Source organism: Phaseolus vulgaris, chromosome 9 (genome assembly GCF_051622355.1).
Source record: "Phaseolus vulgaris cultivar YP4 chromosome 9, ASM5162235v1, whole genome shotgun sequence".
Lineage (NCBI taxonomy): Eukaryota > Viridiplantae > Streptophyta > Magnoliopsida > Fabales > Fabaceae > Phaseolus > Phaseolus vulgaris.
Genome location: NC_143506.1, coordinates 14,758,800 through 14,830,888, shown reverse-complemented (window position 1 = coordinate 14,830,888; position 72,089 = coordinate 14,758,800). Strand labels below are relative to the sequence as shown.

Here is a 72,089-nt window from a genome sequence, read left to right as displayed (position 1 = left end):
ATGTTCTTCTCAATTGCGAAATCAATTAGGTGGTTAAGTTCCGTTCTCGTCATGGTTATTCCTAGTGGGTTCGAGGGGTTAGTTACTAACACCCCTTTCACTTTGAGATTCAACTTTTGTGCTTTTTTATAGGCTTGTTTTAAAGCAGAGGAAGTGATTCTGAAACCATTTGAACTTGAGCAATGCATTGGAACAATCTCAACCCCTGTTCTCCATTTCAGATCTCTATCAAACCTGTCAAAAATAAGTAAAAATTAGAAGCTTGCATGCTAATTAACGTGTAATGAATAGTTATGGAAGATTTTTATATTTTTGTGCCTTTATAACTTAAATGTAATAATAATATACAATTATTATTTTAAGCACTTTAACCAGAGTGTAATATCTTGCAGTATTTTTTACAATAATTTCAAACATAAAAAAAAAACAATTAAAACGTTGGGTAATGGGTGTCGAGTGAGGAGTACTACATCTAGAAGAAAGTTGTACTCTCTTTTCTGATGTGCGCTACATTATGGTGTTTTATTAGAAAGTTTTGGGGACTAAGCCACGTGACGACACGCGCCACTGAAATACGTGTCAACAAAAGAAGCACGTCAATATTTTATTGGTTAAATTAAAAGACAATTAAAGCCATACAAAATTAAGGGTTAGAGGATAAATTGGCATTCAAATAATATTACGGGAATAAGTTAAACGAAAATAAACTAAAAGAATATCGGTCATTTTCTCAGGAAAAAATGTTAATAATTATACTGTCCATAATATATATAAAAGAAAGATAAAATAATATATATAAAAGAGAGATAAAAGTATTTTACACATTTATTTAGCGCAGAGTAAAATAATGTGTGTGATGTGAAAGATTTAGCAATGACACAGATACGAAAATGTGACATAGAGACAAGAATTTATATATTATATAATTATGAATTATATAAATTGATAATAAAGATTTATATATACAAGTATGTTTTATATTATTTTTTGAAATAGAAAAATGTTTTTTATGACCGGTTCAAAAGGATTTGTTTTTTATTTTTATAATCATAATAAAAATTTATATAATAAATTTGAATTTTTATAAAATTAATGTTTTTTTTTTTAAATTGTGTTAGAACCGTAATAGAATTGTCAGAAATTCAACAAATACTTTTTGAATTGGAGACTTCACATATACGTGCCCTACAAGTGTCATATAAATATTGGTGTGGGTGTTCGATACGAATATCGGACACCAACACACCATTTAAGAGAAGTGAAAGCTTTTAAATAGATGAGAATTAATACCCAGGATAGTAGGGTGTGGGAAGAATGAAAGCGTCTCCCGGATCAGCAAGGCAAAACATCATAATCTCATTAGCAAGAGTGGCACCAGCTGTAAGGACTAGATTCTCTGGAACAAAGTTTACTCCATTTCCTCTTATTTTCGACATAAATTCCACCAGTTCCTTCAAGAGATCAAAAAATTATTTAGAAACTCATCTTCTATCTTATAAACTCAGACGGAGTGCTGATATCTTATCAAACACTGTAGAAAGGCTACACTTCACATCCCAATAATATAATGGTTTCTCAAGTATATAAGTTTTAATTTTTAAATAATATAATGATTTGTAAGTATATATATATATATATATATATATATATTACTTTTTGGGTGTTAAAGAAATCTTTTCTTAAACTCAAATATAAACTATATTAATTACAAAAATTAAAGAATATATTTAGAAAAAACTATTAACTATTTTAAATCATTTTTCCTATCAATTATTAAAGTTTTACTTCGACAGCCAACCCTGTTATTTTAATTTTAAATGAGGTTTTTTATTACCTAAAAGTAGAAGCAACTATAAAACAACTAAAATAACCGGAAATAGATTTTGTGCTACAAAATTTCTCTTTATATATATATATATATATAATATTTTAACTATTTGAAAATTACTAAATAATTTTTTGTTTTTAAAAACACTTTCATATTTATTTTAAATTTATACGTGTTATATATCAATATGTTTATATCGTTTTCAATCAAAATTAGAGTTGTTTATAATTATGTACGAAATAATAATCAACACGAGTTACCAGGATAATATTTTTTTTAATAAAATGACTCTAAAGTGTAGTTACACCATTGTACCAATGTTTTATCTCTCTTTTTTTAATGTTTTTCTTACACTGATGACTTCATGATCAAGTACAAACAACGATAGCTACGAAAACATGTTATGTTGGACGAGAGAAAAGTCTTCACATATCATTTAAAAAAACTATCATTCAACACCTTAATAACATATAATCCTTTAGAAAGAGAAATATTATATATATAAAAGAAAAGTTAATATAAGTAAAATAAAAGAGTAAATTAAATATAAAATTGAAATGTAAGAAAATGGTGCATCTATAGAAAAACTTAGATACAGTATTACGTGTTTTTTTTAGTTAAAAAATAGAGTTGTATTGTAATGATCTTCCTAATAAAAATCAAAGAAAAAGTTGCCAAGATAAAATTTTAATTTTATTAAAACAATAACACTAAAAATGCTTGTACCTGAATTTGATCTATCTATATCCAGTTCAATCTTTATAGGCTTACTTCGAAATAATGTACAAACAATGATAGCAACACAAACATATTATGTTGGACAGGAGAAAAGTCTTCATGTACAATCTAAGAAGATATCATTGAACACTTCAATGTGAACACACCCAATGAAAATGTAAAAAGAATGGTGCCAAGATGAAATTTAATTTTAATGGAAAATAACTCTAAATATACTTACAACATTGTAGCCAACTTTTATCTCTTTTTTAGTTAAATGATATTTTTTTCTTGGGTTTTTTCAAGCACAAACAAGATAACAACACAACCATGTTATTGTCATTAATAAAGTTTTCTTACATTTGCGAAAATATCAGTGAACGCCTTAACAACATAAGTACATTATTTGGAATCATACAAAAATGAAACGTAAAAGAACAAAAATGGTGTGATTCTATATACATGCCCCAACATTAATTGTTGAAATATATTATTTTTACTTGAAAATATCAGGGAACGTTTAATTAAATATATACATTTTAATTTGAAAAGGGTCAGGTAATTTTAAAAAGAACAAGTTTGTATTATTATTTCTTACTGTTTTCTATAAACTTTTGAAAACATGATAGAGTAAAATTATAATGTTGCTTTTTGTAAGTATAAATAGAAAATAATTTCTCATAAAGTACCTCTATTTTGACCCATTGCAATTGAACTAATAATAGATATACTATTTATTTTGTTTAAGGTTCGTTGCTGTTTTTATACCAATATATATACATATACTTTTATATATATATATATATATATATATATATATATATATACACACACACTTTTACTTATCACTATATTTTAGTTTTCTTTATAAACGTATAAAAATACACCTCTAAGTTACAGAAAGAAAAAAATTACCACTCAATTTTGTTAACTATTATCAGAAAGACTAGTGTCTAATTTAGTATAGTATATAATCATCAACTTATTGTTAGGAAAAGGCCATGAAAAGCTAATTTCACACTATCATTTTTTTATTTAGACATTAAGCCTCAGTAAGCATGTCTTACAATTTTTAAAGCAGGTAATCCATGGTAATCTTGGAACAGAGCAAGCTCTTTAAATACGGATACCCCATCTTGCTTCATCGCCACTATATCAGGATTTCTTTGAAGCCATGATTTAAGTAGGTCAAATGAAAGCTGCAAAATAAGAGATGTCAGCAAAAAAATGTTGAACACCATTACACCACTATAGAGAATGAAATATGTATATATATATGATTGATATAATAATAGCCGCTATAAGCCGCACACCAAGGAAATTTACATGTGCACCGCACTCAGAAAACATTCTGTTGACATATCCCAACCCCTTGTTCCTAGGTCAACTGGTAAAGCATGCTTGTAAATTTCTTCTGTCTCTCTGTCCTCCACAAGGGATTCTTTTTTACTTTTCTTATTTTATATAAATTTTCTTCTCTCTTTCTTTTACAATTCAAGGTATTTCTTATCAATAATTAGTCACCCAAAATATCTATATTTCATAATCCAAAAATTCGGTTTAAAAATAACATTTGTATCTCTTTATATATTATAAAATATTTTTAATTTTAGTTGATAAAATCATTTAAAGTGTGTATTTATATATTTATAGATAATCAATCATCCGATAATCTCAACAAACTCTTAACTAAATAAATTTTAAAAGATGATTTTGATATCATATTAAAATGTTATAATTCTATTTTACAAGATCATTCATAAATTTACATCTACCAATATATTATAAAATGTAATTATTTATAGTTGATATAAAATATTTAAAAATATTGACATATATTATAAAATATAATTATTTATAATTGATATAAAATATTTAAAAATATTAAAAAATTATTTTATTTCATAGACGTGGAAATCACAGCTAGGGATAGTTGTTAGTATGGGAAGGAAGCTATGAACGAAAATGGTATGTATAAAGCTGAGTGTGAATGAAGATATAATTTAAACAGCTAACTTAACCTGATTCTCTGCAAGTCCCATCTGAATGATTCCGGTTGGGTTTCGAATGAGGTGATAAGGATTCTTCTCGTAATCTTGCCATCCTAAAAAGTAAGAGGAGTTCTGGCCATGAGAGTCTTCACTAGCCCTTCTAGACAGCATGTCCGTTAACACTACAAAGTGTCTACTAAATTAGTGTGCGTAAGCTAAACTAACTCTGAGAACCGAAACAGAAGTGAGTGTGAGTGATGAATAATGGTCTGCTAGGGTTGTGTATTTATAAGGGCGAGAACTTAGAGACATGAGCCCCACAATGCAAATGACCTCGTCCTTTGACATCATGAAACCAGCCGCAGTATGAGTGTGTTGTACATGGTGACATGGTGTGATAAACACCCTTAATGTGCTAAAGACCTGAGGGAGAAAGGTCCACTTAGATTGTTAATTATTGGAAGCAATTTTTCTCTGACTTTAGCTATACATAATTAATCATTCAAATTAGCTTATATACAGTATAAAAATCAGATTTCTTTTAGAGAAGTTATACAAACTAGTTTATACAGAAATTAATTTTAATTTTATATTATCTTTATTTTTCTTCTGGTATACCGATGCAAAATAAGAATTAATGTGAAGTTACAATAATCCTAACAAAAATTGTTGTAACATGATAAGTACAACAATTTTGTAAATATATATTTATTACAGCAGTTAATTAAGTAACTCATATAATATATAGTTATTACATTATTCATTGTTACATTGGTTAATAAATAAAATAAATGGAATGTCGGACATATATACATTTGGCAGTATGAATCCTAAAAAATATATACATTCCTTATATGTATTTTGTACATTTAGTGATAGATTTATCATTTGAAATAAATTTATATTACTCTTATCAAGATTTTCTATTATTAATATAGCATTACTTATCAAGTATTTTTAATTTAAGATTTATTCCTAATTAGTGATTATTTATATAATATTATCATATGGTTGGTTATGTTTAGTACATACAAAAGTTAAACACAAAAACAAGGATGATGTTGTTGTACGCAACTAACATGCATACTAATAGTTGTTGGTCAATTTGATGATGCATTTTTCAAGTGTCTATCTCAGGGAAGGAAAAGGTTAATGAGTTTTCAAGTGATTTATGATTGGAGGGAAAAGTTTGTGCTTGAAAAAAAATATTAAATATAAACTAATTTTATAGATCAAAATAATTAATTATCATATTAATTAAATTAAAAATTATTTTATAAATTAAAAAATTATTGATATTTAAAATAATTTTTATTATTAATAAAAATTTATAAAGTAGTTTTTAAATTAATATTTAATTATTAATTACTAAGATTTTAACTAGTAATTACTTATGTTCTAAATTAATCTCTAAAAGATCAATAAAGATTAATTTAAAATATAAAATATTAATAGTTAAAACTTTAGTAACTAATTCATATATTAATTTATGTTACTTGAGGTTTAGGGTTTAGGGTTTAGGGTTTAGGGTTTAGGGTTTAGCTGTGTCAAGTTACATAGTGATACCTAACACGAAAACTTTATAAAAAAAATTAAATTTATATATTAATTTAGAAATTATATTATAATATTTTATTAATAATCAAAATTACATTAATTATTAATATTTTTATAATTTTTAAATTAATATTTAATTTAATTAATTATTATTTAATAATTTTTTCGTAGCGAATTTCATTTCGAGAAAGCTTTTCGGATAATGAAATCCTCTGTTTTTCTGGATGGTGTTATGAGAACACTCTAATTTTGATGGGAGTGGGTACGTGTGGTACGTATGACTATGCAAATTTGGATCACATGGTGGTTTTTTGCAGTAGCTATGATGGATGATTTTTTGTTGACAACCTATGGTTCATGGGTAGCAGTCCTAGGTTTTGGCAGAGGATGGCTCTCTATGGAATGTTCTCATTCTCAACAGTGATCAAGTGTTTGTGCACCTGTTTTTGTGTAGAGGCATATAGGTCTTCAATATGCAGTGGTTCTAATTAGGAGTTTGGGATGTTGAGGCTGTGATTTTGTTGATGAGTGTAAGTTTGTTGGGTTATGAAGGAAGCATAATCTTTATTTCTAACAGGGTAGAAGAAGCATTTCATTAATCTGTTTTTTTTTATGTCTATAAAAGAAAAACAAATACTAAAATAAAAGTATAAGATATGTTTTTTATTAGCAATTAATCTAAGTTTATAAATTCTTAGTGAATTTTCCTTTTACTAGTGTTACTAGTATGGGATGTGGTAAACATTAAATCTACATAGTTATTAGATAAATTACATTAAATCAATCTTGAATTCAGTTTTTCATTGAAATTATTATAACTATGTTTATTCACTTTTAATCAATTAGCTTTTTTAAAATTTCATATATTATAAATATAATACTTTATTTTTTTAAAATATTTATTATTTCAAATATGCTATCATAAAATAAAATTAATATTAATTATATTTTTTTTTTACTTTAACTTTTTTAAATAACATCACTATGAGAATCACCACATCAATGTTTTAATTTTTATTACGATTTTATCTTAAAAAAAATTATTGATAAGTTAAAAAAATAATGTATATATAAACTTTTTTACTTAACTGAGTAACTAGACATAAAAGAATTAAATAAAATCATTACGAGTAAGTTATATTTTTTTCATACAAGAAATTAGTATGATATAAAATTAGCTTAGTTTTTTTATTAGTAATTATAGTTAGTTTAATTTTGATTTAAGCTTTTAGATTTAGATGTTAGTACAATAATTTTTAAATTTTAGTATCTACTATTTTTAACAAATATTGGAGATGACAAATATATATGTAGTATGAATAGTTTGAAATTCTTTACAATTACATCCATAAAGAGATAAAAAAATATATAAAAATTACATTAAAATATATATATATACTAGTTCATTTCACATCAAAATTGATATTTGTTAATTAGAATTTTTTTTATAAATAATAAAATATTTAGATTACTCTAACTCTTTTATAGAAGATTGTACATATATTTAGAATATGAATATTATCATATAAAAAATAAACTTTCTCAAAGTGAATCCAAACCCAAAAACATAGTTAGAAGTATTTGTATGATGTTTGAATTTATAGCATATTATTTTAAATAATATAATGGTGATTTGAACATGTTTTGTCAAAATTTGATTTAATTTGGGATAATTAAAGTTCTCATCATTAGCTAGTATGTAATAAGTTCAATTCTTCCATAACATAACGGGATGACTAAGCTAGATTAAGATTATTCAATTTGTTTGACATAACTCCATAAATTGCTTCTACTACAAATTTAATATATACTATAAAAAAATCATTAAATAAAAAAATATTAAAAACAATAAATAATTAATTAATATTGACTATATTAAATATTATTTTATAAATTAAAAAAAATTAATATTTAAAATAATTTATATTATTAATAAAAATTTATTAACTAGTTTTTAAATTAACAGTGAATTAACTATGAACATTTTAGCTACAATTTTAAAATTTAAAATAATTAATAGTTAAAATTTTAATATTATTTAGATATTAATTTATAAATTATTTTATAAATTTTTAATAAGAATAATAATAATAATAATTTTAATAACATTAATAATCTATACAGGATATTTGGTAACTTCTTTTGGTATTTAATTGGACAACTATACCATATAATAAATAAAAAGTAAAATATTTATTTATTTAATAAAATAAATAATTAAATGAAAAAATTAATTCAGCATAGTTAAATAACTTTTTTTTTTAAAAACGTATATATTTAATATTATTTTCACAAAATTATATATACATATATAAATAAAATTATATTATTTTTAATTAGTTATTCATAAAAATAATAAAACTATTAAAATCATAAAATTACAAATTGAATATAATTTAATCTAATAAAAGTTTGAATTTTAGCTATTAATAATAATATTAATACAATTTATAATAATATAAATAATATTAACGATGATAATATTAATAATAATATTATAATTACTACTATTAATATTAGTATTATTAAAATAATAAAAATAATAATATTTTTTTATATTATTATTTATATTAATAATATTACTATTATATTAATAATATTACTATTATTAATCTTTTTAATATTATCTATATATATAATGTAAATTACTTAAAAATTTGCATGAGTAAATTCTCCTACTTAATCTATAAATATTAATAAAGAGAATTTTTTTTTCCATTTTTTATACATATTTAGTTATAAATTATAAATTTATCAATATACTTTATTTTTATTATTTTAATCTTTATATTTTGTAATTGTTTTTTTTTAAATTCAATTACTATTTATGATAAAAAAAATTATCTATTATAAAAAAATATTTTATGATTATTTTTATAAACATAATTTTTTATAACATTTAATAAAGAATATTTTAATAATTACGATAAAAATAATGTTTTTATTTTTTATTATGATAATAAAAAGTTGGACAAACACAGGCGTATACTCATATGTTTCCTATCATGTATAGAGAAATAATATACATTTAATGTTTATTTTTTTCTTAATTATTTTATGATGTGATGGTTATATTCAAATATTTGTGATTGACTTTTGTAAATATTTTTTTAATAAAATCAAAAAATGGACTGCTCGTATGTTCATGTGTTTCCTATAATATCTATAACACTATATAAAAATATTTTCCTCCTCTTTAGAATATGTACATATACGTACATGTACATATATCGATATATATTATAATTTGTAATGGTATTTATAAATTTATAATATATTAATTGAAATTTGTTATAAATTCATAGTATAATAATATTATATATAAAATATTTAAAAAATGTGGATATATAAGTATATAAGATATGTATTTTTGCTAGTATGAATAGTGTAAATATCAAAATTAGTAATGTTAATAACAATAATATTTGTAGATAAAAATATTAATATTATTAATATTGTCGTTAATGTTAAAAATATTAGTACTAATGTTTATTATTATTATTATTTATTATTATTATTATTTATTATTATTATTACTATTTGAGTAATAATTTGTAGATAATGGTAAATTTTATAAATAAGTAATAATTTGTATGTAATGCTAAAATTACTTTCAAATATAAATTCGTGGGTATTTTATTTAAGGATATGTATACGTGATTAATAAACTATATCTAATGCTAAATATATTGATAGATACAATATTGCAATAAAAAAGTTATAATTTTTTTAAACAATATATTTTAATTTCTCTTTTATATTTGTTTGATGAAAAATAAAAGTTGAATAGAATGGTTGTAGAAAATTAGGAGTTATATACATTTAAAATATATATTTGAGTGAATTAGTTTATTGTATGAGTTGATAAATTATAGTTGTTTTAGTCCCATACTTAAGGATCTCATATGCATTTGTGAGTTTAAAAAAAAGAATCAACGATATAACAGAGATCATGTGACTTATTGATAATTTAAGTTGCATAAACTAAGATATCAAATATGTGAAGAGAAGTTGAATGAAAGTTCTTGTACGCATTTGTAAATGTACAACTTAGGTTATGTACTTAAAAAAAAGTTGGAATGGTCTTGGTCCTCCCTTAAGCTCCCTAAATTGTTGTTGATTTTGATTGGAGATGTGATCTTCGGTCGATGTAGGTGGTGTACCTGCAAAAAGTACTTTGATGTCTAAGTCAATATTTTGTATGAGATAGTTGAGTGTAATAAATATTGTTTAATGCATACATTTGTCTTAGTTGGTGTGCTATTTATAGGGTCTTAATGGACATCTGATATTGGGTTGATGTTAAGGTAGGTTTTCAAGTTAACCTTCAGATTCTAGGTGAATTTTCATATCGTAGGTTACGTTAATCATTTTGTGTTAAATGATGGTTGTGGAACTAACTATATCCGAAGGGTGTTCGATCAACGATCTTAAATGATGGTGGGATCTCGAAACTGTACCATAGAGATTGTATTCAACTCACTATGATCTTTGACTCTCAAATTTATTATTAATCTGAGTCCTAGATTGAGTTAGATTTAGATATTATCCTTTCATATGACATACTTAATACAAATATTCCGTTTATATGTCATGATTCTTTGGTATGATTATAATTGATACATGAAGATATTATCACACATGCTTTTATGACAATCCTAAATAATATTAACATTTATTTGCATTAATGTTAGAACTTATATTGTGTGTATGTATATGTTTTAGTTAAATTAATTTTGGTTAAAAATAAAATTATTTTGTAAATTCTTTAATTGGGTAAAACTTTAGACTATACCGAACATTTATATACCAATACAATACATATTTACTTTGTGTGAATTGTTATGTGTTTTTAAGGTGGTATAGTTTTGCTATAATAATGAGGTCTTATAAGAATTACATTATATTTTTATTTATTTACATTTTAATTTTTTACTACTTAAAAGAGATGATATACTTAATTATAAATGACAATATAGGCCCTTCCACAATTAAAAACATGAGAAGAAACAAGGTTGATCATATGTTAGTCAACCTAAGTTATCCCGCATAACTCATAGTTGATGTCTGTCTTGCCCCTTCACCCCAATTTTTTTTATTATCCATTGATTAATAAAATTATTTGTGTGTTAAATGAATAAATACTTTTATTTATTGTTTTATCAATACCATATTAATATATAATTTATTGATTGCTGAACATCGAGTATACTAAAAATTCCATTAATTGAGTTTAGTGATCAATGTCAAGTATCATTAATTATGAATAATTTTGTATATTTTCTTTTATTCTACTTTATCTTTTAAGTATATTTTCTTGTTAATTTGCCATAAATAAGTAATCCTTAATTTCAAGTTTTTGCTTTGAATATTTAACATACTCTTACTTGTAATAAACTTTTATTTTTAGAAAGAAAAAAACTCACATTTAGAATAAAAAAATTGTTAAACATTATTGAAGTCCACTTGCTTACTTGAGAACCAAGTGTATATGAAATGGATCAAATAATATATTTTGTAGGTCTTATTAAAGTTAGTCCGCTTCAATCTACTTTTGACACATTAAATACAATATAAATAAGATCAGATGGATCAATTCACAACTAACTAAACTTAAATCAATTTTACTTATAAATTTTGGGAGGCAAGTGTTTTGTCGAGTAGCTGACAACCATGACACTCTCGATTTGGCAGTTTCTCAGACATCCCGTATGGGGCATCTAACATGTTGACACATCTCGGTTCACCTATCTAAGCAAATTAACATTATTATTCAAGGTCATCATGTAATAAACACCTCCAAATTAGACTTTTTGTCACACTCATGTTTAGGAGGCAAGTGTTTTGTTAAGTGGCCGAGAATCATGACACTCCCAACTTGAAAGTTAAATGTCATTTTCTCAAGCATCCGACATGTTGGCACATCTTGGTTCACCTATATAAGGAAATTAACAATATTATTCAAGGTTATCATGTGGTAAACACCTCCAAATCATAATTAAACGACAATTGAACCTTACTGGCCCCAACTAATCAACAGTATGCAATCAAACTCATTCCCACGACTATAAATAAGCAAATATCTCAAATAAAAAAATAATGAAATTCGTATTTTAAAACTAACTCTTACTAAAAAAAATTAAATTAATTTGAACTTTAGAGTGTTATCACAAATACCACACGGACATTCGAATAGAAAACAAACTGAAAGTCCTTGACTCAAAAGTCATGATAGTGAGAAAGATTTTGTCCCGTGAAAAAGAAGTTTGATTGGAATTGAATTGTGTTTATAAAATGGTTTGTTTATAAAGTGGTTTGTTTCTAAACTTTTTTATAAAAACAAATAATTTTTGTTTAATTTAATTTTTTTTTTATTAATTTGGTTTGGTTTCATTTTACATCTTTATCTGAACCGATAGCAAGTCTCAACTTTAAAATTTTAAGATATACATATATATTTTGTCCTAGTACTTACTTTTAGATATCGTATTAACAACATAAGAATTTATAATTAAAATAAAAAGAGAAAAAAATAATAATACATAATAATGTAATTTTATTTAAAAATCATAATTATAATACTCTCCTTTCTAATTTAAAATAAAAAACAATAACATTTTTTCTTACAAATAGAAAAATAACTAAAACAAATATTAAAAGAGAAACTGTTTTTTCTCTTTTAATTTATCTTTTAAGCACTAAAACACTAATGTAATAGAAAAAAAAAAATTGGCGTGTCTTACTGAATATATATTTTTTATAATAAGAAAATTAAATATGAAGTAAATTTTCTCTCATAACTCTCTTATAATTTATATGCGGTCAATAGTCAATTGATAATTAACCTTCTTATTTTTTTCACAAACTACTTGTCTTTGTCTTTCAAAAATTTTAGTGTATACTTCCTCATTTTAGTGGATAAAAATATTCTCGTATAGATGGACAATTATGAATTTAGCCAAAAAAATTGGAAAAATAAACATAGTATCATCGTCACATAATGATATATAATAAATGTAATATTTAAATTAAGTTGCATTTAGTTTGAAATTGTAATTTTCACAATTATGAACTTTTGTTTGGGTTATCACAAATGTCATACATATTTTATTCCTCATTATTGATAAAGAAAATATTTAAATTAAGTTTCCAAACTTAAACTTATAATCAATAATTAATATCTAAATGGACATAGTGTATTATAAACATCAAACTAGCTATGTTTTTTTTATTACAACTTTGTATGTTAAATAAATAAAACTTTTATTGCATATGTTTCATGTATGGCTTCACTTCTAAAAGTACACATGTATATTAGATGTAATATTACCAAACAAACATTTACATAACTCAATAACATTTATTTATATATATATATATTCTATTAATTTATTTATCAAGTGTAAAGATAAGAAATTTATCCAAAATCCTCAAGATTTCATTACTTGAGTGAAGAGAGTTAATTTAAACTTTTTTCCCATTAATATGAGACTTTTATGTGTATTTGAATTCATAATCTCAAATATGTTTTCCTTGATCCTAGTTCCTACTGAATTTTATCACAAAGAAATTACGGAGATATATTGAAAAGATTCAACATCAATAATCCTGACAAATCCATATAAAAATTATAAAATTACCTTCAGCTTAAATTTTTTTAAGATATTTGAGTCTATTTTTCTTATATTTTAATTAACTTTCTCATAAAACAAAATGAAAGTTAATTTCAAAAAATAGATAAAAATACAAGATAAAAATAAAAATGAATAGTTAAATAATTAAGATTCTAACTTATATATTTTATATATCTTAAAACTTTAACCATTATTATATGTTAAGCATCTCTCCTAAATCTAAGTTCAAATACACTTAAAAAAATAATGAAAAAGAAATCAATTTTGGAGACAAAAAATAATTAGTTATTATACTGACTAAATTAGAGACAATTTTATAAACTAAAAAAAAATTGGTTTCTAAATTAGTTTATATTATTATTATATAGTTTCTAAATTGGTATCTAATTGTTTTTGCTACCAAATTTATAATCTAAATAATTTGTTGTTAAAACTTTGGTAATTAATTATTTTTTGTCTTTAAAATTGATTTCTATTTCATGATTTTCTTGTAGTGATATCACATTTTAATAATTTTTAAGATAAACTTTATTATTTATTTTGTGACATGGTAAATAATAATTAAGATATAATAATTTTAATTTTTAAAATATATTTTGAATACAATAATAATATAAATATATTTATTGATATTATTTTATACCTTATACCCATACTAGTAAAAAAATTAAACTTCTTCAAAGTATTCAATGCCATGCTTTCACTAGCAATTGTTGATATACTTATCTTTTTGTGTGGATCCTAAATTATCTCTACAAAATTCATTAAACAAACAGTGCAAAATTATTCATAAACTTATCCGTCAAATTTTCATTTTTTTTCCTGAAAATTAATAATCAGATTATCACACATATCTCCAAGTTTCAATTAATCAATATTATTATCAGTTCCAAAATTTGTCAAATTTATCCTGAATTCTAAACCAAATTTACCTAAATGGCTAAATCTCAATTTCTTACCTTCTTCATAACAGGACAAAGGATATTAAGCCATTAGTGTACTAATTTTGTTGTGTGTTAAACTCTTGAATCCCACTGACTGATTAATTAAATTGGAAAACTCACATGACTATATAGCCTGTAGGTACCTATTCCTAGAGGACCCCACTACAAGTCTCTCAACATGTATCCTAAAAAAATGTGTCTATGAATAGTCCTAAAAAATCCAAAAGCTAATTACATCATATTTCAGAATTTCATTTACATAATTGAGGAGCTTTCTAGAAAACCATTAAATATGCCTATTACAAATATGTCCATTACAAGAGAGATAGAGAACAATAGAAAGTTCAAGATTTTAAAGAGCCAACAAAATATTCTTGTTATGTTAACCTGGAAAGGAACATCAGAGAGATTCTATCTGTGTTCAACAATTATGTTTGTACATAATTGCGTCAGCTATCACCAATCAACTTATATGGTATTTCTTATCGGCAGTAAAAAATAAATAAATAAAAAATATTTTATAAATATTATAATTTTATTAAAAATAAAAAGTTATACTAAAGATGACTTTTTAAGTTAATTGTATTTTAAAATAATGTAAATTTTAATTGAGAAGTGAAAATATCACTAATCAATTATAACATTATGATTTTTTATAAAAATAATATATTGTACTTATTTATCTAGTTTAATTAAGTGTATTTAATTGGAATTATAATATAAAATAAAAGTATTTAATAAATAAACGAGTTATTCTCCGCTTAATTATTTAATAAAAGAAAAAAAATCTTCTTATTTTTATTCTACACTCGTTATTTTATTACGTAATTAATGTTTTTTTTTGTAGTTTTTTTTTTAATTTAAATATTCTTGAATGCTCTAATTAAAAAAATTGAATGGATATTAATTTATTTATTGTTCTTTTAATTAAGATGGATAAATATTTCTTATTATCAGTTTAATAATTGATATGTGCAATATTGGTTTACACACTATTAAATTAATATTAACTATATAATTGTGCTTTTAAATTTTTAGAATTTAATTTATATGAATTATGTACATTCATATATTTTCTCACATCTAATAACCATATGAAATATTAAAATAAATATATAAATATAATACAAATATTTAAAAGAAAATAAAATATTTTCATCATCCAGCTTCTTATTGAGGAGCTCCATCACCTTGTAACATCATTTGCTCCCGTGTTAATACACGATCATCACAGATTAAGGAAAAGAACCACAACAAAGCAAAGGTAAGCTAGTTATTTTTAAAACTTATAATATAAATATAACTTTAAACATCCATATAAATCCATCAATTCTCTCATGTATTTCGCATAATCATCAAGTGTCTATCAAAAATTTATAATTCATCTTTCTCATGTTAGACTTCTACTAACTCACAACACATAAACACTTGACTCTATTTTCGGAAGATTCGTGTATTGAAATTAGCATCCAGAGACATACATCTGTGTCATACTACTCATTATGAATTCACACAGTCATGTGCATAATCATCTCAATGTCTCATCATCTCATCATCTCATATGACAGGGTAAATTCATTTGATCTGCTCTGATCAGTTATTTCAAACCTCATATTCAGGCAAATGAACCTCATTCGATTCTCACAAACGGAATAACTTCATCTATATGATTTCATTATACCAATAGAGTCAGGATCGTCTCATTCACAGAACACTCACAAATCAATACACCCTAATAACAATCTCAACACGATATTTCCTTTTCCGAAAATACTATGTCTTGATCACACTTTCACCTCATTACATACATCATTTAATATCAAATAACCAATTCTCATCTAGCATCACATTTTAAGTAATTCAACAACTATCCAAATACAATTCAACTCATTTATATTACCATTGAAACACGGGTTTTTGACCATGATGGTGTTATTTTTTTTGTTTTTACCAAAATGGGGTCCGTTTAAAAAAAATTACAAATTTAGGCACGACTTCATATGCACAAATCATTCCAATTTGACATGACTCTTCCATGTCATACTAAAGTCGTGTCAACTTGACACGACTTCTGCCTTGTCATACTGAAGTTGTGTCAACTTGGCACGACTTCTGCCACGTCATAATTTTTTTTTAAAATTTTATTGTTTATATATTGGGTAGTAAGTTATGTAATGTTAAAAATTAATTTGATACATAATTTTTTAAGAGTGTTAGTTTTAAAGAACAAAAAATTGGATATATAAATATTTTTAAATTATTTAATTATTTCAAAATAATTACAAATTATTTATATTATTTGACTTATTTAAAATTTATATAATTATTTTAAAATTATTTAATTATTTTAAAATAATTACAGTACTTATACCTTTTTATATTTTAATATAAATGACATTAAAAAAATAAACAGGTTTAAAAAATGTATTATTTTAATTGTGATAAAAAAAATTATTACTTCAGAAAAAAAATGAATAATTGTGATACACGATTATCCAATTTTTTGTTCCTTAAAACTAACACTCTTAGAAAATTATGTATCAAATTAATTTTTAACATTACATAACTTACTACCCAATATATAAACAATAAAATTTTAAAAAAAAATTATGACGTGGCAGAAGTCGTGCCAAGTTGGCACGACTTCAGTATGACATGGCAGAGTTGTGTCAAATTGAGACGATTTGTGCATATGAAGTCGTGCCAAATTGGCACGACTTGCCTAAATTTATAATTTTTTTTAACGGATCCCATTTTGGTAAAAACCAAAAGAAATAACCCCATCATGGTCAAAAATCCTTTTTAAAATGAAACCTGAATAACTGAATTTCTATTTATATACTCTTTTAACTTTAATAATAGAATATTCAAGTATCATTTTAATTGTATCATATCAAGATTTGAAAGTGTATCGGTCGGCACCGGACGACCGCATGGTTCGAATTAAATTATCTAATTAACGTGGTTACACGTGGGATAAACGGTTACAATTCCCGCTGAGCAACAAACACACGTGAGCACTCCCTGGATTTTCGGGAACATCCCCTAGATCCCAGGAAACCATCTAACACGACCCAAGGACCACGAAACACGTCGTGAGCCACCAATGGCCCAAGCCCAAGTAAACATACAAAAGGAGAGAAAAGGAGGAAAAGGGGTACGTTTTTTAAGAGATAAGATATACTCACTAGAAAAGATTGTTGACTTGAGCGTCGGAGCACAATCGCAGGTACCCTCGCCGGCCGACCGAAGCACGTGAAGAAGGAAGAAACTCGAAGAACAAGACAGTTAAAAGTGAAGCAGACACCTTGTATCGACGTGGACCAACATTACTCAGTCCCCAATATCCATACAGGTACAATTGGCGCCCACCGTGGGGCCGAGTAATCATTATTCCCAGACCCAAAGATCCCAACGCTCGAAGATGGGCTCAACGACAAACAACAACAATGATATTGCCACGGAAGAGCATAGGATGATACTCCAAACCCTCCAGATTCAGATGCAGGAGTTACTCCAGAAAGGGATCATTGATCAGCTACGTCAAGATGAAGAAAGGAAAAGACAAGAAGAAGAGCGCCAGCGGCACACAGAAGAGATAGCTCAACTGAAAGAGCAAAACAAAAGATTGTTGGATAGACTCGAGCAATCTGAGCGTGAAGGACATTCGCGTGCGCCTTCTCCACCACCATTCCAATCAGGAACGAAGACAATAGCCCAAACTTTACCTCCCACATCACTCGTTCAACATACCCATCAGAGTGTAAAGCAGGTAACTCCAAACAGGGTAACAAACCCGAAAGGCCATCCGTTCACTGACGATATCATAGCCACTCCTCTACCTGACAAGTGGAGAGGCCTAACGATAAACCTTTATGATGGATCCACAGATCCGGACGAACATCTGAATATATTTAGAACTCAAATGACCCTTTACACAACTGACCGAACGGTGTGGTGTAAAGTCTTCCCCACCTCTCTCAGGGAAGGCCCCCTTGGATGGTTCTCTGATCTTCCACCTAATTCCATTACAAGCTTCGATGCTTTGGAATTGAAATTCACCACGCAATACGCCACAAGTAGACCTCATCGGACATCCTCCATGTCCCTTCTAAATGTCAAACAAGAAAGGGGAGAATCATTAAGAACATTCATGAACAGATTTAGCAAAGTCTGTATGAGCATTCGTAACCTTAATCCCGAAATAGCCATGCATCATTTGGTCTCGGCCATACTACCTGGAAGGTTTACTGAAAGTCTTATTAAACGGCCCCCGTGTAATATGGATGAATTAAGAACAAGAGCGACAAAGTTCATGTAGATAGAGGAACATATTGACTATCATCGAAAGACTTATGCTGAAAACACGGACAGGAGCAAAGGGATTCGTCCCCCCACAGTACCGACCGACCGGGATCGGCATCGCCCAAGTAGAGGTCCCCGTTTCCACAACTACACCCCCTTGATCGTACCAAGGGGTAAGGTTCTGGACAAAGCACTACAGATTGAGTTGATTCCAGCATTGAAGCAGTCACAAACCCCTCCCAATGCCGATACCAGTAAACGTTGCCAGTACCATCGTAACTATGGCCACACGACCGAAGGATGCCAAGCACTGAAAGACAAAATCGAAGAGCTCATCCAAGCCGGCCATCTCCGCAAGTTTGTGAAAACCACCATTGTTGCACCCAGATCACCCCAGCGTGATCATGATCCCCGAGAACGTTCGGGACGAAGGGACGACCGAACCCGTGACAATCATTATCGGTCAAACAGAAGAAAAAGAAGCGAAAGTCCGATCAGACGAACGAGGCCTAAAAGCGAGAGCCCTGAACGTAGGAGTCGAACTAAACAAAAAGTTCACGCAGTCATCAATACAATCGCTGGACCGGTGTCGCTCGGCCAGCCCCCTCAAGAGATTAATTACATTGCAGGTGGTTTTGCGGGTGGAGGATGTTCTAATTCAGCAAGGAAAAAACATTTAAGAGCAGTTCAATCCGTTCATTCGGCCTTCACACAACGCCGACCGCATATACCACCAATCACTTTCACTGATGAAGATTTTACAACAATTGATCCATCTCAAGATGACCCCATGGTAATAACTGTGGAGATAGATAAGTATGCAATCGCAAAAGTTTTAGTAGATCAGGGCAGCTCGGTCGACATCCTTTACTGGGAAACATTTAAGAAGATGAAGATTTCAGAGGCAGAGATACAACCCTACAACGAGCAGATAGTCGGTTTCTCAGGGGAAAGAGTGGATACGAAAGGATTTATCGATCTATACACCACATTCGGCGATGATTACCTCAGTAAGACCATCAACATACGATACCTACTCGTTAATGCCAACACATCGTACAATATTTTGCTCGGTCGTCCATCTATCAACAGATTGAAAGCCATTGTCTCAACTCCTCACCTAGCTATGAAGTTCCCCTCAGTCAATGGAGATATAGCAACCGTGCATGTAGATCATAAGATAGCGCGAGAGTGTTATGTAGCTAGCCTGAAGGTGGAACCGACCCGAAGGCTTTATACCACGACAACCGAACGAACCACAGAGCGAAGAGGCCGGTCGCCAGAAAGACGCTCTAGAGGAAGAGAATCTAGAAGACACTTGGTCGCTTTAGTTGATCTAGATCCTCAACTGGATGCTCCCCGGATGGAAGCAGGGGAAGATCTTCAACCCATATTCCTCCGTGACAAAGACCGAAAAACGCACATGGGAACATCCCTCAAACCGGGCGACCGAGAGGCGATCGGTAAAACATTAACAAAGAACACTGATCTTTTCGCTTGGACGGCTGCAGACATGCCAAGGGTAAAGTCAGATGTGATTACCCATCGGTTGTCTGTTTATACAGAGGCCAGACCGATCGCTCAAAAGAAAAGGAAACTAGGTGAAGAACGGCGCAAAGCCGCACGAGAAGAAACAAACAAGCTAATTCAAGCTGGTTTTATTCAAAAGGCCCACTATACAACGTGGCTAGCCAATGTAGTGATGGTAAAAAAGGCGAACGGAAAATGGAGAATGTGCGTAGACTACACAGACCTTAACAAGGCATGCCCAAAGGACTCGTATCCCCTACCTACAATCGACCGACTGGTCGACGGTGCAGCCGGTCATCAAATCCTAAGTTTCCTCGATGCTTATTCGGGCTACAACCAAATACAAATGTACCACCGTGATCGAGAAAAGACCGCGTTTAGAACAGATTCTGATAACTTCTTTTATGAAGTCATGCCATTCGGCCTCAAGAACGCCGGAGCCACGTACCAGCGACTCATGGATCACGTGTTCCACGACATGATCGGTCGGAATGTGGAAGTATATGTTGACGACATCGTCGTCAAATCAGACTCTTGCGAACAACATATTTCTGACTTAAAAGAAGTTTTTCAAGCCTTGCGTCAATACCGCATGCGTTTGAACCCTGAGAAGTGCGCGTTCGGCGTAGAAGGTGGGAAGTTCTTAGGCTTCATGCTCACCCATCGGGGCATAGAGGCTAATCCAGAAAAATGAAAGGAAATCACTGAAATGCGAAGTCCCAGTGGACTCAAAGAGATTCAGAGACCGAACGCACGAGAACCCATTGTGGTCTACCTCGCTGTCTCCAATGAAGCAGTGAGTTCCGTTCTAGTACAAGAAATTGGAGCGGAAGAACGACCGGTATATTTTGTCAGCCGAGTCTTACACGACGCGGAGACCCGGTATCAAATGGTCGAAAAGGTTGCCTTAGCTTTAGTCATTACTGCACGACGGATGCAGATGTACTTCCAAAATCACAAGGTTATTGTTAAGACTAACTATCCCATTATGAAGATTCTCACCAAACCTGACCTAGCCGGACGAATGATAGGTTGGGCAGTCGAACTGTCAGAATTCCATATCGAATACCAACCCAGGGGGGTCATCAAGTCCCAAGCCCTTGCCGACTTCACAGCAGAACTCACTCCCCATCTGACCGAACAAACTCCCCGATGGACACTATACGTAGATGGATCATCAAACAGTCGTTTGTCCGGAGCGGGAGTTGTACTCGAAGGACCAGGGGAAATTGTTGTCGAACAAGCCATGAAGTTTGAATTTAAAACTTCCAATAATCAGGCCGAATATGAAGCAATAATCGCAGGTCTACATCTGGCAATCGAGTTAGAGATAACAAATATAATTTGTAAGAGCGACTCCCGTCTAGTCGTTGGACAACTCACAGGGGAGTATGAGGTGAGAGAAACATTACTCCAGCAGTATTTTCATTTTGTGCAAAATCTTCTAAACAGGTTCAAAGAAATTTCATTCCAACACGTACGAAGGGAAAATAACACTCGGGCGGCGCTCTATCAAGATTGGCTACCCTAAAAAAGAAAGGTGTCCACCGGTCGGCCATACACGTGACCCTCTCTAAACCAAGTGTTGGTACCGAAGAAAGTATGGCGACCGACACTTAACCCAATTGGATGACTCCCATAAAACAATATCTAACCGATGGTGCATGCGATCCACACTTAGAGAAGACAATGAAACTACAAGCCGCCCGATACATACTCATTGGCCAAGATCTCTACAGGAGAGGGTACTCCCGTCCCCTCCTAAAATGCCTTAATCCAGAACAGGTCACCTATGTAATGACCGAGTTACACGAGGGGATATGCGGAACCCATTCAGGGGCACGAACTATGTCCGCCAAAATTTTAAGAGCCGGATACTACTGGCCGACCGTTCAGGGAGACTGCGCCGAATATGTTCAAAGGTGTGTGAAGTGTCAGGAGTTCGGCACCTTGTCGCACCAAAAACTAGAACACCTGCACTATATCCTATCCCTCTGGCCATTCGTGAAGTGGGGAATGGATATTATCGGACCTTTCACACCCGAAAAAGGGCAATGCAAGTTCCTGTTGGTTGACATAGATTAATTTACCAAATGGATTGAGGCTGAACCACTAGCAGCCATCACCGCCCGTAACGTACAAAGCTTTATGTGGAAAAACATTGTCTGCAGATTCGGCCTGCCTCAGATCATTATCACAGATAATGGTTGACAGTTCACCGACCGTGGGCTAGCTGAATTCTATGAGAAACTTCACATCAAACATATAACGAGTTCGGTCGAACACCCTCAAACCAACGGTCAGGCAGAAGCCGCCAACAAAGTTATTCTCAATGAGTTAAAGAAAAGACTTGGCCCGTCCAAGGGAAACTGGACTGAAGAATTGTTAGAGGTTCTGTGGGCTTATCGCTGTACTCCCCAGTCAACGACTCAAGAAACACCTTACAGCCTGACGTACGACACAGAAGCCATGATTCCGGTCGAAATCGGCGAGCCTTCATTGCGCCGACAGACATTAGACTTAGACTTAAACAAGGAAAGTCTACTAATCGGCCTCGACCTCATCAATGAATTAAGGGACAAATGCAAGATAAGAGAAGAAGCATGCAAGATACGAGCAGCACGAAGGTACAACTCGAAAGTGAAGCCACGAAGCTATCAGAAGGGAGATCTAGTTTGGCGCATGCGCAGCGACACTCGGAAGGACGGAGGAAAGTTTTCAAGCAACTGGGAAGGACCGTTCCCAGGAACAGGAGGCCGACACAGGAACAGGAGGAGCTTATTACTTAGAATATTTGTCAGGAAAATCTATACCGAGAACGTGGAACGCCACGCATCTCAAATTCTATTACAGTTGATGAATGAATTCAGTGCACTCTTTCCTCGCTCGGTAGTTTTATCCCTAAGGAGGGTTTTCTACCGAGAAGGTTTTAACGAGGCACTTTAAATTACCGACTTTGGTCAGAAATTAATAATTAAATTATTAATTAACCGTTCGTTCGGTCGGAACATATAACTAAAGTTATCCGAATTATAACTTAAACGTTATTCACCAACTTTGGTCAGAAATTAATAATTAAGTTATTAATTAACCGTTCGTTCGGTCGAAACATATAACTAAAGTTATCCGAATTATAACTTAAACGTTATTCACCAACTTTGGTCAGAAATTAATAATTACATTATTAATTAACCGTTCGTTCGGTCGGAACATATAACTAAAGTTATCCGAATTATAACTCAAACGTCATTTACCAACTTTGGTCAGAAATTAATAATTACATTATTAATTAACCGTTCGTTCGGTCGGAACATATAACTAAAGTTATCCGAATTATAACTCAAACGTTATTCACCAACTTTGGTCAGAGATTAATAGTTAAATTATTAATTAACCATTCGTTCGGTCAGAACGAATAACTAAGGTTATCCACATTATAACTTAAACGTTATCCACCAACCTTGGTCAGAAATTAATAATTACATTATTAATTAACCGCTCATTCGGTCGGAACATATATATATATATATATATATATATATATATATATATATATATATATATATATATATATAAAGATTATGAATGACACTTAAACGTTATCAAACGACACACACATTCTTAAAACATATATCCATACCAATATTAACAATATGAAAACAAAGGTCGCATAATAGAAGATGTTCAAACAGACTTGTCTTTTGCCCACATCCCGGGTCCAGGTAACAATGAATTCAAACGATTTCAATAGCATCAGGATTGGTAGACCCCTCCGGTTGTATACCGTCTCCCTGAGGCGCCACAGCGATTGGATCAGGAGTTTGTTCACTCTCTTCGGCCTCTTCATCCCCGAGTGGCATCAGCCGACCGTCTACAACGTCCATGTTCGAATCATACCTCTCGTCGTCGTCCAGCACCCCATGGAAAAAGGCGACCTGCCGAACGCCCTGCCTGAAGGACTGCTCGTTGATACTCAACATGAACCCTTGAAGCTGTTCAACTTGGGCAGTCAACAATTCTTTCTCCGCGGCCAACCTTTCCTGCTCCTTGATGGCATCCGCCCGCCCAACCACTACTTCATCTAAAGTAATCTTTAAAGCCTCGTGCTCTTTCCTGGCCAACTGAGCGTCAGTCCGAGCCTCATCCACAGCCTTCAGGGCATCCTTCAATGAAACAGCCGATTCATTAAGCTGAGACTTCAATTTTGGAATCGATACTGTCTTCACTCTCCTTAGCTCGTCCCCAAGGGCCCTGGTCGCCACAGCCGCACGACATTGCAGCTCAACCGTCTCTTCGACCATATCTAAAGTGGGAATATTGGCAAAAATTTTCTCGTCCTCCGGACGCAAGTCAAATTGCATTGTAGGTGCCACCCTGACGGATGACACCAACAAGCTAATTGGACTGCCCGACGAAGACGAAGCCTCCGTACGAGGCACCTTAGCAGGCCGCCCCCTCTTCTTTCCTTGAGCAAGAACAGGAACTGCCTCCACCGGAACGACCTCCCGCTCAGTCGGCCGCGGGACAATCCCAGCGATGGTGGCTATCTTACTCTTATTAGCCTGCCTTTTCAAACTATTCATGTACTTCTTCAAACTCGGATCCATGCTCACAACAATATCTGCAAAATAAACACGAAGGTAAGAAACAAATATGCTGTTAATCGAACGACCGCAAGAAGAAAGTGCTCACCATTTAGGTCCGCCCACTGCTTGGACGACCCATAAAGGGCTATCAGTTCCCGCGTAGGAAGCCTACACGGTAGTTGATTCACGACCATCAAAATTTCTTGGTCGATGGGAGACAAAGATTCCCAAAGCCGATGGTCAAGGGAGGTGGGATTCTCCGTCCAATGGAATGGAAATTTTGTGCTTCCATCGGCATTATAGAATAGATCCCGGTCGTCCAGCTCGACAAACACTTTAAAAAAGTAATCCTTAAAGTTCTTATAAGAGGTAGTAAAAGCAGCAAAGCGTACGTTCCCCGGACGACTGGATAACGACAACCAACCTACTGGGGTACTCGGGTAAGTGTTATAATAATATAAAAATGATTCGGCAGTCGGCATGAGTCCAAATATCTGACAAATAACTCGAAAGGCTTGTAAAATGGCCCACGAGTTAGGGTGCAATTGTGTCGGCGCGACATTGAGAATCCGAAGGATACTCATGGTAAAATCATCAAAAGGTAAACTTACGTGCAAATGGGAAAACAAAGTGCTATACACAAAGAAAAAGTCATGCGGAGCATTCTCCCGGCCGTGACACACGCGGTCGGTTATACCACATATATCGACATATAACGCCTCGGCCGGACAATCTGGTGTTAGAAAGATTTTATGGGTTGCTAGAAATTGATCTAATTTATCCGAGGACTTTATTTTACTGGGAATTCGAAGGACGGCAGGATCGACCCAATCGTAACTTGGGTCGTCCGATGCCTGACTCGCACCGCGAGTCAAAGACGAACCCACGACACTCGAAGACTCCTCAGAAGAAGGCATGACTAACCTTGAAATGAAGAGGACACTGACAGCAAAATCGGCACCTAGCAAACAAAGCAAGCGACGCGAAACTCAGAGCAAGAGAAACAAAAAACCCTCAACTCCACAAATGAAGCACTATTTATAAGCAAAGAGGTGAGAAGCAAAACCCCTGCGTTCGTCTAGCACCATTAGATCAAACCTAATCTAACGATCATACACGCTCGGCATATGAAACGGCACGTAATCCTCGCCATTCAATCGATCTAGATGTGACAGCATCCCCAAACGGCAGCTCTGTCATGCGTCACATCTCTGCCACGCATTAATGATGCCAGCTATTAAGCATTGTCTCAAAAACCCCCTGCGTCTTATACGACTATTCGTCCTTCCATGACCTCGAGCCTGGGGGGCAAGTGTACCGGTCGGCACCGGACGGCACCGGACGACCGCATGGTTCGAATTAAATTATCTAATTAACGTGGTTACACGTGGGATAAACGGTTACAATTCCCGCTGAGCAACAAACACACGTGAGCACTCCCTGGATTTTCGGGAACATCCCCTAGATCCCATGAAACCATCTAAAACGACCCAAGGACCACGAAACACGTCGTGAGCCACCAATGGCCCAAGCCCAAGTAAACATACAAAAGGAGAGAAAAGGAGGAAAAGAGGTACGTTTTTTAGGAGATAAGATATACTCACTAGAAAAGATTGCTGACTTGAGCGTCGGAGCACAATCGCAGGTACCCCCGCCGGCCGACCGAAGCACGTGAAGAAGGAAGAAACTCGAAGAACAAGACAGTTAAAAGTGAAGCAGACACCTTGTATCGACGTGGACCAACATTACTCAGTCCCCAATATCCATACAGGTACAGAAAGTAAGGTTAAAATTTTGTAGTTATAATCATGAGATATGTTATAAGAATGTGTTTATGGCACAGATATCATAAAAGCCTTCATGTAAAACAATTGCATTAGAGTTCACAGATAAGAGTATGATTGTCTCTATAAGAATATGATCGAAAATAGTATTCATAACAAGTTATGGTTATGATTATTTTATAGATAAGAGTATGATTGTCTCTATAAGAATATGATCGAAAATAGTATTCATAACAAGTTATGGTTATGATTATTTTATAGTGAATAAATAACAGGTTTTCAAAATTAAAGAAAAACTTATGATTTCTAAATTTAATCATGATAAATAATTGAAATATATTTTGAGGTTCAAATAAAAATTGTAAATATTTTGTTGTAACTTTCGAATAAAATAATTGTATAGGTCTAATTATAATTTTTACACTAACAAATATAATAAATAAAGAAATGTAAAACTATTACTGATAATATCCGAAAGGTCTATCCTAAGAGGTTAAGAGGTCGTAATCTTCAAGTCATCAAAATACCACGTGATTAATGTGAAATAGAGGATTTTGATTATAAAATAGGAAAAGGTAAAAGAGTGAACAATTTTGATATTGTACTAAATTTCAAAGGTTAAGCCCAAAATATTAAGAATACACTCAGTAAATACAAAGTACAAAAAGTAAAAGTCTAATAAGATTGATAAAATCAATAAAAAACCGTCTAAATAGGTGACTTGATTAATAAGTAAGTAGAATGTTTTTTAGAGATTATTACTTAATTTAATTGATTCTGACTTTATCAGAGCACCTTACAGGTACACTTACCTGTCCGAGAGAGAGTCGAGACCTACTATTTAACTGAGAGAGTCAAGAACAACAACTTATTCTAAAGAGACGAGATCAACCTGTGAGATCCAAAAATTTGCATGAAATAACTAATATACACCCGTTGAAATATACCAAAATCTATTTGTGAGAAGAAATGAAAAGAGATAGATTACAAATATTGAAGTTAGTTTTTTTTTTATCTTATCTTAAATATAGTAAGAACACGAAATAGTATCCAAAATTTATGAGATGGACAATAATTTTTAATCATATATATAAAGTGTATTGAGTAACGTATGAGATGTTGTTGTGTAAATCTGCCTTTTACCAGACGTGTTATACAATTGACTGTGATTTTATAAAATTAATAAAATCAAATTCACAATATTTTTAACTTTTGAAATTGATATATAGGAATGTTTAGGAATATTTTGATCAGTCACATTTCATTTTAAAAATTACATTTAGAAATTAAAAAAAAAAAACTGTTAAACACCCCTATATCCTCTAGTTTCTCCTTTGCAATCTGACCGGAAAAAAATAACACCCTTCACCTCACCTACCTGACCCGATCTAACTTATTTTCACACTTACTAGTTAGTGGTGTGTGAATATGGGAAAGTACAGAAGTTGAAGGGTGATTATTATAAAAATTGATAAAGTTATCCTTATCCCCATCCCTATCTTTATCCCTATCCCTATCCCTGTCCCTATCCCTATCCCTTTTTTCAACCAAAAGTAAATATGACGAGATGGTCGGACTGTACATAATTAGACTAACATAAACGCGTCCTAGTACTGCATTCTCTTCCACTTCTGTCATCTGTTATACAATTAATTCACATTCTTAATTATCACTTTTACAAAATAAAGACTTCTTCATTTTTCTTTTCAGTGTTTTTCACTTCTACCCCATTTTTTTAACATTATTCTCTAACCTAATTATGAAGACAAAGAAAGAATATTGCAGTAAAGTGTCTTTCGAACAAGTTAAACATTTTGCAGACGACAACGGAAGGAACCGGACACCTTCGTTTGGATCAGGGTGTATGTGGAGAAATGAGAATGAGAAAATGCATAGAAGTTCTTTTTCTCTTACATGCATAGATACATAGTGATAATACATAAATAGATATTTGTTGTACAGGAGAATTCCAATTTTTTTTAAATATTTATAAAAAGAAAAATAAATTTATAAATTTATATTTTAATATTTTAAATTCATTATATATATCTTAATTAAAACAACAAACATTTTTCATAATTTCTCATACATAGCATCTCTAAACCAAAGAAAACACAAAAGTTCCTTTTTACTTTCGCTAGTACTTTTCTCATAAAGGTCTCTCCAATATTTATCTTGTTTTTTCAAATATATAAATATGTTTGTGACATTAAATCTTTTGATGCACTCACAGTTATGAAACTATTTTTAATGTTTAATGACTGGTGTCTTTTAATATAAGATAAATTGTTTTAAATAAAGATCTCTAACATACTAAATGACTCATGAATAATTAATTGTAATATAGCAAATTAAAAAATTATATAATTCATAAATTTCTTTTAAAAGTGACAAAATTAGTGAAGAGTGAACATACAGTGACTCCAATTGTTGGGCCCCTTTGATCTTGCTACAAGAGTTGCAACAGTTTGGCAATTGGTATTTGCCAAATGTCCTAGTTATAATAGAGGACCACCCAGTGAGACAAAGTCTGGTTGCAAGTGGGAGTTGGAAGCCAAGGATTAATTGGTAACTACAAAAATCCATTTGTACACTTGAGCTTCTCAAATCAATGTCGGCCATTCATTCTGTCTCTAGTTGCATCACAATTACAATGACAAAGTGTGAGTGCACATTGGCTTATCTGGGTTTGCCTTCTTCAACCCCACTGCGTTTGAAGGAATGGTGAGCTACAATAATTCATACATTACCAAAAATGCTGCAGACATCTTCAAATCTCTAGCATAAATGCCAATTATGATGTTATCCAATTCAGGGATAATGCAGGACGTCTATAACAACACTTAATTTTAATTATAAGTGTGTACTATGCATTATATTATGCATCCATTGAATCTGAAATTGTGTTGACATAGTATTAATTGAGCTGGCTATTATTTGTTTAAAGTTTTACTTGTACAAATGATGAGACTTTTCTTTTACAGTGATTGAGATGTGAATAGAGCAACTATATATTTAAAAGACACTAATTAGTAACAATTTTACTATGATAACGATGTATATTAAATGCGTATTTAATATTGGGCATTATTTGTATTTATAGGAATTTGAAATTGACTTGATTCTTTATTACTACTTCTAATATACTACAAGAAATCTAAAGATAAATGTTTCATTAATTATAGTGTATATTGAAACTTTACTTCTTCAAGTCCATGTATATGTTCCATTTTACATGTATGCATGGTAGTAACACATAAGTGTTAACACTGATCTAGGCCAATGAATGCAAATTAAGTTTTTTATTTATTGGATTGAGGTGTTCAATTATTTATATCGAAGCATAAGTCTGGTTCAAAATAATTGAACTACAACTCGGCATGTTATTTATGAGTATATAAAGTTTGTGCGTTAATTATCACGTTATTATTAGTTGGGAGTTGAAAAGACACTTCCATTTGAGATGTAGGCATAATTACATCTCTTTATATGTGTTCAAGTTGTTATTTTTTATTTATTTTATTTATTTTTTAATTAGTATTAAAAAATAATAAAAATGAGAATATTGGGGTATTATAACTCATGTACAAAAAACCTCTATCTAAGTATGAGGATATTGGTATTAAAAAGTTATATTAACTTGTTTTTATTCTTGCATCTATCTCTGCTGAAAAAACACATTATATGCATAACAATTAGAATATTTTCTCCTCAAAATCTATATGTTTACATGCCGTTCTCTTTAATTAGTAGGGCATGTGATACATTAATTTAAAAAAAAAATAAACTCGATAACCGTTATCACCATTGTCATAAGGCTTTGTGTATCAATCATGATCATTCTTTTTAGAAGTTCCACTTTTATCTTTGATTTTATAAGGTGAGAAGGTCTACAATATTAATCATGTTAATTATGAAAGTAATTTCTCTTAGTATAGGGTGAATCTCAATATTTTTTAAATCTTAATATACATCTATATAAGTTATAGAATTTGTCTAATAATTATTTGATTTTTTAGAGAAAATTTGTGTAATCAACTTACAAATGTTAGTTTTTATTAACTTATTTGACATGCATTCTATTATATTGTCTATTTTTGTATTTGATCGTCTTAATGAATCTAGCTTGTATTATCTCTTATGTGAAGTATAGTTTAATTTAGAGTCTATTTTTTTTCTCAGTAATGAATAAATTGAATAAAGAGAAATACTTCAAAGATGATCAACCCTTATACATTTAAAGCTCAAGACTTCCTTCTCTTTTATAGTTGGCCAATACTGCAAATAGGCCATAATCCAAAAATAAACAAAAGATTTCATATTAGCTATAGTTCAATCTCTTGCATGTCTTTTGTTCTAAACAAAAAAAAAATCAATTGACTTAGAAAAAGTCATTTGGCTACTTCTTAAACATTTATGATAAGTTTACTTTATTCCAATTTAAGCATATTCCAATTTAGATTTGGTTGAATTTTTCTTTTTTGGAGAAAAATTTCATCACTTGATGACTATATATGATATATTATTTAGAATATTGATGGTGTGTTTCCTTAATGTGACATTATAGGTAAAGTTGCTAAATTGGTCAAATTAACATGTAAATTTGACTTTACTCAAATTGTAATTATATTTTTTATTTTGTAATATTGTTTATAGAAATTTAATAAATAATTTCATCAAGTTAAAAGTATATCTATCTTTCTCCTTAGTAGAAAATTTGGATAGCAATTTATAAAGTCAATTTAATATGGACATTATTCTTCGTAACAATTTGCCATAATATATTAGGAAACTTTTTTAATCTTAATCTCTTAGTGTCTTTTGGTAAGATAATCGTTTCATGTTAAGCCATGGTAGTGTGACAGGTTGTGCACCTAACATTATTTTGAAAATATGTTTTTTTTTATATATATAGATTTGAGTACCCCTAATACTTCCATTAATTTCATATTCTATTGTTGATAAAAAAATTAATCTCTCATAGTCATTGAAGTAGTCCCCTCTTGGAATTGAAGAATCTATCCACTCATATAAAATGATTTAAAACCAAACGTTTCATTTAAAAAATTCATAGGATCTTTGGTCAAAGCTACAAATACATAGAATACAAACACATGGAATAAAGGTAAAATTTGAAAACAAAAATGGATATGATAAAGAATGAAGGAAGAACATTTCATCTCGAGTGCTTCAAGACTAAATGCAATATTACTTAAAAAAAGATCTCCATGATAAAAACCTAAATAAAAGGTATCAAAATATGAAGACAAATAAATCTCAAAAATAAAATTTTATTCAAACTCAAGTATTCTTGTGCATAACGAAAATTCTCTATATATATTATGATTATTTTATTCAAATTCAAGTATTCTTGTGCATAACGAAAATTCTCTAGGTATATATTATGATTATAAGGTATATTCAATAAGTTTCATAAGATTAGTAAAAGTAGTCAAACAAATCATCAAAGGTTTACAAAGTCGTTAAAACTTCACTACTTATGGGTGAAAGGAGTTGTAACTCCATCATTAAAATTCGTTAGGTCAATAAAGTAGTTTGAAGTTTGTTTGTTTGTTTTGCAGTTTCTTTGTTCTTAATGAAGTACTTAGTGGGATTATAGTTTTAAATTACTATGATTTGCAGCTCCAGCATGGTGACATGGAGGAACCAAGATTCCCGACATGATAAGATAAGAGGGCACTGCAGATTCTTGAGTTCAGTAGTCCCAACTTTTGAAGGCAACAGGGATTACTGCTTTTCATGTTTGGGACAACAAAAAATGCTATTCGGTCTGACCCTATTTTACAGCGTCGGTCATTTTGCCACGTGTACTCCAATTACTAGTTATTAGTTTTTTAAAAACCATATAAATAAACTAGTTGTTATGGGTGGTTACCCTTCATAATGATACCACTACGTTCGAATAAGATATTAGATTCTTGATATGTTTGTACTGTAAATAATGAAAATATACTCTCTTTTTTTATATTTCAATAAATTAATAAATTATTTATTTTTTAATTTAAAATATTATTATATTAATATAAGTGTTTGTTAAATATTTTTTATGTAATTGTGTTAAAGAAATTTTTTTCAACATATTATTAGTCTGAATTATAACTGTTGATGGATGTCAATAGATGTCACTACGAGGAACGAAATCTTTAATACACTCATTATTAGGAAATGAAACATTTCTTTTACCAATACATACATCTATTATAATTGATAAATAGAGTGTCTAATTTAGAAATAAAGTAAACAACATTTATATTTTATTGTATAATTATGTTGTATTTATGTGTAAAATTCATAAATCTTGTACACATCAAAACAGAGTATATGCATGACGCTATATATTTCATGTTTCTTTTTCTCCATTCTTATTATATTCATCTACTCATTTGCATAATTTTTAGACCGTCAATATACCAACAAATACATAAAAATGAATTTTGGATTGTTAATTGGGTGTGTAACTTATTTAACGTTAGTTATATAGATTATAAATTATCACCGAGAGATATTTAATAAAAAATATTTTAAAATTTTTAAGAATTAAATGATATTAATTAAGATTTAAAAAGTAAAAAATAATTAACCAGAACTATATTTCTTTATGGTACTTAGGGGTGTCAAAGCGGGTCAGCCCGCCCTGCATAGGCCCGCCCCGCTTAGGCCCGCAAAATGCAGGTCGGGTTGGCCCGCCCCACATACAAAATGCGGGTTGGTTTTCATGACTCGCCCCGCATGCAGGTTGGCCCGTGGGCTTGCGGGCCGGCCCGCTTTTTTTTTTTAATGTAGAAGAAAAAACAATTGAGTGTTGCAGAAACATCTAAAAGAAAAAAAAAAGATTACAAAATTAATGATTTATTATATTTTTTTTAGAAGTTTATTGTTTAATCCTACTGAGAGGTTGGAAACCAATGTTTATGAAACCAAGCTTAGAACAAACGCAACAAAGGATTCAGGATATAAAATTTATGTATATGTTTATACCAGTTACTTAATAGAGAAAGTTTTTTTTAACGAGATTGATTCACGTGTTTCATGCGCTTACAAAATATAAAATTAACTGTATGTCTTGTTAAATCATTGTCTCAATATAAAGGGATGATCACTTAAAAGGAACCTTCAAATTTTGTAAAAAATAGTTTAATCACACTGGATTTAATTAGAACCCTTAGTGTTGTAATATAATGAACCACTATAGAATAAATTTTAAGAATTGATGAACAGAGAAAGTTATATTCTAACAAGTCAAATCAATTATTTTTTTTTTATTTTTTTGGCGGGCTGCGGGCCAGCCCGCCCCGCCCCGTTGTTGGCCCGCGCGGGCCACGGGTTATGCGGGACGGGCTAATGCGGGTCAGTGGGTTGAAAACATCAACCCGCCCCGCGTTTTTTACCGTGGGCCGCGGGCCGGCCCGCATGATCCGCCCCACTTTGCCACCCCTAATGGTACTTAGATCAATTGAAAAAAGAAAATTATAAAAATTAAATGATATTAGTTAGAATTTACTAGATAAGTGATAATTAATAGGCATGTAATTAGATTATAAAGTTGATAGTTAAAATTTTGGTAACTAATTAAATATTAATAAAAATTATTTATTAATAATAAAAATTATTTATTAATAATAAAAATTAATTTAAATATATTTATAAAATAATATATAATAATTAATTATTTTATTTATAAAATTAATTTTTATTTAATAATTTTCTTAAAATATAACATCATTTATGATTATATTTCTCTACATTTTCGTCGAGTAATTTGTTTTGTTCCTCAATTTCCATTTGCCCTTATTATGATGACCAAACCATCTCCAAGATATCTTAGTCTGGTTTTTTTCTTCCCCTTTTTCTTTCCTCTAATTATGCTACATGTAACTTGTCAAACATTTTTAATTCTTTTAATTTCTCAACCTAACTTTCATACAATCACTCTTTATTCTCCATTGATTGATGTTGTAATTGTCATTCATTTTCATAACTTCCACCTGTTTATTCCTTTTAACTTTATATATGTGTCCCTTCCTCAAACCATTTTTCTTTACCACCATTGTATATGTTTTAGGTTTGATGGCATTGTTGGATAGTTTTCCATATTTGTGTTTTGTCTCGTTATCATCCCTATTTCCTTCTTTTTAACATTTTTTTCTTATCCAAACAGATGATATTGTAATAGTAGTAGTGAGGAAGTGAAATAGAACTATAAAAATATTTTTTATCTTAATGTTTTTGAATTACATATATGAATTTCACACACATATATACATATATATATATATATATTAATTAGATTAATTAATTAACATAGTGTTAAAAATATATTATTATATTTCTTGATTAACATAGTCATATTAAATTGTGTTAGATTAGCCATAGTCTATTTAGTATTTTCAATTTAAAAATTAGTATCATTACCAACTTACGAGGACACTAATTGAAACAATTTTTTTACTCGTTTAAAATTTATTGAAAACTATGTATAAAGTAATTAATTTTGTTTAAATTATATTAGATCAAGACCATGAAACACGTGGTTGGTACTTTCTTATGGAAACAATTTTTTAGGGTTGAAAAAGAAAATGTTTGCAATGTTGAGCTAACAAAATGTTTCTGTATTTATATGTTGTTTTAATGCTTAAAATAAAAATATAATAGATAAAAATTCACATGCTTTACCTTTTATTATTAAAAAATAACAAAAAATCAACCAATTTTTTTTCATAATAATTATTAAAGCAATCAAAATGTTTACGGAAATACACTAAAGAATTTTTTTTTCTTCTTATAATTTAGTCAAAGTTAAATATTGTATTGACATGAACTTACTTTATATAAAAATATGTTATATTCAAATCATATGAAACATTTTTTAAAACACTAAATTTGAAGAATCCAGATTAAACATTGAGACTATATATAGCATAATAAATAAGTGCAAATACATGTCAGAAGCAATTTGGATGAACTGTATATGTATTTGAAAATGTCTCCATTATAGGAGGCAAGGGGTGGGGGACGGAGATGCAAGAACTTTCATTTACAGTTGAAAAAAAAAGGTTTGTTGAGTCTGTGGAAACAGTAAGACTCCAATGGTCGTCAAAATTATGTGATGTAGTGGTGTGCCATGCAATTCCCACGTGACTTTTTCCATAAACCACGTGTCTAGATATTGTTCTGCAGCTCTAGAATAGATAGGGTCATAAATCCCTACAAAAGTTCTCTAGAATGAACTAAATAAAAAGTGTTAAAAGAGAAGAATAAAAAATATTGATATTGTTTACTTGCGAGTTTTATTCAGTTATATATGTTATAGAGAAAATTTATAAGATTGAACTTACTAATATTCGGCTTGAATGTGATTCTGTTTTTGTTTGTGTTGCATTTATTGCTAGAACTAATGTTCCGTGAATGCTTTGTAATCGATGTAATACTTGTCTTGATTTTTATGGAACAATCAGGTTTAGGGTTACTCATATTTCTCTTGAAGTGAATACGTGTACTAATAAGTGTGCTAATTTATAATTTATTCATAGTGAATCATTTTATTGGTATAATAGGCTTCCATCTAGTCTGTTCATAAAATTATTTGAGTATACCTATGTATCGTTTTTGTTAACATATGAATTTTTACTTAATCCTTCATATTTTTATATTTTTTTTTCATGATGACAGATGATTGTTACTCGAGGTGTTAGCTAACTCACCTAACATATGAAAACTTTTATAATATATATATATATCAATTTTTAATTTAAATAACTAGTTATGATTATAATAAAATTAGACGGCCTTATTAATTTATGTTTAGTTATATAAACAGTATTTGTTCTTCTCAATTTTAAAGTTCTCATTTTATATCTATGTATATAGAATGTTAAAGTTTGTTATTCATCAACACAAGTTAACTTGATATATTTAATATTTGCGAGTTTAAAAATAGGAAAAAAAATCGTCAATGTATAGCAGGTTAACAATAAAGCTATTAATATGCATACTTGAAAACTTGAGACACCAATAACTGATTAAGAATAAACTGTTTTTACAGATTTCAATAAAAAAAAAACCATCACTGTCCTGAAAAGTGACTTTTTTTTTATTTATCTACAATGGATGACGGGTGCAGCGTTCGTAAATTAATTACATAATTCAGTAAAAAATGATATTGTCTAATAAATTTTTTATATCATAACAATATATTAAATTAATTTATAATTTTTTTATAAATTTTTTTATGTAAGTCATTATTATGAAACTTTAAAAAAAAATTATTGGAAAAAAAACGGTGAGATTAATTTTATAATTTAAACTATTGTGTTGTTTATTATAATGTCAAAAAATAGAAAATATATTGACTGTCAAAGTCGTCAATAATAGTTAAAATACATTGTTAAAGTAAAAGTAAAAGTGAAATAATTAATTAATATTAGTTATTAAATTGTAAAACATATTTATGATTGGAAACTCATAAATTTGAATTATATATTACCACAATCATGATTACTAACAGATTTAAAGTCAACCTAGATAGACAAAGTGAAAAGAAACATCACTAAGACATGTGTAGAAGGAAAACAATAATGATACATATTTCATATCAAATCGCATATAATTATATTCAAAAGTTAATGTATTATATGTGTAAAAAAAAGTAAAATGTGTCAAATCCAAAAGTTTCAACTCTCCACTCCTATACTAAAATACACTCTAAAAAGCTATTCATAACTCTGTTGACTAAAACATCAGATTGACAGCTATTAAAAAAAAGTACAAAACTGTCTAAATTTGGGGGCAAAAACCAGTCCCAGGAATTTGGAGTTTGAGCAGCTGATGAGAATCTGCACCAAATTTAAATTGTTCCATCTCCGGACTGCTTCACCTCCAAGGCCTTGATGTATGGTTTCAGAAAAAAACCAGGAGATGGGATGAACTGCGGTCTTGCAGCCTGCACATCAACCTGAAATGCATTCGCATAGGGCACTAGTTTTATATAGGTTCATGGATATGGATTGAATTTTTTAAAATTTAATTTAAATTTATTCTAAATCCAAATAAATGCCCTAAGATCTATATTTATTTTAAATCTATATTTATTTTAACTAGATCGTATTTTTTAAAATTTATATAAAGTGAATTAAATTTAGATTAAATTTACTTTGTTAATTAGATTAAATTTATTTTTATTAAAATACGGGTTAACCTGATTTGATTTGAATCTAAATCGACTTGACTTAGATCAGGATCAAGATTGACTCGGCTAGACCTAGATCTAAGCCCACTTGGTTAGACTTGGACCGGCCGAATCAGATCGACTTGGGCCCGAACCGACTCGACTCTACATGGACCTGGACCAACTCAGCTTGACATCGACTCAGACCGACTCAACTTGACTTGGGCCCGGGTCGACTCAGCTCCACATGAGCCTAGACTGACTCAGCTCCACATGGGCCCAGACTGAATCAGCTTGACATGGACCCGAGTTGACTTTGTGAGATACAGGCCCAGTTTTGACTCGGCTCGATGTGGTCCGGGCCGACTTGGCTTGGACTAGACTGTCTCGACACGACATCAACCTGGATTGACTCGACTCGACATTGACTCGGACAAACTCGGCTCGACATCGATCCGGGCAGACTCGGCTCGACATCGGCTTGGGCCGACTCAGCTTGACATCAACCCGAGTTTACTCGGCTCGACATCAACCCGGGCTGACTCGACTAGACATGGGCCTGGGCCAAATCGGCATGACATGGGCCCGGTGCTCACTCGACTTGGGCTTTGGTCCATTCAACTCGACTTGGATCAGGGTTTATTCGGCTCGACTTTGGGCCGACTATCGAATCGACTTGACTTTGGTTCGGACCGACTCGGCTCGACATGGACTCAACACTTTGCTCGACTTGGGCTCAGATTGACTCGGCTCAACCTAGGCTGGGAACAAGTCAAAATCTAACCCAAAATTCTTTTGGATAATCAAAAAATGTATCCAATCTATATCTTATTCATATTCAATTAAATGCATTATACTTAAAATCCAAAAATATAGATATGAATTTGAGATGAATTTATTTAAATAAATTAAAAGTAGTATGAATTTGAATAATTATAAATTGGATTTAGAAATTTGGATTTTTTAACCACTTACTCACATGAGATAAGTTGGAGTATTTGGAAGGGAAAGGGATCACTATATCATTATCACCTATTTATAAATTGTGCTACTGTTTACAGTTGTGCATGAAAATCTTAACATTAGAAGGACTTAGAAGACAATATCAAATAGGAAAATTAACAACAAAGATAAAGTTTCTTTGACTAAACAAAGGTCTACCTAATATTAGAAGAAGAAATGAGAACAAAATAAGTCCTTTTAATTAGAATACAATATTAAAGGACAAAACAAACAATAATAAAGAAAAATACAGCATAAATGCAACTTCATATACTAATATATATATAGAGAAATATAGATAGATGAATGAATGAATAGATAGATTGATACAGAGATAATTTTTTTTATATAAAAAAAATTGCATGTTTGTAAAGAAAGGTGATACTCAAATCCATATTAATAAATGAGTTAGGCTCCCTTTTCAGTTTATTTTCATAAAAAAGTAAATTTTCATAATTTAATTATCTCATTCAAAAGTGTTGCAAACTATGTCTTATTAACTTTTATATATATTGGTGATTGGTGATCAGAAATATAAACTTCATATATTGTTGGGAAAGATTCCCTCTTATGCAACCTTTTGATTCAAGTTAAGTTTGTTTGAGGGAATTTTTTTTGTTAAAAATCTAGAAAACCTAGTCTCATTGTCCCTGATTTTTCTACTAGAAAAATTACACTTCAAAATACAAATAAGAAAGAGAATGTTACTTTTTGAAAAATACAACTTTAAAAAAAAAATTAAGTATCATCATTCTTTTATTTGCCAAAGAAGAAATAGATAGCTGTAATGTGACTTCATCTCCCTTTAACCCATCTCGTCCTTACCAGGGTTGAAAAATAGATGCCTAACCTACTTATCCATCCTCCTGGATAGTAGAATTTTGTTTTCATTTTTTTCCGTAAATGATCAACTTAATTATTCCACAAATTGAAACTGTATATTTACTTCGTAAAAAAATTAATTTAATCTCTAGATATTTGAAATTTTAAATTAATTTTTAATATTATGATTTAATAACAAAATAATCATCCTTTTAATGTTAAATAAGTCTTAAAAAATATATTTTGACGATAAAATAGTTTACAAATTTTAATACTAAGATGTAATTAAAATACTTTCACATATTAAGATCTGACAAAATATTTCATTATTTCAATAATTAAATTAACAAAGCTTCTATATTTAAGGGCAAAATTAACAAAGCTTTTATCACAACTATACTCTGTTTCTCTTCTTTTCCACCTTTTCAAATCCATCTTCCAATTCAAAGTGGTGCCACCACTTCTTTATATCTTTTATATATTTTCCATTAAAACATATTATTTTCTTCTTATTAGTTTCTTTCTCTTATTTTTTTACTTGTGGATTTTCCAATAAATTTTCTTGGGACAATTTATTGTAGAATTCGAAATACTGTCAAACTAAGAAGATGGTGTAGGATGCATGGTCTTAAGGTTAATTTTTAATTTCATTAAAAGTAAATTTGACTTTTACCAAAAATATTATGGAGACGAAGAAAAAACTGTGGAGGTGGAAGAAGAAATTACTTTTTCTTGGTTGAACATATTTTAGAACCTGCATTACACCTTTCTTATTTGAAGTTGAATCCGAAAGACAAGCAATTTTTGCGTCCAGACATTTAAAAAAATTGACGATACTCTACAAAAGTGACGAATTAACCTACAAAATTAATAATGGCCGATGTTATTTGTTTTTGTTTTTTACTAATTGATTATTGAAGTTGTAGTTTTTCTTTTCTGTATTTGTTCTAAGATTTATAATTTTAGTATTACCGTAAAGAGACAAATAATATTAAATTATTGTAATATATATCAAATTAACAAAATAAAAATGTTTGATATATACAAGTAAAACATGTAATTTTTTTTTTTGGTTTAGGAAAATTTCTCCTTTATTTTGTTTTCTTTTTTTGTTAAATGAATGATTAGTTTATCCTTTAACTTCTGCTTGTGATTGTGATTCTGCTATAATCTTGTTTTGGCATGATTTTATAGATATTAAAGCTGAAGAAATCTTGAAATTGTTCATAAATATTTATCCAGTTGTGTCCTTTTTTTTTCTCTCAATATATATATATATATATATATATATATATATATATATATATATACATACATACTAGATATGTATCTGAAGAGTTTAGATGTAAATTTGTATGTTTTGATAAACTTAAAATTGAAATTTTGTTTTACAAAACACACCAGTGTCATTAGAGAGAAAGTAGAGTAAATTTATCATCAGAACCCCAAAAACACCTTACTGTGAAGATTTAATGGAGAAATCAGAAATTCACAATTCTCGTGGGTGGGTTCTAAACACACTACTATAAAGAAGATTTAATGGAGAAACAAATAGTATTTGAATATTTGAAAAAATTTCTATACAAATATATATATATATATATATATATATATATATATCATCTCCATTGAAGGGTAACACTACGATGTTTATGTTATGAATTTTGTTTGACGACATTTGATAAAGGAATATTTTAATCCGTCAGGGTAATTTAAAAAAATTAAAGCAGACACAATTTAAAATTTACGAAATGTACACAAATCATGTTTTAAACCGTGATTTTTTTATAAAAAAAGTTATTTTAAAACGAAATTTTGTTTTACAATTTTTAAAATAATATTAAATTTGTATCCTAAAACTATTAAAACAATAAAATCGCATGTCTTCACTTAATTTTTTATTTGAAATATTTTTTCAATACGACTTTTATTATTTTAAAAAAATAAGTAAAGACATCTTTTAAAACTCGTCAATTTAATAAAAGTCATGCTTTCATAAAAAAAATAGTACTTTAAAACGCGACTTAACAACATTTATATTTTTTTAAAACTAAATTTATTTCAATAATTATTCAAAAAATTATCCTAAAAATAAAAAATCCTGCAACGGGTATAATAGTTATCAGAAACTTATTTGTTATTGACACATAATCCTCAAGATAAATTTATGTTATTGTTATTTTATAATTCACTATAAGGATTTAGATGTTTTAATTTACCTCACCCAAAATCTTTGATTTCATGAAGATATTTGTATATTTGCAAAGAATTTACTTTTCTAGCTGAAAAGAAATCTAATGCGAAAAGCTCTTACAACAAAACAAAAGAAAGGCACAAATAACAGAAAATCTTTTATGCATGATATAGAAATTAGCCAGTGGTTTGACTATTCCTAATTTTATATGAGGGATGATTTATAGCTAATATAGCTAGAGAAAAAGCAAAGTATGTAATGAGATTCAATTTATATCTTAATGAAAAAGTAACGTTCCTTTAAAGTACAACAGTCACTGCCACTGCAGTTAAGATCACCTATTCGACTGAAAAATTAGTTAAAATTTGATAAATTAACTTACCTTTTATAGAAAAAAGCGTTTTAGATGGAAACTCACGGGTAACAAACAACCATAGGGAGCTTCAATAATATAAATGTAATCATCGTGAAATTCAGTTGAGAGACTTCAGGTGGAATATCTGGCAATTTGGAATGTATGAACTCTTAGTTGAAGCCTGTGCAAACTTCTTGGAAGCAGCATCATTCTCCTCTAAGTTTATCTGAAGGAAATATCGGACCCACCAGGATGAACTCCTCATCTTAGCCTGAAGCAAGACCAATCCGTAAATTCTTTTTCTTTCATATTGTTCATAAACAATATATATTATCATTGCCTCGTTATTATCTATATATGTTACACAGAATACTAGATAATGAAGCAATGATAACAATAAAAATATTATTACTCCAGGTAAAATGAACTCACCGTTCTTCTAAATTTAGAAACTTCTGCAGCCTTAGCCTTTTGATTATCTGGAAAACCTACATTGTCACACAAAGTTATAAGCTGCTAATACGCCAGGTTCAAAAGATTATTGATTGCAGTTTAGGATAATCTTTCAACCAATCAGAACCAACACAAGAAAAGCTCAAAATCTTACTAACATATCAAAATTTCAACCACAGAATGCCTTAGATCCATTTTAAATCAGTGAGAGAGAATTTAGGTGTATGATTCCATATAAGCTAAAAACACACTTCTTCTCAATAAAATCATTGTATTCAACACTCAAAATAGTTAATTCCTAAACGTTACCGTACTTTCATTTCCTTCTAGTGATTTTGCCACTCTAGTAAAACTACATGAATTAATGCTAGATTACATTTCACTGAATTTTTTATTTATAGACGGGATTAGGCACTAATTTAAGTGCACTTACCAGTAAATATCACTATTCCATCAGTTGAAACCCTTGCCAAATCTGGAAGAGTTTTGTTAAGGTATCTGGGAGATAAGAAATCAAGGGCATCGGAAATTACTACAAGAGAGAAAGTTTTTGGCCTGTATGGAAGAGGAAACTTGATATCAGCCATACGCACAATGCCTTTGCGGATAAGTGCTTTGCAATTAGCATCAGCATCCTCTATATCATAAGGTTCTATGCCCCAGGCTTCAGTTTCCTCCTCTTTTAGCAATTTAGAGACCACGTAACAAGTATCAGGGCCAACATGCAAAACTTTGTGTAAGCTATCACCATATGCTTTCTGCAAAATGGGAATTGCTCGTGGGACCTCTCCAGTACACAAATAATCACCTGCATTTGGAAGTTGTGCATGTTATTACAGTAAATCTGGAAGTTAAACAAATGCCAAGCTAATTATCTCTGTTCAAATGATATAAAAATATTTATCATAGAGAATGCAACTAAGTTATAGCTTTTAGTTAAGAGCCAGACCACAATTTATTAAACAACTCCAAAAACTGAACTCTATTTCCAGAAACCTTTATCATGATTTATGGATATTTCCCAAACATACACATAAAATCAGTGTAGTGAATATTACTGAACTAGTCAATGAACTGCAGAAGTACCGAAAAACTAATCTTTCCTTACAAAACAGCACCATTAGTATAAAACCAGGATGCTTAACAAAATGCAAAACACTGAAGTAACACAGTGGCAAAAACATACAACGGTCCATTCATTTTATATAATATCATTTATCCTATTTACACAAGTCAGAAGCTCAGAAGATAGTCATTCTAATTTATAAGCCATAATGCACGACCAGTACAAAAACAACTAGAATTGTTTTAGTTACAATTAAAAAGATAATAAGGGGTACATAACCATTGGCAGGATATTGCCACCTGAAACAAGAAAAGATAAAACAAGTAACTGTTGTATTTGTGGTGAATATATCAAAAGGTTACGGCAGAACAGCTACTTGTGTTTTTGAGCTTACAAAAAGCTAATTAAAACAATGATAACAAAAGCCTAATCTCATTAGTTGGCTACAAGAATCAAATGACACCATTAGACTCTGTTAAAGATGAAATTCTCAAAAACAATATTCATCATGATGTCTGTCCCAGCAACATCTTCCAATGTTCTTCCCTCTCATCCTTTTCACAAGAATAAAAATCATTTAATCTATTCTCCTCACTTCACTAGTGACCTTTATAATGCCCTAGTCGATTTTTTCCATAAAAGGTAGTAAGACATGGATTTTTCCTCAACAAAAAGGAGTTATAAAACTTCTCACAATCAAGAAGTAACCACAAGGAGAATCGCCAATTTTTTTTAAAAAAAAAACACGGCACAATTAATGCAATACCAACAAAATACCACCATCATATTTGTAATGTCTTAAAAGATAGAGAGTAAAGCAAATACCATTTAAGAGTCAGGGAAAAAAGGTACCTTGAAGCCTGCTGACAGAGTCCAAACGGCTGCCAAATCCACCTATAAAAAGCAACGGCCAGGAAAAATAAATAAATGCACGCACGTAAAACAGGAAAAGACCACAAGTAATGGAAGGACTAAGGAAGCATAACAAAAGGAAAACAACATCTGAATTTAAGTAAGAAACAATTAGAATCAAACCTGAGCCCTTGTACACATAGCCAATGAGAAACAGGCCTCCCTACAAAAGTTACCAACCTAAAAGTGATTAGAAAATATCCTCCATATAATACAACCGTATAAGCTCCATGTGTCAATAATAATCTGATTCTATAAATTACCACAATCATGAGCCCAACCGACAAAGCCGGCGAAGACTTTGATTTCGAAGATGAAAACAATCCACCTCCGCTGTCTCCAAATCGCCGAGACGGATTCACAGGTCTCCGCGACATCATTCAAATGTTTATGTTATGACCACGACGATGTTAATGTTATATAGTACTCTGCAAGATTGATCAGCACAAACATCTCAAAAACTGGATCACTGAGTCAAATAACCACATAGTATCATATAATTCGCACTATCTAAATCTCAAAAAGCTAGTTTGAGTAATATTCATGTTTTGAACATTTCGTTTCTCCAACGCATCCAGGACAATAATTCTAAGAACTGGACCATTGAAAGCAAAGAAACGTGGCAGATATATCAAAAGAAAAAAAAAAGAAACAATTAAAGGTTATTCCAGATAATTGATGGACACGATCCGTACAATGTTCTCTGCTCAGTACTTACCAGTGTTATTGAACCTTCTCTATGCAATTGGCATCAGAGCTTAGATCTGAACTTTGTGCATTCTGTCTGTCCTCCACAACGCGCATAGATAAAGAAAAAAAAAAGCCAAAAAACAGAGACTGGGTTTGTGGGAATGTAACTAATATTCCTGTTCCGATGTTTTACCATGTGTCGGTTGGTTGGTTTGAATAACAATATCCAACGGTATGGGTTCATAATGGGCTTCTATGGGCCCACTTTCTTTATTACTCACACCGGCCCAATATAGGAAATGTTTAATTTCCTATGGCTCCCGTAATAGTAATAGCTAACGGCAAATTTATTACAATTAATTAACAAATAAAAATTTTAGGAGAGTGTTTGTGAATTGCCAACGACTTCGAATGGCGAGTTGCGAATAAAGCGAATATAGGAAAAGTGCGGCAAAGGATGTGGTGTGTGTTTATTTAATCGTGGAATCGGTTGTGATAGAAATCTTTGAATACTATCTTTCTTGCAATGAAGGAGGACGCGGATAAAGATAAAGACAAAGACTCGAAGATTTGGGGAGCTTTACTCTTCGGCTTAATTGGAGCCACCGTTACTACCTTTGCGGTGATTCTTTTTCTTGAATTTGTTTTTCTCAATCGATCTTAGGTTTTGCTACAGAGGATTACATATGCGGATTTTATTTAATATAGCGTTTCGAATATTAGAATTGCTTCCGAATTTGTAGGTCGGTCAACTGCGGAGGAGTGTTGATTGGTTCTATGTTCAGGTACGGAAAGTGAATTAGAAATTGTTACGACCTAAACGCATTGAAGGCTGTTAGAGCGATTGTATTAGTAATTGACGGTTTTACCTTTTCTTTTATGATGTATGAAAGATTTTAGGATATGCTTTTCTTCTATGTTATTCGGATGATTTGCTTGTGTGAGACCTGAACGGTGTTGGTTTTTCTCTTCTTGATTATTATCGTGTATCAGTTAGAAAGTTTGTTAGTCTTTTGAACTGTATAAACAGTAACTAGTACACTCAATCATTTCATGTATTCAATATACGAGACCTTGTATTTATCCCTTTTCTGTCAACTAGTATTATTTCACAGTTTATTTGTTATTTGGAGATTCAATTAACGGTTAAATTGATGGTGTATGGTTTTAAACATGTTAATTGTTGTTGTAGCTATTGAGGACACAGTCACGAAAAGGACAGAGAGGTGGTTCGTTTCGAACATCTTTTCAGGAAGAGGCGTGGAGGAAGCACAATAAGCGACTGCAAGAGGAGTACGAGGAGGAGATGGAAAGAGTGGTGAGTTTTTGTTGCTATTATCGCTACTTGTATACGTCTTTTGTTTTTATTGTTATTAATATGAACTTTGCATTGCATTTTTCAAATTTGAGATGGAAAGGTGTGCTGCACTATATTTTTTTCAGATGGCTGAATCACAATATTTTGGAAGAAATCATTTTTAATGGTTCACAATGAGACAGAAAGAAATGCAAAGTTTAGATTGTATGAATGTTTGATAGGATGGTTGTAGGCACCTTAGCTTAAGCCAAAGTAATGTAGAACAATAAACCTAAGCTGATGAGACTCAACTAGGGCTGACTAGAGTAATTCTCTAGAGCAAAGAACTCACTCTTAATGAGCTATTTATGCTCAGATTTAGAGGAAAAAGTAATCTCATTATTATAACTATGTTGAACATTCTAAATGGTGTAAGGCACTGATAATGTGTTTCATATCAAAGATGATAAACTAATACTACATAAATCTTACTGAAATATAAATCCTAATAGAATATGTAATTTCTAAAACATTGGACATAATTGAATCAAATCAAATAGGAAATATTAATGAGTATTTTCCTGAGAAACATATAACTTATTATTAGTATCGAGTCCCTATAAATGACAAGACAAGATAATCCCGGGATTACACTTTAATCCTTATAAAATACTTTTTCAATTTGCACCACTTGATGATTGTCCATATGCTCTTTTGCAGGAACGAATAAGGCGTATGCAAAGTGTGTTTAACAGAGAAAGGAATAAGTATAAAAGAAGCTATGAGAGTTGGAGGGAAAACGGTCATGGTGCATATCATCAGCATTTCCAGAGAGAAGATTGGTACTGGAAGACTGATACATCCTTTAGAGAACGGAGGACTAATTATCAAGAAACTCCAAGAGAGACTGGAAACTATGCATTATCACATCACTACTCAATGTTGGGTCTTGACAGGTACTCACAGAATCTTGAATAATGCGGTCCATTTAATATCTATGGTTTCGTGGGAAATATCATGGTTTTGCTTGCATCACTTCAGGAAGTAATATAGCTGTTCATAACATAGAAATAAAGGAAAAAGAAACAAGTGAGAATTGATTTGAGGGGAAGAAAATGTCTGATAAAAAATATAATACGGGTTCCTTATAAAATACACCCAGAGCATTCAACAAACAATCTCATTTTAAGAAATATTCTTGTTAACATCACAATTAAGATTGTAAACATAAGCCTGTCATCTTTGGAGCCATATACGAGCTGAATTGGTCACTGGATTGTGACTATGTGAGATAACTGTGAGGGTCACAAACTTGTCTGTACAATTGTGTGATGGCCACCCCTATCCTGTGGAAATCCAGGCCAGATTTTGGGACCTGATATGAAAAATTCACCTTTTCATCCGATTTTCACTCCATTTTGTATATTTCAAAGCTCCTTCCTAGTCGTATGACCAGTGCCCTAGTTCCCTTGGGCCCTTCTTTGACTCAATAGTACCCTAATTGCTCAGTGATTTACAGTTCAAATCTTTTGGCCTTTGTTTCTAGGTTCTTGTGACTTCAGTTTCTCTTTGTTGTGCACCCTGATGTTAGGTTTTCCCTTCTGAGCAACTTGTGCACACCCCTGTTGCTTGATTTGTCGTTGCTGTGCCTTTCTTTTGTCCTTTTCTTTGTCTCTTTTCTCCTTGTTCTGTTCTATTTCAAGAGAACATGGTTTGAAATCTGTCTTTTATGATAAAATTGTGTTTATAACTTGTGTCTAATTATGAATTAAATTGGGTCTTTAAGTTTTTGAATTTTTAGTTTTAAGTTTAATTCACATTCTGTGATTGGATTTGGAGGTTATTTCTTTATTTATGCTATTTTTAATGCATATGTACATGTTGTTTAAGTTTGTTTTTGCGTTGTTGTTAGGATCTTAAACCCTGCGATATACTATCTTTCAACCCGTCCCTATCCTTAGATATTGATTTTCACAACAATGTTTTGCAACATGCAAGCAACTTGTGATACCATTGGGCATACTGGTAGATCAGGAGGAGCAGGGCCTGGTGGATCATTTTCTAGACCTGACAAGAAACCCACAGAATGGAGAGTTTATTAAAGGAGGAAGGGTGTGTTCCATGTGAAGGAGAGGTTGTTAGCTGAATAGTTGCATAGGTAGGTATTCTAGAGTAGGAGTTCGGAATCATTCTGCAACAGAGTGAATCTTTGGAGGAGCTTCATGCTCTGGGAGAGGGAATGGTATTTCTATACTGATACTGCTATTTGAGCGTACTCTTCTTATTTAACAAAGCCGCCTCTGTTATTAATTTCTAATTCCCCAACAAGTTGCAATTGTGTTTCCATATTTTTGCTTAGAATGTAAATGTGCAACTTTGTAAATACTTAAAGACCCATATACCAGTGTGTAAATATTTACATAACAAGTTAGCGTGCTTGTTTAAAATTCATGATTAGACACTGAATTATTCTTTTGATGAACCTCAGGTTTAGAAAAACGCCATATTCAGATGCTGAGATCAAGGTAACTAGTCTTTTTGTCGCAATACCTTTTATATTACTTTTATTGTTTTACTAAAGATTTTATCCATCAGTTACTGTATGCATCATACTTGTCTTTATAGAAAAACGTGCTTGTCCTATTTTACTTTCAGATTCTATGGTATGTAACATGTGACTAGGACTGAAACTTAATTGCTAGTACAGCATAAATCGTAGGTTTGAGAATCTTCTTGGACACTAGTTTCATAACTATCTATTGAATTTGGGGAAGCCACATAAAAACGATGCCGTAGTGTCATCTATGATTTGTGCTTAAAAAAAAACCTGCCATAACTTGCTTCCAATTTACCAATAATTGCCCTCCCTTGAGACCATACTGTTCTATATTTAGTTACGGAATTGTCATAAATTAATCCTCACTGATTTCCTATAGTGTGTTTTAACTGTGGCTAAATATGTTTCCATGGTTGGCACTGTCCTGTGTTATCTACAGTACCTATTAAGGGTGGGCAAAAAATCCAAATTACAAAATCCAATCCATAATTATCCAAATTCATATTAGTTTTAATCCACTTAAATGGATTTATCTCAAATCCATATTTTTGGATTTTAAATTGCATTTTTGATATGGATTAGATATAAATTGGATACATTTTTGGATTATCCAAATTGCATTTTCGGTTGGATTTTGACTTGGCTCGATCTAGGTTGAGCCAAGACAATTCGGAAAGTCAGCTCAAGTCCACGTCCAGCCGAGTCGTCTGGGCCCAAGTTGAATCGAGTCGGTATGGGCCAAAGTCGAGCCGAGTCAACTGTGGCTAAATATGTTTCCATGGTTGGCACTGTCCTGTGTTATCTACAATACCTATTAAGGGTGGGCAAAAAATCCAAATTACAAAATCCAATCCATAATTATCCAAATTCATATTAGTTTTAATCCATTTAAATGGATTTATCTAAAATCCATATTTTTGGATTTTAAATCCAATCCATTTAATTGGATATGGATTAGATATAAGATTGGATACATTTTTGGATTATCCAAATTGCATTTTGGGTTGGATTTTGACTTGATCCGATCTAGGTTGAGCAAAGTTGGCCAAGTCCAAGTCCAGTTGAGTCGTCCGGGCTTAAGTTGAATCGATTCGGTATGGGCCAAAGTTCAGCCAAGTCATTTCGGACCAAAGTCGAGCTGAATGGCCAATCTTGAGCTGACCCGAGTCGGTTGGGGCCGATATCGAGTCGAGTTGGCCAATGCCAATGTCTAGTCGAGTCGGTCCAACCCCATGTCGAGTTGAGTTGTTCGAGTCTGATATCGAGTCGAGCATGTCCGGCCAATATCCAGACGACCAATTTAGTTGATGTCGAGCCGAGTAGACCCAGCTCGATGTCGAGCCAAGCGGGCCAAGGTCAATATTGAGCCTGGGGGCCGATTTCGAGCCGAGCAGTCCCGGGTTGATATCGAATTTTCCGGATTCGGATCGATGTTAAGTCGTCCGGGCCTGGGCTGATGTTGAGTCGCCTGAGCCTAGCCCAATGTCGAGTCGTTCGGGCCCGTGTCAATGTCGAGTTGTTCGGGCCCAGGGCGATGTCAAGTCGAGCAGGCCTGAGTCGATGTCGAGTCGAGCGGGCCCAGGCCGATGTGAAGCCGAGCAGGCCCAAGCCGATGTTAAGCTGAGCGGGCCTGGGCCGATGTGGAGTTGTTCGCGCTCGGGCAGATGTCGAGTTGTTCGGACCCGGGCCGATGTCTAGTTGTTCAGGTTCGGGCTTATGTCTAGTTATCCAGGCCCGGGCCGATGTCTAGTTGTCAAGGTCGATGCGGTCCCGCTTCGGGCCAATGTAGAGTTGTTCGGTCCCTGGTCAATTTCGAGTCTTCCGGGCTCGGGCTGATGTTGAGTCACCTGAGCCCAAGCCGATGTCGAGTCAAGCGGGCTCGGGCTGCTGCCGAGCTGAAAAAGCTCGAGTCGATGTCAAGTCGAGTGAGCCAAGGTCGCTGTCGAGCTGAAAAGGCCCGAGTCGATGTCAAGTCGAGCGGGCCCAGGCCACTGTCGAGCTGAACAAGCTTGAGCTGATGTCGAGTCGAGGGGGCCCGAGATGATGTTGAGCCGAGCGGGCCCGGGCAGATGTCGAGTTGATCGTACCCGGGCCGATGTCGAGTCGTCTAAGCTCGAATTGATGTCGAGTGGTCTGGGCCCGAGCCGATTTTAAGTCTTTCGGGCTTGGGCTAATGTCGAGTCGATCGGACCCGGATTTATGTCGAGTCGAGCGAGCTCAAGTTGAAGTTAAGTCGTTCAGGTCGGGTCGATGTCAAGTCGAGCGGGCCAGGGCCGGTGTGTAGCCGACGGGGCTCAGGCCGATGTCGAGCTGAGCGGGACGAGCCAATGTTTAGCCGACCAGGCCTGCGCGAAAGTCGAGTTGCACGGACCCGGGTCGATGTCTAGTTGTCCAGGCCGATGTTGTCTGGGTCTGGGTCGATGTCGAGTCGTCCAATCTCAGGTTGATTTCGAGTCGTTCAGGGCCATGCCAATTTTGAGTCTTCTGGGCTCAGGCTGATATCAAGTCACTTGAGCCCTGGTCGATGACGAGTCGTTCATGCCCGAGTTGTTGTCGAGTCGTTCGGGCCCGGGCCATTGTCAAGCTGTTCGGGCCTGAGCCAATGATGAGTCGAGCGGGCTGGGGCTGCTGTCGAGTGGTCTGGGCCCGAGCCGATTTTAAGTCTTTCGGGCTTGGGCTGATGTTGAGTCGATCGGACCCGGGTTTATGTCGAGTCGAGCGGGCTCAAGTTGAAGTTAAGTCGTTCAGGTCGGGTCGATGTCAAGTCGAGCGGGCCAGGGCCGGTGTGTAGCCGACGAGGCTCAGGCCGATGTCGAGCTGAGCGGGACGAGCCAATGTTTAGCCGACCAGGCCTGCGCGAAAGTCGAGTTGCACGGACCCGGGTCGATGTCTAGTTGTCCAGGCTGATGATGTCTGGGTCTGGGTCGATGTCGAGTCGTCCAATCTCAGGTTGATTTCGAGTCGTTCAGGGCCATGCCAATTTTGAGTCTTCTGGGCTCGGGCTGATATCAAGTCCTGGACGATGACGAGTCGTTCGGGCCCGGGCCATTGTCAAGTTGTTCGGGCCTGAGCCAATGATGAGTCGAGCGGGCTGGGGCTGCTGTCGAGTGGTCTGGGCCCGAGCCGATTTTAAGTCTTTCGGGCTTGGGCTGATGTCGAGTCGATCGGACCCGGGTTTATGTCGAGTCGAGTGGGCTCAAGTTGAAGTTAAGTCGTTCAGGTCGGGTCGATGTCAAGTCGAGCGGGCCAGGGCCGGTGTGGAGCCAACGGGGCTCAGGCCGATGTCGAGCCGAGCGGGACGAGCCAATGTTTAGCCGACCAGGCCTACGCAAAAGTCGAGTTGCACGGACCCGGGTCGATGTCTAGTTGTCCAGGCCGATGTTGTCTGGGTCTGGCCCGATGTCGAGTCGTCCAATCTCGGGTTGATTTCGAGTCGTTCAGGGCCATGCCAATTTTGAGTCTTCTAGGCTCGGGCTGATATCAAGTCACTTGAGCCCTGGTCGATGACGAGTCGTTCATGCCCGAGTTGTTGTCGAGTCGTTCGGGCCCGGGCCATTGTCAAGTTGTTCGGGCCTGAGCCAATGATGAGTCGAGCGGGCTGGGGCTGCTGTCGAGTGGTCTGGGCCCGAGCCGATTTTAAGTCTTTCGGGCTTGGGCTGATGTCGAGTCGATCGGACCCGGGTTTATGTCGAGTCGAGTGGGCTCAAGTTGAAGTTAAGTCGTTCAGGTCGGGTCGATGTCAAGTCGAGCGAGCCAGGGCCGGTGTGGAGCCGACGGGGCTCAGGCCGATGTCGAGCCGAGCGGGACGAGCCAATGTTTAGCCGACCAGGCCTGCGCGAAAGTCGAGTTGCACGGACCCGGGTCGATGTCTAGTTGTCCAGGCCGATGTTGTCTGGGTCTGGCCCGATGTCGAGTCGTCCAATCCTAGGTTGATTTCGAGTCGTTCAGGGCCATGCCAATTTTGAGTCTTCTGGACTCGGGCTGATATCAAGTCACTTGAGCCTTGGTCGATGACGAGTCGTTCATGCCCGAGTCGTTGTCGAGTCGTTCGGGCCTGAGCCAATGATGAGTCGAGGTGGCTGGGGCTGCTGTCGAGCTGAAAAGGCCCGAGTCAATGTCAAGTTGAGCGGGCCCAGACCGTTGTTGAGTTGAACAAGCCTAAGTCGATGTCTAGTTGAGGGGGCTCAGGTTGATGTTGAGCCGAGCGGGCCCAGGCAGATGTCGAGTTGTCCGAACCCGGGTCGATGTCTAGTTGCCCATGCCGATGTCAAGTCGTTCGGGTCCTGACGGATGTTGAGCCGAGCGGGCCCGGGCAGATGTCGAGTTGTCCGAACCCGGGTCGATGTCTAGTTGCCCATGCCGATGTCAAGTCGTTCGGGTCCTGACGGATGTCGAGTCGTCTGGGCCCGGGCCAATGTCGAGTCGTTTGGGCCCAGACTGATTTTGAGTCTTCCGGGCTCGGGCCGATATCAAGTTGTTTGAGTTCGCGATGTCGTTCGAGTCCGGGCCGATGTCGAGTCGTCTAGGCCCGGACCGATGTCGAGTCGAGTGGATCCGGGTCGATGTCGAGGCGAGTTGGTTCGTGTCCATGTTGAGTCGGCTTAGATCTAGTTCGAGCGAAGTTAGTCTGTGTTCATAACAAAGTGAATTTAATCTAAATTTATTCCACTTTAAATAAATTTTTAAAAAAATTAAATAAATTTGATTTAGTTAAAATGAATATGAATTTTTAAGTTTAATCCATTTATTTGGATTTGAATTTGGATTGGAACAACAATTTTCTTTTTAAATAAATGGATTTACAATAATGAAACAAATGCAGAAAGAACTTATAAAACAAATCAAAGTATAATTTCCTTTATTTCAAAATTACACAAATATTTGGATTTGGATTTAGATTGCATTTTGAAATATTCCATCATGATCACACCCTAGTTCCTATTATAGATGTTCTGTCTTTGATTCATTTAAATCCTCTCATCTTTGCAGACAGCATTTAGGACCAAGGCAAAGGAGTATCATCCTGATCAAAACCAGGATAATATTGGTAAGTCTTGATTTATCAGAGTATACGATATTGTAGCCTCAGGCCATAATATTATTAATCACATATCCATGTATGTGGAAATATACAGAGGCTGCTGAGGCGAAGTTCAAGGAAGTGTTGACTTCCTACGAGGCCATAAAACAGGAAAGAAGGAACTGAACTCTGCTCAACTATCCTGGGACCCGAAAGGATGCGAGGTATTCTAAATGGGTTACTAAAGTGCCTCATTACTTCATCGAATTATCATCCGGCTAAAATATAGTTGCTCTTTGAGTAAATTTTCTGCAATGATTATAGAATTAAATTATCGTGTTTTTTTTATTTTTAAACTCATCAAATATATAAGGTTATGTATTTAATTTTAGCACTCCAACCAGATAATTAATGCCCCTGTAACGTGGTCTCAGTAGATTCGAGGGGGTTGTGTTAGCCCATTAATTCACTTCATGTACACAGTTGGACCCTCCAAAGTAACAAAACTATGTGTGCATTAATTATTGTTCTACTACGTAGAGCATACGTTCCATGCAGTCTCCACGAACGAAACGATCGAAGTTCACCTATAAGCATTTCCACTTTGGAGTTTGGATTTTAGCTGTTAACTTTGTTTATCTATCGTTTTTTTTCAACTAATTATCAATTTGACTGACTACCTCGTAGCAACTTATAAAGTGATTTGCAATTTAAAAAACTATTCCTGTTACCTTTGTGTTTAGAGATTACATTCGGCAACTGCAGAAAAATATTTTATCGATGTTAAAGGAAAAATAATAAAAGTTTCTTTTGGTCAATTTTTCGGTAAGGAAGCTGGATGTCATGTATCTGAGGTGGTCTAACAAACTTAGAATTTTCGCTTTGTGTACACAAGATTATACGTTCCATTATGTTTTCCTCCTTTTAGTAAGTAGAGTGTAACACTTGTTTAACAGACTTGCATAACTTGTTTGTCTTGTTCATTGAATTGAATCGTACATTTGAATCTTTTGCAGCATGACTTGACTGAGCGGCAATGCTGTTGCCAAGCCTTGATTGAGTGGCAATGTACGTTATTATGTTTCCCTCCTTTTAATAAATAGAGTGTAACACATATTTAACAGACTTGCATAACTTGTTTGTCTTGTGCATTGAATCGTTTGCAGCATGACTTGATTGAGCGGCAGTGTCTTCGCCAAGCGTCGAACCCGGGGACCCTATTGCTTTTCGAAGGTTGAAATGTTGTCCCATAAAGATATGTCATGGTTTTTCTTCCATTAGTGTCTCTAGCTTTAATTGTAATTTATTTAGATACTTGACCGCTAAATTTGAGGTGATTTGCAAAGTGAATTAGCAAAAGCTAAGGGTTTTGTATTTAATACCTACTTTTTCTTTAGCTTATCAGATTGATCCTTGGGGTTGATCATGCATGTCACAACCTGATTTCGACTTTCGCAACTTCAGCGAAATTATTTGTGTAAGTTTTAAATTATATTCTTATTGTGAAGAATAAAATTCATTTGAACTAAAACTTCAAAATATAAGTAGTAACTAGTTAACAAATATTAAAAAATAAAATTTTCAGTCTAAATCGACTCTATAGAAAACTTAACATTAAAGCTAGATTGCTTTCAAATGCCTCAAAATCGAATCCGTTAGATTTCTAAAGAATAAAAACATCGGTAGTTCATTTGTGAAGACGGACTCACTGAATTCTCGTTTAAGCAGCCGGGGGATTTCGGTAGTAAGCTGGAACGGTTGCAGGGAAGAACATCTGACGGACTCCTTCTGCCTTAATTATTGGCATGATGATTCCGGATGCGCTCTGACAAAAGATAAAATTGTTTATTGCAAGAGTAATTATCCAGATGAAAGAACAATGAATAGACAAATTTTGGTACTTACAGAAATTAACCGAAGTCCAATCCACATCCGTTTAGGTGAAGGAAATGGTAGCAGTAAACGGCCGACCCCATATGTTGCAACAGCGAAGAAATGGAGAACCAGGGTCAACGGCCGAGGATTTAATCCCGAAAGCAGAGAGATTGGCCCTTCCGAGAATTGACCTCCAAGACTAAGATAATCGAAGCAAGCTTGGCGCATTTCCTTCCTCGCAGGATCAGATGATGCACAAAAAACCTTGTAAAGAGCTCCTGCCAGCGTATTTATAGTGGACGCCACAGGCTGCAAATTAAAAGATGAAGATAGTTAGAGTAACATGCAGAGGCCACTATTCGTTTTTTCCGTTCGGTGTGGGGGAAAAAAATAAGTGGTTGCCTCTCAACTAATAAATCGATGTTATAGGACACATTACTTTTCGCAAGGTATAAAAGGATTCAAGGTATTTGCAAAGGCTGGGTGCATCATTCAGATCACGCAAAGGCCTAAGAAGATTTCGCAGCACTACTATATCAGATAATGCCACAGTCATGCCACCCCCCGTTAGAGGATGGCGCATATTGAATGCATCTCCCATCAACAGGGCTCCGGGAGTAGGATAAGGAGCTGCTGGCATGCTTCTGTTTGGCATTGTCCTGATGCTGCCTTTGTCCACTGCAGCTATGAATGCGTTATGAAGCTCATGCGGAACCTGCATTAAATTTGTAGAATGTGAAATAAATTCCTGTTCCCGTTGAAATATATCTCGTGCCGAGGTTTGTAAAGAATTTGTAGAACCTCTATATTTATGTACCTGTGGAGCTATCACTGTCTTCAAATACTTAGCCATCTCACCATTAGAAATAGACGGAACTTTCTGACCAGGAACATCAACCAGACAACGGATTTCTGTACTACTTATTGGATAAAACAGAACTGGCGAAGGTTCTCCCAGTATGACATGGCCATGATTTGCACAAGGAAGTTCACAATTCTCCAAAACTAGACCAACGAAACAAGAGGGCACATCTACCTATAAACAAAGCATCGTAATCAGGAATTCTACACTACTCGGCAAACATTAACATTTAACCGAGAGAAGGGGAGCTCTCCAAATGAATAATACCAAAATGTTAATTCCTTGTATGAAAGCCTATTACTTCTGAAATAAACCAAATTTAATTTGAATATGGAAACAAATCACGTGCTTAAGCTGCATACCTTAGGATCACAAAGAGAACGACGCAAGTTTGAAAAACAGCCATCACAAACAATGGTAAAGGGTGCACAAACTGATAATTCTTGACTATCCTTAGTTTTGTATTGCACGCCTTTAATTACCCCCTTCTCTTCAAGTAAGGAAGTAACTGTTCCTTGCTCTAGTCGTACACTGTTAAAAAAAAAATTAAGTGAATAAATAAATATTTGTGTATGTGTGTGTGACAAGAAAGTACCTTCAGTTCAAGTCTAGAATGGTAAGTCTATTTTTAAATTGTTAAATATGATTTCTGAATTATATTGGCTAACAATAGCGAGCCCATATAGTTATATTCTAGCATATAGCTGTCTGAATGATAGGGAGCCAACCTGATTGCATAAATGACTTCAAACTAAAGTAACATGACTAAAATATCTAGCCAAGTCAGTTCAAATGGCATCGATGAGAAAATTTGAAAAATCAGAACATGATGTGCTACTCAAAAACTAAATCCTGTGTAGTAGGTAGGTACAACACCGTAGCAAGACAAATTCTTTAAGATAAACAAGAACTGCAAAGTAAAGGAAGAAACCGATACTTGGGAAGGGAGGCAGCCTTCTCTCTCATCCTTTGAATAAAACGGCCATTGTGAAAGCTTCTGCCAGCAACGTCTGAGTGAAACTTTTCCAACGGATAAGAGAGTCTAATGTGTTTCCCATCCTTGAAAAGAGCATAACCAAACACTTGTTGAGCATCAATTTTATCCACACAATCTGCAGTGATAGGGAATCAATGGTCATTCTACACCTTGCTATAGCCATAGTTAAAATGACAAAAAAAATGTGTATTATTTCTAGCACTCACGATTAGTCACAGTAGGAATATTATATGCCGAATGTCCATATAGTTAAGTTTGCACTACCTTCAAGTCCCAGCTCAATTAACTTCAGATAGCCTCCAGGCTGAAGCAACTCTCCAACAATTCTGTCTGGTTCACTCAGATCTCTTTCAATGACAAGTACTTGACGTCCATCCTACATTAGATGATAATTATGCTATCAAAAGTTAATTGTAAATCTGTTTTAGAAAACAGTACTTAAAAAGTCCCAAAAATATGTCTGTATTCATACTGATCAAATGCCACAGCTCAAAAATTCTAGAAAAAGGTCTACATTCAGTCTCTCTTCCATCATAGTTTCCTTCTTATCTTGCTCTTCATTCTTTATCAAATTATTTATCGTATTTAGCAGCTCTCTATTTTGGTATCTTTTTGTTTTTCTACCTATACCAAGCCAAAAAAAAATCCATGAAAAAGGACACGAAGAAGGATAGAACTAGCTGGACCGCATAAACCGAAGTCCTAAAGTAAATATTGGTATACCATCTAACAACTACAATCAAGCCATTTAAACAGCATCACCAAGCATAAAGAAAGAATCTCCATCAATAAAAGTGAAAATTTCTGGCCACACGTTTAAATTGAACGCAGGATAAGTAATTATAAAAAAATCCTTTCGTTTCTGTCTGTAAATACCTCTAAAATCGAACTGTTTACTCGCGGAAACAACAGGTTCTCTTAAAGTTATGCTGCACCGTGATCTTAAAGTTAAAAACCAACAAAATCTTCAAAACATGTACCTCACTGTTTGTCCTTGAATATTTTATTCAAAATAAATAAATAGAAAAATGAAGTACCTAAAGTCTTATTCATCCTAAATCAGACAATCACATCTTCAGCTGCTTAGAAGAAAACAAAAATCAAACTCACGAGTGTTCGACTTTCAAAGTCTTCAGATCTATCACTTACCAACGGAGTAGCGTAATTTTTCTTCAACACACGTGATCATCGAGAAAATCAGACACTTCAAATCGCCCAAGCAATAAAGAAAGCAATATTCATAACATTCTTTTTTCTAAAATCTAAAAAACAATGAGTACTCTAGAGCAACTTTCTACAATCACTAGCATCGTTCCTTCCTCTAATAGTCTCTGTTACTATAACGCTATACATGCAAGCGAAGCATAATCTAATGCGCATCCTTACTGCCATCAACCAATCGAACAATCTTTATTAAAGAAATGACAACGCATTTTTCATCCGGTTTTGGACAAAACACGAGTAAGACAAACCACGAAGAAACAGGTATCGAAATCGAAACACCTTAAAAGAGACATCTAATTCAAAATACCTTGCCGAGAGTGTAAGCCAGAGCGGAGCCAGCGACGCCAGCTCCGACAATTAAGACGTCAAATTCGCCGTCGCGCATCGACGATCTGCATTCTCCGGCGGCAGTAGTGATGTTTTCGGCGCACATAGAGGCATCGGTCTCCGACGATGCGCAACATTTCTTCCCCGCGAAAACGAAATTGCGAATCACAAATACGCTCAGCGCGGCGCATATGATCCATCCAAACACGTAGGTGTCCAACATTTCGAGGAACCTCACGGCCACGGAGACGACGGTGCGGTGTTCTCGCTATAGTTTCTCTCCCTAATTCGCTTGCGCAACGAGGATTTCGAGAAAAAGCGTGTTTGCGTTCGTGCCTGACTTAAGAGAAGCGAGAAGTTTCAGGAAGGAACGAGGCTTTTATACGTAGACTGGGTGATGGCCATGGCATATTTCCTTTAGCTGTGACTGAAGAAGAAAATTCGGAAAAGGCATTTTTCACACTAATTAGCACCCCAACTGTATTAGCATGGGACACAGCACACGCAAGTCTTATTCACCAGTGATTCTTTTTTTTTCTGTCTTTTTAATCTTTTAGGATAAATGGTCAGTTCACTAAATGTGTGAAGTGAGGTGAATTTAATTTTTCCAATAATTAAATTTTGAAGCTTAAAAGTTCATTTTCTCTTTGTGAATTTTGAGTTACGGAGTATTTTTATTTATATTTTTTTTATCAATAATAAAAAAATATAAACTATTATAGAAATTATCTAACTCTTATATATGAACTCAACCATAACTTTCCTCACTAGACTTACTGACTTACTCTATGTTTGTCTTACCATAACTCTCTTAACTAATCTAAAGAAAAACATTTGGGACAAACAATCATACAATTTAAATGAACACATCATAAGATCATTATCATACAAACCAACGATCTATACACCAATGAGAAAAAAAAATGCCTAATTTGCCACTTCGATATCTTATCAATAATATATCTTTATTACTTTATATATTTTATTGTTTGAGTTTAGAGTTTTGTTTTTATGTGTTTAGCCATGCTCTCCTACAAAATTCATAATCATTTTTACATGTATATTCAACAAGTGTTCAAATGTTATTTGCGTACGTGTATTTTATCTTTTCTGATGTTTTCTTCTTCAATATAGTTAATTTTTTGTCACCATGATCTGTATGTGAGAATTTTTCTTCTGCAATTGACCCTATTCCTCAATGTATTTCTTTTAAGATATTGTTGTGTTCATCTTTCCTACTTGTCTTTCTTTCTTGTCCTTTGTTTCTATTTCCAAAGAATGCAGATAGAGTCTTTGCCCATCCATGGAAACAAGCAATGATAAATGAGATGTGTGCATTACAAGGCAATGAAGTTGGGAACCTTGTGTCTTTGTCACCGGAGAAGTTTCGTTCTTGGTTGTCAGTGGGTGTTATAACAAAATAATTTTCATTCAATAATTTTTTTTCATTCATTTTATCAGTAATAAAAAATAAATAAATATGAATCATTTTATGATTGATTCAATTTTTATACATGAACTCACTCATAACCTTCATCACAAGACTTAATCCAAAGTTTGTTTAAACAAAACTCTCATAACTAACCCAGAGAAAGACATCTAGGGTAAACAGTCATAGAACTTAAATGAATACATCATGAGATCATCCTCGCATAAACTAACGGATCTATGCACCAATCATAAAAGGAAAAATTCGCAAATTTGATGTAATCCATAACCAAGCCAACCAAAGCAAAAACTTCTAGTACATTCATTACTCTCCCTTTAAAAATTATTTTGTTTTTATGCTTCCAAACCTCTTTACTGTTGCGATCAAAACAACTTCCCAAACCTCATTCACCGAAGCAGGCACGTTGCTCATCCTAAACTGGAAAAAATTTAACAATGAAACGGTGTGAAACACGCCCAACCATGCACAACAATGATTCCACAATAACCAAGCAAATTTACACTCAAATAACAAATGAGTGTTAGTCTCCTCCTCGACCCCATAAAGACTACACATGAAACTTGCAATTGTGATCTCGCGCCTTTCCAAGTTAGTCTCAATGACTAACTTTTTTCCAATACCTCCAAAATGTAACTAAAATAGTATGTAGAACTTTACTCTTAATTTACACATGTTTTCTAGTTATTTCACTATTTACTTAATTTTGTACATATTCATGTGTAAAGATGTTTGTGCGCAACTAAGAATATATTTTAAGAAAGCACTTATTTTCTTCCTCAAATACTTGTAGAATTATATTTGTTTTCACAACATTCACAAAAAGAAAATAATGCGCTAGGTAAGGGTCTCAAAAGATGAATAACTTATGTTAATTTTTTATTTTGGCCAATAATTTATTTACCGTACCCATCTCGATTTTACCTTATCTATTAATTAATGTATGTGAAATGGTTCTAATTATGAAAATAATTTATTGATTGTAATTGCTTCAAGTTTAAAGTTTCCAATTCGCTTTAATAAAACAATTCTAATACATACTGTGATTGGAACAATTAAAAATATTTGTATTTTTTTTATAAAATTTTTCATAGGCTTGTCATTTATTTAAAATGATGTTAATTTCACTCAAAATGATGTTAAAATTACAAAACCAATAAGTACTAAAATAGTTATTTGTGGTTGCATATCTAGCTCCTCTTAAACTTAAAAAAAAAAAAGAGATTGAAAACTTATTAAATTAATGGTTTTCACTAAATAAAAAATAATAATGTTATAATATTCAATTAATTATTTACACAATTCACATCAATCTAGGTCGGTAAAAGATTCGAAAGAATATTTTGATTATTAGAAAATGGAAAAAGATAAAAACAAGATGTCAAAACAGACTTTTCAGTGTAATTTTTTTAAGAGAGATCTTCAATTAAAAAACACAAAGACTTGACTGTTAAATTTTTTTGAAATTAATTTAAAAAAAATCAAAAGAGTTTCAATTTAAATAAAATCAATGCGAACTTTTTTAAAAAAACTAACATTGAAGAAACTTGAGATTTTGAGCATTCTTATCTATAACTGTGATAAAGAAATTATTTATTTATTTATTTATCGTACATATTTTACATTCTATTATACTTTGTAAAGCACAACTTTTTTTTTTTACATTTCATTCGTTTTTTTTTTCTAATTTTAATTTTTGTTATCTTAAATTTAATTTTTTAAATAATATCTTAGTTTTGTAAGTAATACATCAATTTTTTTAAAATAACATAAAAATAAATAAATAACATTAATAAACATGTATTAAAATATATTAAATTTTAAATTAATATGTAAAATAATAATAAATAACCCTAATAGTTAAATTTTAACTCAAGAAAATAAAATAATAATAAAATATGTTTTCTCTAAGATACTATAAAAAAACAAATATTTTAGTTACCTTTACAAACTAACACTCAACTTTTTTAATTTGACAGTAAATTCTTCCTTCTTCCTACTTTCAAGAGTAAATAGTCTGTTCAACACAATACATATTTCTATTTTAGTAAAATAAAAAACTATATTTTTAGTACAATAACATTAATTTTTTTTAATTTAGTTTGAATTTTGTTAACTATAATTGAAAAATATTTAATAATTGTAACATGTATGTATTAAAAGAAATATTAATATTAATATATGATTAAAGAATTTTAAATTTACGAACTAAGAAGTAAAGGGTAAAATCCTCCCTTGAAAGTTAATATTAATTTTTTTTAGTAAACACACTAACCATTCCTAAAGTGCAAACATTTAATTATTTGTTGTATTGAATTGATTATTTATTCTATTTCTTAATTAAAAATACTTATATTTTTAAATAAACAAACATTCTTTTTTTAATGTGTTACTTTCCTTTTTTTATGTTTTTAATAAAGTGAAACTTATTTCTTTTATTTTATTCATAAAAAAATATTCATGAAAACTTTAATTTTTAAATTTATTTTTTTATAATTTGTAATAAATTTTAGTTTATATATATATATTTTAAAAAGTATGATTCTATTAAAAAATACGGTGTCTTTTATTATAATATGGAGATAAGTAATAATTTTCCAAATATATGTTGGTATTAATTTAGACTCTAAAGTATATCTCGTGAAAGCTGGTGGCGTGACTACGGCGCTGACGGATTTAGTTTTTAATTTATACATACAAAAAAAATAAAAATAAAAATGAGATGTGTGTTGGTAAGGAGCGTTTACAACACTAATGATCACAAATACTATACATTTGGTGCTTGGAATTTCCGTTCCAGAGGGAGATTCAGGACTTGGTCATCTGCACACATGAATGGGGACGGGTACCATTTCTCAGCACCCTTTCACGTTCTCCACCACCAACCAGAACCTTAAAACAATTCTCTAAAAGACCTGAAACCATCACTGGAATATAAAAATTCAATATGCTTTTTCAACATTCAAAAACCAACATTAAATTAAACACATTGATTAATTATTAATGATAAAAAATGAAAGCCGAAAATACCTTTTGGCTTTTTGACGTGTTTCTTTGCCCTTGGCCGTCAATAATTCAGCTTCTCTGACCCTTTCTCCACTTCCACACTGGACTGAAAAAAATAATAATAATAGTAATAATAATAATTAAAAAATTTACCGTAAGAGACAAAATTAAATGATTAATCTGGCTTGAGAAGATCCTCACGCGCCAGGACAAGAGAGCGAGGAGAAAATGAAAATGAAAGTGAAAACGAAGCTTTGAATTTGGTGATGCAGGAGGATAACTCTGTAACTTAAAATCTTTACCTACCACTGTAAAATATATTTTCTGAAAGAGATTGCATGACAAGGTTTTAGTTGTGTGGTTGTTGTGAATGTTTATTGAAAATTAAAAGGAGTGGGTGATTTAATGAGGTAAAATAAGGAAGTGTTGGAAAATTTGCGTGTCACGTCACGGTTTTGTTCCACTTTTATCAATTGCGAGATTATAATTCAGGATAATTGCTCTATTCCTATATTTAAAATGGATAAAAGGGAGAACAAAATCTGAGTTTTTTTTAACTGTGAAAAGTAGCATATTTGCGCTGGTTGAAGGCTTTGACGGGGGAAGGTGCTTTTTCTGGGTAATATTTTTGTTGAATTGGCATTTCTTTTTCATTGAAAAAAGAAATATTCCCGGAATCAAATAGAAAAACGTGTTGAGCTGTTAACCTTTCTAATCCCACTTTCCATTTTGAAATTTCCATTTTCCAAAATCTCGCTCCCTCCGTAGTTTTTTTAAGACACCGTTTGTTGCGATTGTTGTTGAGGGGCCTGTTTTGTACTACTCATCCAAACAAGTCACAGTGTGTGTTCTCTCTCTCTCTCTCTGTGTATGTGTTGTATTTCTCTCTCTAAAATATTCACCGTATAAGGTTTCTCCGAATGTCACAATGGCCTAGCGACGCCTCGCTCTGCTTTCTTCTTCCACGCGTCTGTCACCGTTATCATTTCACACTCTCATTTGGGTTTCTGACAATGAGATCAAACTGGTAGTAGTGTTCAACTACTACTCTTTTTCTCCTCCTTTAGATTTCTCATTATTAGAAAAAAAATAGAAAAAGGGGAAAATAGAGAAAGGGGCATTGTTATATTTAACATAAATTAGTTATTAGTTGGTGAGATCAGAGAAGAAAATGGCACCACCGTTGTTCAATTGGGGGGTGAAGGACACTCACAGGGGAACCCCAGTGGTGGTGAAGATGGAGAACCCAAATTGGTCGATGGTGGAACTGGAGGGTCCCGAAGAAGAGGACTTAATGATACAAACTTCTCCTGCGGGGGTTTCACGAGACAAAGGAAAAGGAAGAGGCAAAAACGCGAAGCAACTCACATGGGTTCTTCTCCTCAAAGCACACCGCGCCGCGGGTTGCTTGACCTCCCTCGCGCCGGCATTGTGGGGGCTCGTATCCGCCGTGAAGCGCCGTGTCGCCGCCGGAAAAACCGATGCCGACACCGATGGCGGCAGAGAGCTGGAGAACCCCACCGTGAAGACGCGTTTCTATTCCTGCATCAAGCTCTTTCTGTGGCTTTCCGTTTTTCTCTTGTTTTTCGAGGTTGCTGCGTACTTCAAAGGGTGGCATTTCGGTGCGGCGAGGCTTCAGTTTGAGCATTTTTTGTGGGTACCCGCGTTTGGAGTCAAGGATTTATTCGCTTGGCTCTACGCGGGGTGGGTTTTGGTTCGCGTGGAGTATCTCGCTCCTCCTCTGCAGTTTCTAACCAATGCGTGCATCGTGCTTTTCCTTATTCAGAGTATGGATAGGCTTGTTCTGTGTTTGGGGTGTTTCTGGATCCGGTTCAAGAAGATCAAGCCTGTCCCCAAAGGTGGAGATGCTGTAGATCTTGAATCTGGAGAAAGCAAGAGTTTTTCGTTTTTCCCAATGGTCCTTGTGCAGATCCCCATGTGCAATGAGAAGGAGGTAATGTAGCGTTTGAATGGGAAATTGTGGGAAAATTTATCGTCGTAATTTTTTGTCAGTAAGTTTAATTTAAGATTCGTTGTTTCAATTTAGTTTATGTTTTTTTGTTTGTGTGCTTTTGTTTAGGTTTATCAGCAATCGATTGCTGCGGTGTGTAATTTGGATTGGCCGAAGGGGAAGGTATTGATTCAGGTTTTGGATGATTCCGATGACCCAACGACGCAGTTGCTAATAAAGGAGGAGGTTCAGAAGTGGCAACACGAGGGTGCCAACATTTTGTACCGGCATCGCGTGATTAGAGATGGGTACAAGGCTGGGAATTTGAAATCCGCTATGAATTGTAGCTACGTTAAAGACTATGAGTTTGTTGCAATATTTGATGCAGATTTTCAGCCTACTCCGGATTTTCTCAAAAAAACGGTTCCTCATTTTAAGGTGGGTATTTAATGATTTCTTCAATGTCATTTGTGTTTTTTTTTGTAGTGATGAGTTGTATAATCTCGGTTTAAACCGATATTTGCCTTTAATGTGATTGTCCTGTCGCTAGACGAGCAATGAAACGGTAAATGTGTTTGTTTGACGTGATTGGTGTGGGTGGTGCAGGATAATGATGAATTGGGGCTTGTTCAAGCAAGATGGTCCTTTGTGAACAAGGATGAGAACCTGCTAACGAGGTTGCAGAACATTAACCTGTCTTTTCATTTTGAGGTAGAGCAGCAAGTGAATGGGATTTTCCTTAACTTCTTTGGGTTCAATGGAACTGCTGGAGTGTGGAGGATAAAGGCTTTGGAGGATTCTGGTGGTTGGTTGGAGAGAACTACTGTTGAGGACATGGACATTGCAGTTCGAGCTCATCTTCATGGCTGGAAATTCATTTTCCTCAATGATGTTGAGGTTCGTCAGTTGCCCTCACATTATTTTATTTCAGTTATGTTGGTTCAATAGTTTGTGTTTGCTAATAATTCACTCTCAAACTTATTTCAAGTTGCTTTTTATTAATGTTTGTAGTGCCAATGTGAGCTTCCCGAATCTTATGAAGCTTACAGGAAACAACAGCATAGATGGCATTCTGGGCCAATGCAATTGTTCCGACTTTGTTTGCCTGATGTCATACGGTCCAAGGTATGTATATATATGTGTGTGTGTGTGGTAATACTTTGGAAAATCTGTGTTGTTGTGGTTCTTATGTAGTGTTGTTGCTATTATGTTTTTTCAGATAAGTGTGTGGAAGAAATTCAACATGATATTTCTCTTCTTCCTTCTTAGGAAGCTGATATTACCATTCTATTCATTCACCTTATTTTGTATAATTCTACCTATGACAATGTTTGTCCCGGAGGCCGAGCTTCCTGCGTGGGTGGTGTGTTACATCCCTGCGGCCATGTCCTTTCTCAACATTCTTCCAGCTCCAAAAGCCTTTCCCTTTATTGTCCCTTATCTCCTATTTGAGAACACCATGTCAGTTACCAAGTTCAATGCTATGATCTCAGGTCTGTTCCAGCTAGGTAGTGCATACGAGTGGGTGGTCACTAAGAAATCTGGTCGTTCCTCTGAAGGCGATTTGGTTTCACTGGTTGAGAAAGGACCAAAGCATCAAAGAGGGTCCTCAGCACCTGATCTTGAGGAAATGAAAGAGGAACTTAGAAAGCAGGAGCAGAAGGCCTCTAAGAAGAAGAAAAAGCATAACAGAATATATATGAAGGAGCTTGCTTTGGCCTTTCTACTCCTAACAGCCTCAGCAAGGAGTCTCCTCTCTGCTCAAGGGATCCATTTCTACTTTTTGTTATTCCAGGGAATATCATTCCTGTTGGTTGGTCTTGACTTGATTGGTGAACAGGTGGACTGAAAAAAAAATGAAAAAATTGACACGACTATGACCTTTTACATGCACGAATTATATGGACGGAAAAGCAAAAAGGAGGGAAAACCAGGCCTTATGAAATTACTGAGGACATTTATTTGGGAGCACTGGAGAGTGTGGAGGACCCATAGTGCTGCTTTTTCTTGCTCATGCTCCTCCCTCCAGGCTCGTAAATCACCCAACACGATATAATTGTGTTCTATGGACCAAAAAGGGTTTAATTTGGAAATGGGTGCGGTTGACGCCAATTCCATGTGTAAGTTTAGCCTTGTTTCTTTTGTTATTTGATTCATTTTTGTAATTTTATGTGGATTCTTTTGTAAGAAAAGTTGTTGTTCAAACTTCAAACTTTAAACATCCATTGGGATATTTTTTCTCTTTTTTCTAAAAAAAAAAGTTCATAGCCATTGTCAAGAGCAACAGTATTCTCCTTGTCAATGTTCCAGCCACTTCCTCCACCGCTTGGAATGCGGTAATGCAAATTGAATATTTAAATTTCATTTTTGTCAACTTTCATGATGGTAGAGAGCAAGTGGGTTTTGATTTCTGGGGCCCTTGGAATGTGATGCTCGTAGCAATTGAAGGTGGTCCTCTTCCCTTGCTTTAAAATTTGCTTGTAGGTTGTTATTCTCACCGCTTTTGAACATTGAGCTGGAAAAATTACTAGATGTGCACCACACTGCTTTGATGAAGAGTCTGTCTGTCCAATTTTGTGTATGGTGAGTGCTGCTGCCCACTGCTCTTATCCAAAAGGAGATTGAAATTCAAGATTCCAACTTTTATTACAACTGTGCAGCTACAAAGGGATAATGCCCTTTTCGGCCCGAAACACTGCTCGATAAATCCGAAATAAAACCCGAAGATGTACTTAGAAAAATAGGTGGGTGGTTCAGTAGCGGGGCACGTGGATGCTTCCCTTGATCCATTTTAATAATGCTTAGGTTACTCTTCAATTTGGTTGCTATTGAAGCTTCTTCAAGAATTTGGCTCAATAGAATTCGCTTGTCGTTTATGGTGGCAAGACAACTGTTCAGTCGTGTCTTGTGCGTGAACTCTCGAGACCGAACCAGCTTTTTCCCACCATCATTAATAACCAGTAGTTTGTTTTTTGGGTATAAATCAGTTACCATTGGTTACTTCATAGATGTCTCATAGTTCCTATCTACTTCTTTCACGTCTTTTCTATGCATAAATGTGAATAGTTGCTTAATATGACAAATAGAGAAAAATGTCAGTGCCATCGAAGTTTGATTTACCCTCCAGCTCTGCATGTTCAACATATTTTCTACTAAAACCATTTAGAAAAGTTATCTATAAATGTTTTTAATAGAAAAACTAATGTAAAAACTAAAACTAGTCTAGTTTAAAAACTCTTCTATTTGATTATTCAAAGTCTTTTAACTCAATTATTGCAAGTTAATTGTAAACAAAACCCTTCATAACCACTGGTAGTTACAATTTGATGGCACTTTCAGCTCCTTAACTTTGTCATCGTTCACTCATTCAATGCTTGTTAGAACAATATTTGTTTGTGAAGGTTTTTACTGTTGCGCGCAACTTTGGAATGAAATTTGAAAGCACCTTGTCGAACACGGTGTTTGACATGGGAATTTTGATGGAAAGGGAAGTAGCGGTGGCAAACGGTTTTGTGGGGCTACATCATGTTGGTAGCTTGTGGCGCGTTTGGAGGCCCCACTCTATTCGTACTTAGTTGACAGCATTTTGCCAGCTAAATATCCAAACTTTTCCTCCCACCCAAAGAAAAAAACCAAACTTTTCCTTAATGTCATATATTGTATTTTTTTACAACCTCATTAAGGAATCACTTGTACTTGTTGCATAGAAATAATAAGCATGAACAAGGATTAGTTGTGCTTTTGCTTTTTGCTTCTTAAAACCGGGACTCAGAATTGGACGCTTTTGTTATCCGACAATTTATTTTCGTCGTGTTTGATGCCATTTTACTATTCAGCCTTTTCTTTTACAAACTCGATATACTCATCACACGAAGTCTGATAACAGGATATGCTTTAATTCTATTTTTAATCTTTTTTATATCATAGCTCAGTTTGGTAGACTTTCAAGTTTCTTTTGTATAAAATACAATATTCAAACTACACCTGCTTTCCACTAATATTTGCTACTATTTAATAGATTTTATTGACACGAAACTAAACAGTGTGATGGACATAAAATGAGATACAATGATAACACATTAATGACATGATAGAACTAACATGTTGTTTAAAATATATGTGTGTGCACATTTTAATTAGTTACACTTTTTTATTTTTTGTTATCACCATTATAAATCAAAAAGAATAATTAAATAAAAAAATGGTTATACATTGAAATAGTTTATTCAAAAAGGAAGGAAGTAATATGACCACAATTCGAACTATTTAAAAATGGAGGTATCATTCAATGCTAGTTATTAAATAACAATATAAATGAATTGAGAGATTATAATTACATAAACATGATATTTAAAAGATTCAATTTATATAATTAAAAAGCGTATACCTATGATATTTGAAAGATAAAGGACCTAGAAATGATCAACCTTTGTAATAATGATTTTTAAAGTGGCATCAAAATGAATCTTTACATTTGAGTAGTACTAATTTAGCAAATCCAAATTATGAAAGGCATGGTTAAAATTATTTGGCTCTGATATTTTTCATGGCTTCAGGTGCTCTTTATGGTAGCTCCCATTCAACAAATTAACCCAAAAGCTGCTAATACTTTTTCTTATCACTTTATCTGTGAAAGGAAAATGGCATTGCCTAGATCATTAATATCGCAGGCAAAGAATAGGGTAGATGGGGAAGTATATATCTTAGTGCTGTCTCTTCTCCTAATTAAATGAATGATTGATCCAGCATATGCATAGAGCACCCACCCAATTAATGAGTTATGGCTGTTTGCTTCAAAATTTACATGCAAAACTTCTGGTTCATAAAGGAAATGCCATTTCTGATACAAGTAATTTATTCTTTCTCATCTATCATGTTGGACCATTTCTCATTTACACCCTGCGTGAACTCGTGAATCTTTTCAGACCTCACATTCACTATCATTTCAATGCCTTTCCACCTTACTCATAAAACTAAACATCACCGTACCTTGTCTTTTTCTGAACAGGATAGATTATAAGAACAAAAATTCAAATAATAAAAATATGTGTTTCAATTAGGGACGAAACACAATATTCAATAACAGTTCGGACCGAAAAACTTTTTTATTTTTTCTCTCCAATAATCTCGAATTCTCAACTAATAAAAAAGAAACAATTGTTTAAATAACAGAGAATGGTATAAATGGTGAATCAATGATTTAAGCTAAGCAGTGAGAAGCCGTTGGCTTAATTTTTGTGTATTTCATTGACCAAGTTTGTGGTGTTTGCACCAACTGAGCCATTTAGGAAATAAATGTTTGCAGAAATTAGATGTCATTCAAAAAGAGTAGGAGGAGAACTGTATATGATAGCTGGTACGTACTTGTTACAAAACCACTTCGATACGTAATTTATATTCAGCAATTGGTAACAGTTTTTTTTTATCTGCACACCAACTCGTAACAGTAAAACTATGAATACTGAAATTTGAAACTATAGTGAATGTAAGTGACCCATCATTAGCTGTGTGTCTTCGGAGTTGGCCATATGTATATAAATAGTAAATTATTTTAATATTCACACCGTTTTTAAACAAATAAATTTGTTCCAAAACTCGGTTGAAAGTTTTTTTTTTTATATGCATAGTTATATAATTAAAAATATCTCCGTCTTTCAATGAACAAAAAAGATGCATAATTAAACTAAATTTTTTCTAAAATAATTTGTTAGCGTAAGATGCAAAACTTGTTTCAAATAGTATTTTCTTTTAAAACAATGTAGAACTATACACGTGACGGAAGCATCTAAGAACAGTACCATTCATTATTCAATCAATTACTAACAAATATGTTTTGTTTTTTGTTTCTAACCTCGAAACCATGATAGCAAGATTTGGATAAAAATTAGACAATTTTGACTGAGTAGACTTTGCACGCTTTGAGTATGCTGATTTTTTTGTAGATTTTCTTTTTATAATTAATTAGGGAGAT

General features: G+C 33.0%; 5 protein-coding genes across 13 annotated transcripts in view; 2 read left to right on the top strand and 3 right to left on the bottom strand.

Annotated features, from left to right (window-relative positions):
- The window catches only part of LOC137821163 (1-aminocyclopropane-1-carboxylate synthase CMA101), a 5,545-nt gene extending 770 nt beyond the window's left edge, over window positions 1-4,775 (bottom strand). Inside the window, exons 1-4 of the mRNA XM_068625631.2 lie at window positions 4,567-4,775; window positions 3,613-3,744; window positions 1,291-1,451; window positions 1-234 (exon numbers count right to left, since the gene is read on the bottom strand). The exon at window positions 1-234 is cut by the window's left edge and continues 770 nt beyond it. Coding sequence (XP_068481732.1) covers window positions 1-234; window positions 1,291-1,451; window positions 3,613-3,744; window positions 4,567-4,707 — 668 coding nt within the window. The 5' untranslated portion in view covers window positions 4,708-4,775. The remainder of the gene's footprint in view (window positions 235-1,290; window positions 1,452-3,612; window positions 3,745-4,566) is intronic.
- A 37,556-nt stretch (window positions 4,776-42,331) lies between these two features.
- LOC137817726 (putative pectin methylesterase CGR3) lies at window positions 42,332-45,769 on the bottom strand. Of its 2 annotated transcripts, none has more exons than XM_068620960.1 (7): window positions 45,584-45,769; window positions 45,129-45,293; window positions 44,989-45,028; window positions 44,806-44,847; window positions 43,321-43,695; window positions 42,867-42,922; window positions 42,332-42,705 (listed from the first exon to the last, which is right to left on the bottom strand). In XM_068620960.1, exons 2-7 carry the CDS (start codon window positions 45,243-45,245, stop codon window positions 42,553-42,555), a joined length of 783 nt encoding a protein of 260 aa, XP_068477061.1. In that variant the 5' UTR covers window positions 45,246-45,293; window positions 45,584-45,769; the 3' UTR covers window positions 42,332-42,552. The 2 variants fall into 2 exon arrangements, with proteins under 2 accessions (XP_068477061.1, XP_068477060.1); XM_068620959.1 differs by having other exon boundaries at window positions 45,129-45,334; window positions 45,584-45,751.
- A 105-nt stretch (window positions 45,770-45,874) lies between these two features.
- LOC137817760 (uncharacterized) lies at window positions 45,875-55,960 on the top strand. 6 transcript variants are annotated; one of them, XR_016515828.1, is made up of 9 exons: window positions 45,878-46,177; window positions 46,299-46,340; window positions 46,748-46,873; window positions 47,573-47,808; window positions 49,341-49,377; window positions 54,399-54,456; window positions 54,545-54,653; window positions 55,446-55,497; window positions 55,596-55,960. XR_016515828.1 is itself a non-coding variant. In XM_090295859.1 (7 exons), the coding sequence occupies exons 1-7, from the start codon at window positions 46,082-46,084 to the stop codon at window positions 54,613-54,615; spliced, it is 666 nt and encodes a 221-aa protein (XP_090151985.1). In that variant the 5' UTR covers window positions 45,878-46,081; the 3' UTR covers window positions 54,616-54,820. The 6 variants fall into 6 exon arrangements, 1 of the variants encoding a protein (XP_090151985.1); XR_016515830.1 differs by having other exon boundaries at window positions 48,765-49,377; XR_016515832.1 differs by having other exon boundaries at window positions 45,934-46,177; window positions 46,279-46,340.
- On the bottom strand, window positions 55,927-60,227 carry LOC137817787 (squalene monooxygenase SE1-like). 3 transcript variants are annotated; one of them, XM_090295856.1, is made up of 8 exons: window positions 59,695-60,227; window positions 58,428-58,539; window positions 58,104-58,278; window positions 57,529-57,697; window positions 57,122-57,340; window positions 56,744-57,019; window positions 56,335-56,613; window positions 55,927-56,254 (listed from the first exon to the last, which is right to left on the bottom strand). In XM_090295856.1, exons 1-8 carry the CDS (start codon window positions 59,935-59,937, stop codon window positions 56,150-56,152), a joined length of 1,578 nt encoding a protein of 525 aa, XP_090151982.1. In that variant the 5' UTR covers window positions 59,938-60,227; the 3' UTR covers window positions 55,927-56,149. The 3 variants fall into 3 exon arrangements, with proteins under 3 accessions (XP_090151982.1, XP_090151983.1, XP_090151981.1); XM_090295857.1 differs by having other exon boundaries at window positions 58,370-58,539; window positions 59,695-60,199; XM_090295855.1 differs by having other exon boundaries at window positions 56,744-57,340; window positions 59,695-60,199.
- Window positions 60,228-64,579: 4,352 nt separating this feature from the next.
- CSLC12 (Cellulose-synthase-like C12) lies at window positions 64,580-68,358 on the top strand. Its single transcript, XM_068623973.2, has 5 exons — window positions 64,580-66,121; window positions 66,248-66,556; window positions 66,725-67,015; window positions 67,130-67,243; window positions 67,338-68,358. Exons 1-5 carry the CDS (start codon window positions 65,339-65,341, stop codon window positions 67,965-67,967), a joined length of 2,127 nt encoding a protein of 708 aa, XP_068480074.1. The 5' UTR covers window positions 64,580-65,338; the 3' UTR covers window positions 67,968-68,358.
- Window positions 68,359-72,089: the final 3,731 nt, after the last annotated feature.

Bases quoted from the DNA above. Each gene is read 5' to 3' on its own strand.
- LOC137817787 (XM_090295855.1), bottom strand. From the start codon at position 59,937: ATGTTGGACACCTACGTGTTTGGATGGATCATATGCGCCGCGCTGAGC. The intron at 56,614-56,743 runs GTAATGTGTCCT...TTTAATTTGCAG, and splicing joins CCTTTTATACCTTGCGAAAA to CCTGTGGCGTCCACTATAAA. The intron at 56,255-56,334 runs GTAAGTACCAAA...ATCTTTTGTCAG, and splicing joins TTGGACTTCGGTTAATTTCT to AGCGCATCCGGAATCATCAT.
- LOC137817760 (XM_090295859.1), top strand. From the start codon at position 46,082: ATGAAGGAGGACGCGGATAAAGATAAAGACAAAGACTCGAAGATTTGG. The intron at 46,178-46,298 runs GTGATTCTTTTT...CCGAATTTGTAG, and splicing joins CCACCGTTACTACCTTTGCG to GTCGGTCAACTGCGGAGGAG. The intron at 46,341-46,747 runs GTACGGAAAGTG...TTGTTGTTGTAG, and splicing joins TTGATTGGTTCTATGTTCAG to CTATTGAGGACACAGTCACG.
- LOC137817726 (XM_068620960.1), bottom strand. From the start codon at position 45,245: ATGATGTCGCGGAGACCTGTGAATCCGTCTCGGCGATTTGGAGACAGC. The intron at 44,848-44,988 runs GTTTGATTCTAA...TGCTTTTTATAG, and splicing joins CTATGTGTACAAGGGCTCAG to GTGGATTTGGCAGCCGTTTG. The intron at 42,706-42,866 runs GTGAGTTCATTT...GTCTTGCTTCAG, and splicing joins TTTCTAAATTTAGAAGAACG to GCTAAGATGAGGAGTTCATC.
- CSLC12 (XM_068623973.2), top strand. From the start codon at position 65,339: ATGGCACCACCGTTGTTCAATTGGGGGGTGAAGGACACTCACAGGGGA. The intron at 66,557-66,724 runs GTGGGTATTTAA...TGGGTGGTGCAG, and splicing joins AAACGGTTCCTCATTTTAAG to GATAATGATGAATTGGGGCT. The intron at 67,244-67,337 runs GTATGTATATAT...ATGTTTTTTCAG, and splicing joins CTGATGTCATACGGTCCAAG to ATAAGTGTGTGGAAGAAATT.